Genomic DNA, 72,089 nt, shown 5'->3' with positions numbered 1-72,089 from the left:
CTCAGCATCAGTCCTTCCAGTGAATATTCGGGGTTGATTTCCTGTAGGACAGACTGGTTTGATCTTTCAGACCAAGGGACTCTCAAGAGTCTTCTCCAGAACCACAGTTGGATAGCCTCAATTCTTTGGCGCTCAGCCTTTTCTATGGTCCAACTCTCATCCAGTCACTGTACATGATAAACTAAAGACTAACCTACTTACATGGGACTCCCCTCATAGCTCAGTCAGTAAAGAATCTGCCTGCAGTGCAGGAGACCCAGGTTCAATCCTGCAGGAAGATCTCCTGCAGAAGGAAATGGTGACCCATTCCAGTATCCTTGCCTGGGAAATCTCATGAACAGAGGAGCCTGGTGGGCTGAAGTCCATGGCATCACAAAGAGTCAGGCACGACTGAGCGACCAACACTTACTTACTTAACCTACTTACATAAAATGAAGGAATTGACATAAAGTTGTTCAAGACAGAAGACCACTACAACTGCACACACCATCTTGGAGAAGCCTTTAAAACACAAAATAGAGTCTGACAGCTGACAGTAGACCCATGAAGAAACAATCATAACTCAGATCAACTCCCTGTAATAGAAACTCATTAGGTAAAAAATACATTATACTAAATCATTGTTTTTAGAATGACTTGTTATGTAGCAACAGCTGGCTGATAGAATAATCCAAGTGAACAGAACTGAGGGGAATTATAATAATGTGTTGCTTTTTTTCTAGGCAATTGTGGTGTTGCTATTTTCTACACAATAGCATTTATGATTTCTCTATTATTCAAGTTTATGTCATACAATTTTATTAAAAAGGGATTCCAATTAGATTTCCTTGTAGGTAAGCAAGAAAGTTTAAACCTATTTGTGAGAAATTTGTACCTTTATTACAGGAAAGTGAAAAAGTGAAAGTCGCTCAGTCATATCTGAATCTTTGTGACCCCTAGGACTGTATAGTCCATGGAATTCTCCAGGCCAGAGTACTGGAGTTAGTAGCCTTCCCCTTCTCCTGGAGATCTTCCCAAGCGAGGGATTGAACTCAGGTCTCCCGCATTGCAGGAGGATTTTTTACCAGCTGAGCGACCAGGGAAGCCCAAGAACACTGCAGTGGGTAGCTTATCTCTTCTCCAGAGGATCTTCCTGACCCAGGAATCAAACAAGAGTCTCCTGCACTGCAGGCAGATTCTTTACCAACTGAGCTAATCAGGGAAGCCCATTTATCACAGGACTAAATGGGAATTTAAGATCTAGTGAGTCATAATTTGGAGATATATATATATATGTATATGCATGTGCATATACATATATATATATAATATTAGCTATATATACCATGCATATCATATAAATATGATATTCATGTTATTCATTCACTATTCTGTTATTGGTTATAGCAGAAATGTAAGGGGTAAATATTTCATCTATAGCAATGGAAGGAGTCATTTATTTGTAAGCAACAATGGAAGTTTTCAAGCAGAAAGATATAATTACACCAAAAAATCCTTCACCCCAATGATGAACCCCTTTACACAGAGATACTAAATCATGTACATCAATAAATAAGTGGACACCATGAAAAAATCAATTGCAAATATATAATCTGACAAAACTTTTTGCTGCATCATACTTAAGGTCTTCTCTGACTCTAGGTCTTATTATGGCAAAGTCTTCATTGAAATTTCTGTTTCACATAGATGTCAATTAGAGACATGCATCTGATGCTCAGCTTTACCAGTAACTCCTATAGAGAATGTAGACACTAGGCTAAATAGAGAATAATAAGCTGTGAGGGAGTAAAATCAGATGACGGTTTATGAAATACACTATCTGTTAACATCCACAGTTTCTGAAAGAGCAATTATGGTAGTGATGTTCCAAGATATGAAGAACTAAACAGTGATAAACTGTAGCTTCATATTTTACTCTTCTATGAATTTATGTGATTGGCTTGCTTACCTAGTGTTTTTCTATAGAATTAACACAATTCATGGTTATTCTTTTAGCAAAAAGAATGAAAAATTATTCAATATAAATTATATCATTTCAGAAGAATTTATTCTTAAGAAATGTGTGAAGCCTCATAAGATAAATGGGAATTTACATATGTTTCACACATGGTTTTGAATCAGTTTGACAGAGTAGAAAAATAACAAGAGAAAAAACTTAGAGAAGAGCAAAGTTAATCAAGGATGTTTTTAAAATTGTATAGAGGATTTGAAATCAAATAAATGGAAATACTAGGCTATAAATTGAAGAAGCAATGTCTATTATCACAATCTGATCAAAGAATCACATATCCAGCTATGAGGCTTTGAGACTTCCTATCATGGGCAGTTCTTCAGCCCAAGGGAAAATGGCCCTTTTATAAACATTTCCACTACAAAGAATCTTTTCAGAGCCCCTTTTATGTCTTTATTTCTCAGACTGTAAATGAAGGGGTTCAGCAAGGGTGTGACCACAGTGTACATCACTGAGGTGATTGTACTTGAATGTGAGCTGTGGGTAGCAGCAGAGCTAAGGTAAATTCCTAAGGCTGTAAAATAAAATAAGGAGACAACCAAAAGGTGGGACACACAGGTAGAAAATGCTTTATATTACCCTTGAGCTGATGAGATCTTACATGTGCAGGAAACTATTTTCGAGTAGGAGGAAAGGATGCCAGCAAAAGGACAGACACCCACCAGGACAGCTGCAAAATGCATCACTATGTTATTAAGAAAGTTGTCAGAACTGGCAAGTTGTACACCTGACTGAGTTCACAGAAAAAGTGGGGGGTTTGCATTTCTGGACAGAAGGACAATCGCAGCACCATTAAGCTGTGTAGCAAGGAATGCAAGGCAATCAGCACCCAGGATATGAGAACCAGCAGTCCACAGAGGTGGGGGCTCATGATGACCATGTAGTGCAGAGGATGGCAGATGGCCACATACTGATCATAGGCCATCACACTCGGAGAATGTCATCTAATTCTGCAAAGAGAAGGTGAAAATACACCTGGGGGATGCAGCCTTCATAGGTGATGCCTTTGCTCTCTGTCTGGATGTTCCACAGTACCTTTGGGATGGTGGTGGAAGTGATGTCTACAAAGGACAGGTTGGAGAGGAAGAAGTGCATGGTGACAGCCAAGATGATGAGCAGGTTTCCAAATACAATGATCAGGTACATGGTGAGGAAAAGTCCAAATATGAGGGGCTGTGGTTCTACTTCCTTTGAAAGTACCAGAAGAGGGAATCATGAAATTTGTGTATTGTTACTTGGTTCCATGGGGTGGAGATGACTACCAGGAAAAAGGAAAATAGTGACAATTTTCACTCATACTAATTCACATAACAAAAATACTGCAATTTCTATTTAGCCCTCAAGTTGGTGTTAATATTTTATTTACAGATAAGTTCTCTTTTAGCATATGTTTGTATATTTATCTGCTTCAGTTGTGTCCGACTCTGTGCAACACCAATGACCATAGCAAGCCAGCCTCCATTGTCTTTGGGATTTCCCAAGAAAGAATTCTGGTGTGGGTCTCCATGCCCTCCTCCAGGGGTTCTTTCCAACCCAGGGATTGACCCCACATCTTTTGAATGGCTACTGCCATTGCAGGTGGATTCTAAACTGATGAGTCACCGTGGAAGCCCCTGGAAGGTATACTTCATTTCATTTCTGACAAGGAATTTTTGTCTCATTCTCATCACATTTGCTAAGAGTTCATATATTCTGGAGTTTTAATGTGATATTCCTTCATTCATTTCAGGAATACATATTTAGTGCTAACCAAATTCCAAGCACATGGAGGCAGAGTGTTCAGGAAAGTATAGGAAACTAGATGCCGATCAAACAGATTCCTAAAGAAAGAGAGACAAGGAGCTAGTGTGATGTCAGAATTGTGTGCCTAGAAGAGGGAGCTGCCACTGCTAAGGACCTGAGGAAGATGCTTGTCCCACATGTTCAAGTGCAAACAAGGAAGCCAGTGAGGCAGAGGGAAAAGCAGCAGGGGGAGTGATTAGAGATGGTGTCAGGGATGCTGAGGAACAAGGTGGCCTTCCTGCCACAGCTGAACCTTCAGTCCACAGAGAATCCCTCCTTCCATGAGGTTCCTTACACTTTATCAATTTAGCTATAAAACCATCCTGTGAATTATATCAGATTCGCTTATTGATTCAATCTGTTGCTGTGATCTGTGTATATAAGTCATTTAGCATATGGGTCCAGGTGCCTCTGCTGTGAGAACTGTCCTCCCTTTCAAAACAAAAGCACACACACACACACAACACACACATCACACACACACACACACAGACACACATACAACACACACACACAGAGCGCACACATACACAGCACACACACACACCCAGAGCACATACACACACACACAGAGCACACACACACAGCACACACACACACACACAGAGCACACACACACACAGCACACAGCACACACACACACACGGAGCACACACACACACACAGCACACACACACACAGAACACACACACACAGCACACACACACACAGAACACACAAATAGCACACATACACACACAGAACACACATACAGCACACACAGCACACACACAGCACACAGAACACACACACACACACACACACAGCACACACACAGCCACTTGTTCTTTGTTGTGTCACTACCATACATTGGTCACCCAGATTCACCCTCTTTAGGCTGTGAGTGGTTACAGCTTAGCTGGTCAGGTCAAATAATTATTTTCCAAAAGAATATATAAATTTTACTGTGAAATTCCAGTTTATAAACTTCTCATGGAATAATTAATGTGGGGTTCATTTTTGGTATAGTCAATTTCTGCTTGGTATTTAGTGAAGAATAAAATGTATGAGAGTGAAAGAAACAGAGAGAAATGAAATGGATATATGGACATTAAGGGAAAATAATATGCAATATACTCAATGACCCCTGAGACAATGCAATAAAAAGGGTTTCCTTGCTTCATCAACATTCCAACTCCAGTGACATCTCCTTGATGTCTGGAAAAATAATAAAGAAAAATATCTTTTGTCCAAGAATATAAAAAAATGATATGTCATGGAACATCTGACAGTTTGAATATCCCAAGAGGAAAAGAAAAAATTGGAATATAAGCTACCAATTCAATATCAGAAATAGACAAAATACAACAGAAGTTGGATGTGTTTTACATGAAGCATATAAAGCACTAGAATATTTCTTTTTCTTAAGGACTTCACTTATTTGTTTCCTCTTGCTCATAAATAAGATCCTTATACTTATTTTTTTTAATTTTACTGGAAGTATTTTATGCCTCCTATTCCTTCTAAAGGGATTTTCTTGGTGGCTCAGAAAGTAAAGAATCTGCTTGCCACTGCAGGACACATAGGTTCTATCTCTGGGTAGACAAGATCCCCTGGAGAAGGAAATGGCAACTCATTCCAGCATTCTTGCCTGGGAAATCCCATGGACAGAGGAGCCAGGTGGGTTACACTCCATGGGGACACAGAAGTTGGAGCAACTCAGCGACTAAACCACTAACATCATTCCTTCTGGGCTTCCACTATTACCATTTAATTGTCAAGATTGACACTTGCAATTTCAAGTGCAATATTCATTTTATTTTTAGACCATAAATAAGTACATTGCTGCTGCTACTGCTGCTAAGTTGCTTCAGTCATGTCTGACTCTGTGTGACCCCATAGATGGCAGCCCACCAGGCTCCCCCATCCCTGGGATTCTCCAGGCAAGAATACTGGAGTGGGTTGACATTTCCTTCTCCAAAATAAGTACATTAATATTAGGAAAACCAGAAAACAACCACAATGACCTCTGGTCTCTGGCCTATGCAAGATTGGTCCTCAGGTGACCTCAGGTACACATTCCGGGCTTCCATCATTACTGACACTCTCCTGCAGGGTCTGTGGAGGTCTCAGACTCACGTGCCTGCAGATTGAGAGAGAAGGCTTTCCTTGTAGAAGTCAAAATTCCTCCCTAAATGACTACTGATGCAGAGAGAATTTTTGTCCCCAAATAAGAAAACAGGAACTGATAAAAAGCAAGCATTGTTTCCCAGACAGATGTAGAACTTCCAAAGCAAGAACCAGGTCCTCCCCAATCAAAGTGGCAGAGACTGAGGGACTGCAGCAGGGGAGATATTAGAGCCTCTTGTGTCAGCTCATTCGGCATGTTTCCTCCGGTTACTCCAACCTCTAAATACATGATTTCCCCTGGGGACACTTTTCTGGACAGAATGGATTTTTTCCCCTGTTAATTCTCTGTTCCTAAGACACTGCATTATAAGTTAGGTGAATTTATTTTTTTATTACTCCTTCCTCTTAATTCTCTTGATTCTAAATCCCTAAGGTTCTCATCCCTGAGTACAAAATTTTCTTTTAAATTGTAACATTCAGGATTTGTCTTGACTAAGTCCCTCGGGGCTTTAACCCTTTGATTTGGGACAGGGACAAAACCACTGAAATCTCTAAACATTATTATTCTTCTCTTCAAAAAGGGGGGTGGCTTTGTTACTTTAAAATAAAACCTCGGTCAATATACTCCTTGGATGCATGATAGTTTCTCCCAGTCAATTAGAAATTTCCCAGTTATCTCAGAAGTTAAGAGCTATCCTTTATCCCCTCACTACTAAATGTTTGCACTGACAAGAGAGACACTTATATGTTGATATGTACCATGAACTATCTTAGCGTATTGTATGTGTGTGTGCTGTGCTCAGTCACATCTGAGTCTTTGTGACCCCAGGGGCTGTAGCCTGCCAAGTTTCCTCTGTCTGTATGATTTGCTGATCAAGAATACTGGAGTGGGTTGCCTTTCCATTCCCCTGGGATCTTCCCAATGCAGAGGTCAAACCCACATGTTCTGCATTGAAGGCAGATCCACTATGTAGATCAGACAGTAAAGAATCTGCCTGCATACAGGAGATGCCGTATATATAGATATAGATATACAGATATATAGACACAGATATAGATATTGTGTGTGTGTGTCTGTGTGTGTGTGGGTGTGTGCCACAACCTGAGATGAGTGGATGCTTGGGAACCTGGCTGTGAATCACAACAGAGGCTCAGACATGAAGCAATGTCTAAGCAGAGCCGTGACCTCTATTACTGGAGCTTACATGGGCTTCACATCAGAAGCAACCCCAATCAGTGACTCCAGCTGTGTTCCACAGCCCACACCCATATCCATACCAGAAGTCCATGCAAGTCCCTGCTCCCTGGATGTGAAGCCCATACCATAATGAGAACAGCAGCTCTACTGTAGTGACAAAAGAGCTTCAGACCCAAAGATGCTTCTGAGCAGGGGAGGGCCAACTCTTGGTGGTGCTTACAGAGACAGTGCCTTAGATGTAGTCTGCATCTCAAGCTCTGCCCAGGCCAACAAGTCCAAGCCCACCACACATTGAGTGCCTCACACTAGCACTTCTTGCTCCAGCACTGCTCCCCTCTTGGTCAACCAAGCTGGTGCAGGAGTTGGGGAGCACACACTTGGGGGGACAAGGTCAGCTCAGACCTGACCCTCAGGGCTTCTGCTGTAGCTTCTTGGTACCTGTCTCCCTCCCTTTAGGCCAGTATTGGCCACACATCAAAGAGGAAGCCATATCTCATACCTGATTCAAGCCCTAAAAACATGCCTAAAAAACAGCTAATGAAAGAGAAACAAACAGTTTACCAGATTTGGAATCAATGCATTAGTAAAGATGATATAAAACTCCATTTTCTCAACCTAAAATGATTCAAGGAATCGTCCAAAAGAAGTTTTATTTCCAGCATTCACCCTGTACATTTTGTTAATAAAGGGAAGGCCATAAAATATTTAATTCTCTGAATAAAAGGACTGATGAAGCCGTGATCATGTTAACAGGGAACTATAAAATAAAAACTAGTTAGAACTGAACACTACAATAAAGGAAATGACAAACAGCTAGAAGTAGTTAATAGTATACCAGGTAATACAGAAGAATGCATATGTTAACTGAAACATAGAATCATGGAAATGACTCTGTCAGAAAAGATAGAAGCAAATTAAAAATGAGAATATTTTGAAGGATGTTTGACTACATTAAGAACACCAACACTTGCATAACTGGAGTGTCCAGGAAGTAAAAGACAGAAGGAGAGATAGTCAAAAGGTATTTGAGAAAATTATGGCTGAAAACCTTCTCGAACATGAATAAAAAACCAGAATCAGGTACCAGAAGATAAAAGTGTCCCCCAAAAATGACAGCAACAAGAACCACACCAAAATCTATCCATGAAAACTGCAATATTAAAGATATGGATTTCTAAAGGAAGCAAAAGAAAAGCAGCATTGTATAGAAAGGTGCCCTATAAGTCTATCAAATGATTTCCCCTGCCCCTTTGTTTTGTAGAAACATTACCTGTCAGATGGGAGAAATCTGATATATATAAAGGGATGAGTGGGAAAAATCTGCAAACTAGGGCATACTACCCAGCAAGACTATCATTTAGAATCAAAGGAGAGATAAGGAACTTTTCAGACAAGCAAAGACTGTAACCATTTATCAATTCTAAGCCTACTCAACAAGGAATGATGTAGAATCTTCTCTAAGAAGGAAAGAAAAAGGCATGCCAAGTGGGAAGAAACTACACAAAAGGCAAACCCCCACGAGTAAAGGCAAACATGTAGAAAGGCTGAGGATCACATCACTTAAGCTAGAATGAAAATTTCACAGACAAAAAGAATTTCTAAAGTCAAGTACAGCTACAATAAGAATTAAAGGGATAAATAGTGAGGTGTTAATTAAACATGACAACAAACACAAATGTAGCTCAGGAAGTGAAAATGTAGTGAATGTTTGAAAGTGCAGGAACTTAAAAGACAGCCTGTTTTAAAAATAAAATACAGCTGTAGGTCATCATATAAAAACCCATTCTTTAACATACATCAAAAACACTACACTGGATACACAAAAACTAGAGAGAAAGAAACACAGCCATTATTGCTTTTCTGTCTAGTCACTCAGTCATGTCTGACTTGCTCCTTCACATGGACTACAGCATGCTAGACTTCCCTGTCCTTCAACATCTCCCAGAGCTTGCTCAAAGCATACCACTAAATAAAACATCAAACCTAAAGAAACACACAGAAGGAAAAAAATAAAAACTACAACAGCAAGAAACAGAGAACTCACTGGCAATAAGCAATACCTGTGGATAATCTCTATCAGTGTCACAAACTAAATGTTCTAATAAAAAAGACATAATGCTTAACGAATTTTTCATAAATCTGTGATAGTCCACCAAAGAAATGAAATTTCCAAACATTTTTCTTCAAAGGTACATAAATTGTGGAGTAGGAAAAAATAAAAATTGCTGTGTATAACACAGAGAATAAAGCTTAATAAAGAAAGTGCCAAAATTGTATAAAGATGCTGAATCCAAAGAAGGAAAGAAAAACAGAAATTCCAGATTATACGTACAAGGAGAAAATGTCATTCCACAGTCATGAAAAAATCACAATTTCTGGTTCTGAGGCTTTGAGTTATGCAATCCAGGGAAATATTATAATTTGTCTTTTATACTTGGTGTCAAACATAAACTCTTCACAGCCCCCTTTATATCTAGATTTCTCAGACTGTCGATGAAAGGGTTCAGTATGGGTGTGACCACAGAGTACATCACCGAGGCAATTGTACTTGAATGTGAGGTGTGGGTAGCAGCAGAGCTAAGGAACACTCCAAAGGCTATAAAATAAAACAGGGAGACAACCAAGAGGTGGGACACACAGGTGGAAAATGCTTTATACTTCCCCTGAGCTGATGAGATTTTACACACGCAGGAAACTATTTTAGAGTAAGAGTAAAGGATGCCGGCAAAAGGACCGACACACATCAGGACAGCTGCAAAATACATCACTATGTTATTAAGAAAGTTGTCAGAACTGACAAGTTGTACCACCTGACTGAGTTCACAGAAAAAGTGGGGGATTTACATTTCTGGACAGAAGGACAATCGCAGCACCATTAAACTGTGTAGCAAGGAATGCAAGGCAATCAACACCCAGGATATCAGAACCAGCAGTCCACAGAGGCGGGGGCTGCAGATGACCATGTAGTGCAGGGGGTGGCAGATGGCCACATACAGATCATAAGACATCTCACTCAGGAAAATGTCATCTATTCCTGCACACAGTATGCAAAAGTACATCTGAGTGATGCAGCCTTCATAGGTGATACCTTTGCTCTGTGTCTGGATGTTCCAGAGCATCTTTGGGATGCTGTTGGAAATGAAACAGATGTCTACAAAGGACAGGTTGGGGAGGAAGAAGTCATGGGGGTGTGTATGTGGAAGTTTGAGCCGACAGTCAAGATGATGAGTAGGTTCCCAAGCACAGTGACCTGGTACTTGGAGAGGGAAAGCCCAAATATGAGGGGCTGTAGTTGGCTTCCTTTGAAATTCCCAAAAGAAGAAATCCTGAAATCTGTATATTGTTACTTGGTTCCATGGGGTGTAGTTGACTACCAGGAAAAAGGAAATAATGACAATTTTCACTCCTACTGGTATAATTCACAAAGCTGAAATACTGAAATTTCTATTTAGCCCTCAAGAAGTCGGTGTACTATTTTATTTTCAGATAAATTCTCTTTGAGCGTATGTGTGTATGTTTAGCAGCTTCAGTCTTGTCCAACTCTGTGCGACCCCAAGAAACACAGCACGCCAGCCTCCACTGTCCATAGGATTTCCCAAGAAAGAGTTCTAGAGTGGGTTGCTTTGCTCTCCTCCAGGGGTTCTTCCCAAACCTGGGATTGAACCTATGTCTGTTAATGGCTGCTGCATTGAAGGCAGATTCTAAACTGCTGAGTCAAGAAGCCCCTTTGAGGGTATACGTCATTTCATTTCCAACTAGGGATTTTTGTCCCATTCTCATCACATTTGCTAAGAGGTCATATATTCTAGAGTTTTAATGTGCTATTCCTCATTCCTTTGAGAAATATTTAGTGGCAAGCATGATCAAAGCACATGAAGGGAAGAAATATAAAGAGCTGTAAAGCAAATCTCTCTCAATCCAAGGATAGTGAATGTGGATATTCAAATGAAATATCATAAAATATGTCAGAAAGTGACAATTGCTAAGAAGAAAACAAAACCAGATATAAAGGAGAGTGGTAGGAGGTGTTATTTTGTCCTGAGTGTTTAGGAAAGTCCAGCAAACTAGGTGATATTTGAACAGATTCCTAATGAAAGAGAGACAAGGAGCTAGTGTGGTGTCAGAATTGTGTGCCTGGAAAAGGGAACTACCACTGCTAAGGACCTGAGGAAGATGCTTGTTCCACATGTTTGATAGTAAACACGGAAGCCAGTGGGGCAGAGGGAAAAGCAGGACAGGGAGTGATTAGAGATGGCTTCAGGGATGCTGAGGAACAAGGTGGCCTCCTTTCTACAGCTGAACCTTCGGTCCAAGAAAATCCCTCCTTCCATGTGCTTCCTGGCACATTATCAAATTAGCTATAAATCAGTATTGTGAATTATATCAGATTCCGTTCTTAGTTCCATCTGTTGACTGAATTCTGACCTGTGTGTATATGTCATTTAGCATATGAGTCCAGATGCCTCTGCGCTAAGAACTGTTCTCACTTTCAAGGCACAAGCGCATGCATGCACACACACACACACAAGCACACAGACACACACATGCACACACACACACACACACCATGTTCTTTTGGGTTGTGTCACTGCCATGTTTGGTCACACAGATTCACACTCTTTACACTGTGAGTGGTTACAGCTCAGCTGCTCAGGTCAAATTATTATTCTCCCAAAGAATATATCATTTTTACCATGAAATTCCAGGTTATAAACTTCTCATGGAACAATAAATGTGGGGTTCATTTTTGGTATAGCCAAATTCTGCTTGGTATTTAGAGAATAAAGGAAGAGAGTGAAAGAAACAGAGAGAAATGAAATGACCCCATGGACATTAAGGGAAAATAATATCCAATATGCTAAAATGACCCCTGTTCAGTTCAGTTCAGTTGTTCAGTCATGTCCGACTCTTTATGACCCCATGAATCTCAGCAAGCCAGGCCTCCCTGTCCATCACCAACTCCCAGAGTCCACCCAAACCCATGTCCATTAAGTCGGTGATGCCATCCAACCATCTCATCCTCTGTCGTCCCCTTCTCCTCCTGCCCTCAATCTTTCCCAGCTTCAGGGTCTTTTCCAAAGAATCAGCTCTTCGCTTCAGGTGGCCAAATATTGGAGTTTCAGCTTCAACATCAGTCCTTCCAATTAACACCCAGGACTGATCTTTAGGATGGACTGGTTGGATCTCCTTGCAGTCCAAGGGACTCTCAAGAGTCTTCTCCAACACCATAGTTCAAAAGAATCAATTCTTCAGTGCTCAGCTTCCTTTATAGTCCAACTCTCACATCCATACATGGCTACTGGAAAAACCACAGCCTTGACTAGACGGACCTTTGTTGACAAAGTAATGTCTATGCTTTTTAATACGCTGTCTAGGTTGGTCATAACTTTCCTTCCAAGGAGTAAGTGTCTTTTAATTTCATGGCTGCAATCACCATCTACAGTGATTTTGGAGCCGAGAATAACAAAGTCAGCCACTGTTTCCGCTGTTTCCCCGTCTATTTGCCATGAAGTGATGGGACTGGATGCCATGACCTTAGCTTTCTGAATTTTGAGCTTTAAGCCAACTATTCCACTCTCCTTTTTCACTCTCATCAAGAGGCTTTTCAGATCTTTTTCACTTTCTGTCATAAGGGTAGTGTCATCCACATATATGAGGTTATTGATATTTCTCCCAGCAATTGTGATTCCAGCTTGTGCTTCCTCCAGCCCAGCGTTTCTCATGATATACTCGGCATATAAGTTAAATAAGCAGGGTGACAACATACAGCCTTGACGTACTCCTTTTCCTATTTGGAACCAGTCTGTTGTTCCATGTCCAGTTCTAACTGTTACTTCCTGACCTGCATATAGGTTTCTCTGGAAGCAGGTCAGGTGGTCTGGTATTCCCATCTCTTGAAGAATTTTCCACACTTTGTTGTTATCCACATAGTCAAAGGCTTTGACATAGTCAATAAAGCATAAATAGATGTTTTTCTGGAACTCTCTTGCTTTTTCGATGCTCCAGCAGATGTTGGCAATTTGATCTCTGGTTCCTCTGCCTTTTCTAAAACCAGCTTGAACACCTGAAGTTCACAGTTCACGTATGGCTGAAGCCTGGCTTGGATAATTTTAAGCATTACTTTATTAGCATGTGAGATGAGTGCAATTGTGTGGTAGTTTGAGCATTCTTTGGGAATGGAATGAAAACTGACCTTTTCCAGCCCTGTGGCCACTGCTGAGTTTTCCAAATTTGCTGGCATATTGAGTGCAGCACTTTCACAGCATCATCTATCAGGATTTGAAACAGCTCAACTGGAGTTCCATCACCTCCACTAGCTTTGTTCGTAGTCATGCTTTCTAAGGGCCACTTGACTTCACTTTCCAGGATGTCTGGCTCTAGCTGATTGATCACGCCATCATGATTATCTGGGTCTTGAAGATCTTTTTTGTACAGTTCTTCTGTTTATTCTTGCCATCTCTTCTAATATATTCTGCTTCTGTTAGGTCCCTACCATTTCTGTCCTTTATTGAGCCCATCTTTGCATAAAATGTTCCCTTGGTATCTCTAATTTTCTTGAAGAGATCTCTAGTCTTGTCCATGCTATTGTTTTCCTCTATTTCTTTGCATTGATCGCTAAGGAAGTCTTTCTTATCTCTCCTTGCTATTCTTTGGAATTCTACATTCAAATGGGTATATCTTTCCTTTTCTCCTTTGCTTTTTGTTTCTTTTCTTTTCACAGCTATTTGCAAGGCTTCCTCAGACAACCATTTTGCTTTTTTGCATTTCTTTTTCTTGGGGATGGTCTTGATTCCTGTCTCCTGTACAAGGTCAGGAATCTCCATCTATAGTTGATCAGGCACTCTGTCTATAAGATCTAGTCCCTTAAATCTATTTCTTACTTCCACTCTATAGTCATAAGGGATTTGATTTAGGTCATACCTGAATGGTCTAGTGGTTTTCCCTACTTTCTTCAATTTAAGTTTGAACTTGGCAATAAGGAGTTCATGATCTGAGCCACAGTCAGCACAAGCTCGGGTGGCTGTGACGTCGCAGAAGTATGGCTGAGAGGTGCTACCCCAGGTCCGAGGTCAGGGGCAGCAGCCAAGAGGAGCTACCCCATGTCAAATGTAAGGAACAGCGGGTGCGCTTTGCTGGAGAAGCCGTGAAGAGATGCTCCAGATCCAAGGTAAGAGAAAACCAAGTAAGAGGTAGGCACTGAGAGAGGGCATCAGAGGGCAGGCAGACTGAAACCACAATCACAGACAACTAGCCAATCTGATCACACGGACCACAGCCTTGTCTATCTCAGTGAAGCTAAGCCATGTTGTGGGGGACCACCCAAGATGGATGGGTCATGGTGGAGAGGTTTGACAGAATGTGGTCCACTGGAGAAGGGAATTGCAAACCCCTTCAGTACTCTTGCCTTGAGAACTCCATGAACAGTGTGAAAAGGCAGAAAGACAGGACACTGAAAGAAGAATTCCCCAGGTCGGTAGGTGCCCAATATGCTACTGGAGATCAGTGGAGAAATAACTCCAGAAAGAATGAAGGGATGGAGCCAAAGCAAAAACAACACCCAGGTGTGGATGGGACTGGTGATACAAGCAAGGTTCAATGCTGTAAAGAGCAATATTGCATAGGAATCTGGAATGTTAGGTCCATGAATCAAGGCAAATTGGAAATGACCCCTGAGACAATGCACTATAGAGATATCCTTGCTTCATCAGCATTCCAACTCCAGTGACATCTCCTTGATGTCTGGAAAAATAATAAAGAAAAATACCTTTTGTCCAAGTACATAAAAAATGATATGACATGGAACATCTTACAGTTTGCATATCCTTATAGGAAAATAAGCAATTTGAATAGAAATTACTAATTCAATATCAGAAATAGGCAAAATGCAACAGAAATTGGATATGTTGTATATGAAGCATATGAAGCAGTAGAAGGCTTCTTTTCCTTAAGGACTTACCCTATTTGTTTCCTCCTGTTTATTTAAAAAAAAAATCCCTATACTTACCTTATACTTTTACTGGCAGCATTTTATGCCTCCCATTACATCTAACAGGATTTCCCTGGTAGCCAGAAAGTAAAAAATCTGCCCGTTAATGCAGGAGAGGTGGGTTTGATTCTGGGTCGAGAAGACCCCTTGGAGAAGGAAATGACAACCCGATCCAGAATTCTTGCCTAGGAAACCCCCCGGACAGTGAAGCTGGGTGGGCTGCAGCCCATTCGATTGTTATGGAGATGGAAACACGTAAGTCTATCCGCTGAGTTTTTCTTTCTTCTTCTTTCAGAAGCTTTGTACGATATAATGGGGAGGCATGGCACGTTTAAAGTGTTGAGAGGGGAAAACACGCAAACTCGGGCATTCTACCCAGAAAGACTAACATTTAGAATTGAAGGAGAGATAAGGAGCTTTTCAGACAATCAAAGACTAATTGATTTCATCAATTCTAAATGCACTCTACACGGAACATTATAGGACCCTACAATTTATGGCATAAATTGTAGGAAGAAACTATAAGAAGAGGACTCCCTGCAAGAGTAAAGGCAGACTCAGAGAGAGGCTGAGGGTCAGATCACTGAGCTAGTGTGAGAAGTCAATAGACAAAGTAATCGGAATATCAAGTATAGCTGCAATAAGAATGAAAGGGATAACTAGGGAGGTATCAAATGTGACTTCAAAGACAAAAGGTAGGGCAGGGAGGCAAAATGAAGTGCTATTAATATGTGTATGAACTATTCATGTCAATGTATGACAAAATCCACTACAATAATTTAAAGTAATTAGCCTCCAACTAATAAAAACAAATGAAAAAAAAATGAAAAAACAAAAGACCACTTGTTTTTAAAAGTAGACATCATTGTAGGTCATCATATGAAGACCCTTTGTTTATCATACATCAAAAATCTATACAAGAGAAAATTTAGAGAGACAGGAATACAAGCATATCACTAAATAAAATCATCAAATCGTAATAAAGAAACACAGGTTTGTGGATTTATCTCTGGGCTTTCTATTCTGTTCCATTGATCTATATTTCTGTCTTTGTGCCAGTACCATACTGTCTTATCGGGATGGGGAATACATGTAAATCCATGGCTGATTCATGTCAATGTATGACAAAAACCACTACAATATTGTAAAGTAATTAGCCTCCAACTAGTAAAAATAAATGGAAAAAAAAAAAGAAAAGAAACACAAAGAAAAAAGAAAAACAAAGAACTACACTAACAAACAGAAAACAAGTTAACAAATTGGCAATAGGTAACACCTACCAAAAATCTCTATAACTGCCAGTAGATTAAAAATCTCCTAAAGAACCGACTTAAGACTAAATATTAAAACAACTAAGATCATAGCATCTGGCCCCATTACTGCATGGCAGATAGAAGGGGAAAATGTGGAAGCAGTGACAGATTCCTCTTCTTGGGCTCCAAAATCACTGTGGACGATGACTGCAGCCATGGAATCAGAAGATGGTCCCTTCTTGGCAGGAAACCGATGATAAACCTAGACAGTGTGCTGAAAAATAGAGACATTCCTCTGCCAACAAAGGTCCATATAGTCAAGGCTATGGTCTTCCCAGTGGTCACATATGGTTGTGAGAACTGGACCATAAAGAAGGCAGAATGTGGAATAGTTGAGGCCTTTGAATTATGCTGCTTGAGAAGACTCCTGATAGTCCCTTGGACAGCAAGGAGACCAAACCAGTCAGTCTTAAGGGAGATCAACCCTGAATATTCACTGAAAGGACTGATGCTGAAGCTGTAGTTCCAGAATTTTGGACACCTGATGCAAACAGATGACTCATTGGAAAAGTCCCTGCTGCTGGGAAAGATCCAGGACATAAGGAGGAGAAGAGGTCATCAGAGGATGAGATGGCTGGATGGCATCACCGATGCAGTGAACATGAACGTTGGCAAGCTCTGGGAGATGCGGAGGGACAGGCAGGCTGGCCGTGCTGCAATCCGTGGGGTCACAAAGCAGTGGGCACAACTTTGTAACTGACCAACAACAGACTAAATGCTCTGATGAAAAGACTTCACTCCTAATAAAGCCTCCATGATTCTATGATACTCCATCAAAGAAATGGAATTTCCAAACATTTTGGATCCAAAGATAGGAAAACAGTGGGTAGGAAAAAATAAAAACTGTCTCTAGAGAAGACTGAGAATAATGCTTAAAAAGAGAGTTCCTAAAGTTCTATAAAGATACTGAATTCAAAGATGGAAAGAAATATAGAAATCCCAGGAAATAAGGGCAAAGAGCAAAATTTCTTTCACAATGATCAAAGAACAATTTCTGGTTTTGATACTTTGAGTTATGCAATCCAGAGCACTAGCATAATCCGTCTTTTATACTTGGCATCAAATACAATCTCTTTAGACCCTCTTTTATATCTCGGTTTCTCAGACTATAAATGAAAGGGTTCAGCATGGGTGTGACCACAGTGTACATCACAGAGGCAATTGTACTTGAATGTGAGGTGTAGGTAGTCCCAGAGCTAAGGAACACTCCTAAGGCTGTAAAATAAAATAGGGAGACAACTGAGAGGTGGGACACACAGGTGGAAAATGCTTTATACTTCCCCTGAGCTGATGTGATTTTACATATGCAGGAAACTATTTTAGAATATGAGTAAAGGATACCAGCAAAAGGGCCACCACCAACCAGGACAGTTGCAAAATACATCACTATGTTATTAAGAAAGATGTCAGAACTGGCAAGTTGTACCACCTGACTGAGTTCACAGAAAAAGTGGGGGATTTGCACAAGTGGACAGAAGGATAATCGCAACACCATTAAGCTGTGTAGCAAGGAAATCAAGGCATTCAGCACCCAGGATATCAGAACCAGCAGTCCACAGAGCCGGGGGCTCATGATGATGGTGTAGTGCAGCGGGTGGCAGATGGCCACATACCGATCGTAGGCCATCACTGTCAGGAGAATGTCATCTAATCCTGCAAACAGTATGTAAAAATATATCTGGGTGATGCAGCCTCCATAAGTGATACCTTTGCTCTTGTTCTGGATGTTCCAGAGCATCTTTGGGATGGTGTTGGAAATGAAACAGATGTCTACAAAGGACAGGTTGGAGAGGAAGAAGTACATGGGGGTGTGGAGGTTGGAGTCTGAGCTGATGGCCAGGATGATGAGCAGGTTTCCAAACACAGTGATTAGGTACATGGAGAGGAAGAGCCCAAAGATGAGGGGCTGCAGTTCTTCTTCTTCTGAGAGTCCCAGAAGAAGAAATTGTGAAATTCGTGTATCATTCCGTGGTTCCATGGGGTGGAGGTGCCTACCAGGAAAAAGGAAAATAACATGACTGGTTTTCGCACAAACTGGCATAATTCACGTAGCTGAAATACTGCAATTTCTAGTTAGCCCTCAAGTAATTGATCTTAATATCTTATTTACAGAAAAGTTCTCTTCCAAAATATGCTCCATTTCAACTCTGACAAAGAATTTTTGTCCCATTTTCATCACATTGACGAAGAGCTCATGTATTCTAGAGTTCTAATGAGGTATTTCTTCATTTATTTGAGAAATACATATTTAGTGCTGACCCAGTATCAAGTGATGAAAAATAAATATCTCGCAATCCAAGGATGGTGAACGAGGATGTTCAAATAAAATATGATAGAATATGTCAGAATGTCACAGATGCTATGAAGAAAACAAAACCAGGTATAAAGGAGAGAGTGGCAGGAGGTGTTATTTTGTCGTGAGTGATCAAAGAAGAGCTTCAAACTAGGTGATGTTTGAAGATTCCTAAAGAGAGAGAGAAGAAGCCTTGTGACGTCAGAAGAAGTGTGTGCCTGGCAGAGGGACCTGCCACTGCTAAGGACCTGACAGAGACACTTGTTCCACATGTTCAATGCAAACAAGGAAGCCAGTGGGGCGAAGGAATAAGTAGGAGGGGAGTGATCAGAGCTGGTGTCAAGGATGCTGAGGAACAAGTGGCCCCCCGGCTACAGCTGAACCTTCAGCACATAGAGAACCCCTCCTTCCCTGCGGTTCCTTGCACTTTATGAATTTAGTTTAAAACCATTCCATGAATTATGTCAGCTTCCCTACTTAGTTCCATCTATTGACCAACTTCTGACCTCTGTGGAATAAGTCATCTTAACATAAGAGTACAGATGCCTCTTCTTTAAGGTTTGGTCTCTTCTTCATAAGGAACAGGCAAACACACACACACACACGCACACACGATGCTTCTGGCTTGTATTACTATCATAAACTGGTCACCCAGATATACCCTCGTTAGGCCATGAGTGGTTACACATCAAGCTGGTCAGATCAAATTATAATTCTCCAAAAGAATATATTATTCTTACCCAGAGCCTCCAGGATTTTTTTTTTATGTGTCTAGTTGAAGGATATTAACTTTAAAGAATTTTCTCATTTTCTGTCACACCTCACGATGAATCAGCCATAGGTATACATATATCTCCTTCTTTCAGAATCCCCCTCTTGTCTCCCACCAATCCCACCATGAAATTCCAGTTTGTAAACTTCCCATAGAATCATAATTTTGGGGTTCAATGTTGGTATGGCCAATATCTTCTCGGTATTTAGAGAAGAATGAAAAGCATGAGAGCGAAAGAAAAAAAAAAAAGAGAAATGAAGTGGACATAGGCAAATTAAGAGGGAAAATATCCAATAAATTCAAATGAGCCTTGAGACAATGCAACAAAGAAAAGTTTCTTTCCTTCATCAATATTACAACTCCAGTGGCATCTCCTTGATGCCCAGAAAAAATAATAAAGAAAAATATATTTTTCCAAGGACATAAACAGGGATATACTCATGATGTGATATATCTTAACAGTTTAAATATCCCAAGAGAATGAGCAAATGGAATATAAACTACCAATTCAAAATCAGAAATAAATGAAATACAACAAAAGTTGGATATATTTTATATCAAGATGCAGAATACTTCCTTTTCTTGAGGCATTTTCCTACAGGCTTACTTCAGTTCATAAATAAGATTATTAGGCTTATTGTCTACTTTTACTGGAAGCCTTTTACACCTCCCATTCCTTCTAATGGGGCTTCCTTAGTGGCTCATTGGCAAAGAATCCGCCTGCAATCCAGGAGGCCAAGGCTCAATCCCTGGGTCAGGAAGATCACCTGGAGGGGGAAATTGCAACCCATTCCAGTACTCTAGCCTGGAAAATTCCATGGACAGAGGAGCCAGGTGGGCTACAGTCCATGGAGTCAAAAATTGGTCAGACACAACTTAGAGACTAAACCACCACCACCTGTTCCTTCTAACTGAACTTCCTCTGTTACCATTTGTCAACATTGAGGAGTGGAGGGTTCACTTTATTTTTACACCTAAATAGATACACTAACATTAGGAAAGCCAGAAATAACCACAGTGACCTCTGGCCTCTGGATATGCTAGATGGTCCTCAGGTGACCTCAGGCACATGCTCCTGGCTTCCGTCCTCTCTGAACCTCCCCTGAAATGTGTGCAGAGCTCTCACCTGCCTGCAGACTGAGAGAGAAGGCTTTCCCTGTAGAAGTCCAAGTTCCTTTCTAAATGATTAATGATGCAGACTGAATTTTTGTCCCTAAACAAGACAACAGGAAGGGATAAAATCAAGCATTGGCTCCCAGACGGATTCAGGAATCTAAATCAAGAACTAGGTCCTCACCAACCAAAGTGGCACAGGCGGAGGGGCTGCAGTAGAGGAGATATTTGCAGCTTCTTGTGTCAGCTCACAGGGCTTCTCTGGCAGCTCAGTGATAAAGAATCCACCTGCAATGCAGGAGTCTCAGGAGAAGGGGGCTTGATCCCTGAGTCAGGAAAATCCCCTGGGGGACTGCATGGCAACCCACTCCAGTATTCTTGCCTGGAGAATCCCATGGACAGAGTTGCCTAAAGTGCTACAGTCCATGGGTCACACAGAGTTTGACAGGACTGAAGGGACTTAGCAAGCATGCACACATGTCAGGCTAATTAGGCATATTTTCCTTTTGTTACTTCAGCCTCCAAGTACATGACTTCCCTTGGGGACACTGGGCTGGACACAATGCAATTATTTTTCTGTTGATTCCCTGTTACTAGGTGATTACATTATAAGTTGGGTGATTCCATTTTTATCACTCCTTCCCCTTTAATTCTCCTGCTTTCAAAGCACTAAGTCTCCCAGAACCTCATCATATCCCTGAGGTCTAATTCTTCTTTAAACTATCACACTGAGGATTTGTCTTGACAAGTTCCCTTGGGTCTTCCAAGTTTTGATTTGTGGTAGAGAACAAAAAAACCAAAGAACTCCTATTTCCCTCTTGAGAACTGGGGATAACATTGCTCCTTCAGTATAAAAGTGTGGGTATTATACTCCCTGGATTTATGCTAGTTTTTCCAAGCCAATTACAAGTTTCTCAGTTATTTCAGAAGTCAACAGCTTCCGAGGCTCTCATTATAAAATGCTTACAACTATAAGACAAATATTTATATGTTGATATGATATGTGAAAATTGCTCAGTCCTGTCTGACTCTTTGCCTCACATGGACTATGCAGGCCATGGAATTCTCCAGGCCAGAATCCTGGAGTGGGTAGTGATTCCCTTCTCCAGGGGATCTTCCCAACCCAGGCATTAAAGAGAGTCTCCCACATTGCAGGCAGATTATTTACCTACTGAGCCACAAGGGAAGTCCAGGAATCCTGAAGTGGGTAGCCTATCCCTTCTCCAACGCATCTTCCCGACACAGGAAATGAACCAAGGTCTCCTAAATTACAGGCAGAGTCTTTACTAACTGAGTTATCAGAGAAGCCTGATATGATATTAACATGACCATAAACCAGGTTTCCCAGGTAACTCAGTGGTAAAGAATATGCCTGCCAATGCAGGAGATGTTAGAGATGCAGGTTTGATCCCTGGGTCGGGAAGATTACCCAGAGCAGGAAATGGCAACCCACTCCAGTATTCTTCCCTGGAGCATCCCATGGACAGAAGAGACTGGCAGGCTACAGTTCATGGGGTTGCAACCAGTTGGACACAACTGAGTGACTAACACATGACCATTAAACTATCTTAGCATGTTATAGTGATTGTCAGATTTAATTTTTTAAATAGTGCAATTTTTGAGGTAACACTTTTAAGAACTCCATTCTCCATTGTCAGATTGGAACTCAGAAGGATTTTATGTTCTGCTTAGAAGTACAAACCAAGCAAGGACTGGAGTCTGGATTGAGGTCTTTTAGTTCTGGAACTCTGGCCCAGTGATTCTCAACCAGACGCAATTTTGACACTGGAGATACTTGTCAATATCAGAAGGGATGCTACTAACCTCCTATAAACCACAGAACAGCACCCAATACAAATAATTCTCCTGCCCAAAGCAGTGTAAGAATGTGAGAAATCCTGTCCAGACAAGAATATCTATAATTAACTGTTCATACAAATCACCAAGTTCTGTGGTTCCAATGCAGATTTGGATTCCTCAGGTCTCTAGTGGTCTAGGAACTGTGTTTCTGTTAACTTGAGCCATAATATCAGATTCCAGTTCAAATTCTTTACACCCTGAAATAAAGGGAACTTCTTTAACACGACCACTGGTGGTCCTTTGATACTTGCCACTCCAAATAATCTTTTCAGAGCCCTGTGTATGTCTTCATACTTAGACTATAGATGAAGGGGCTCAGCATGGGTGTGATCACAGTGTACATCACCGAGGTGATTGCACTTGACTCTAAGCAGAAGGGCATGAGTAGCCACAGGGCTGAGGTCCACTCAAAGCCCGTCCAATGAAACAAGGATACAAGTGAGAGGTGAGATGCACAGGTGGAAAGCACTTTGTACTTCCCCCAAGCTGATGGTGTTCCAGATAGAGAGGAAACTATCTTAGAGAAAAGGATGCCAGGTAAGACATTTGTTGTTCAGTCACTCAGTTGTATCTGACTCTTTGTGAACTCATGGACTGCAGCATACCAGGCTTCCCTGTCCCTCACCATATCCTGGAGCTTGCTCAAACTCATGTTCATCGAGTCGGTGATGTCATCCAACCATCTCATCCTCTGTTGTCCCATTTGCCTCCTACATTCAATCTTTCCCAGCATCAAAGTCTTTTTTAACAAGTCAGCTCCTTGCATCAGGTGGCCAAAATATTGGAGCTTGAGCTTCAGCATCAATACTTCCAGTGAAAATTCAGGATTGGGTTCCTTTAGTATTGACTTTTTCGACTTCCTTTCAGTCCAAGGGACTCTCAAGAGTCTTCTCCAAAACCACAGTTCAGAAGTATCAAATCTTTAGTGCACAGACTTCTTTATGTTCCAGGTCTCACATCCATACATGACTACTGGAAAAACCATAGCTTTGACTAGATGGACTTTTTTCAGCAAAGTCCCTGCTTTTTAATATACTGTCAAGGTTTGTCAAAGCTTTTCTTCCAAAAAGCAAGTGTCTTTTAATTCCGTGACTGCAGTCACCATCTGCAGTGATCTTCTAGCTTAAGAAAATAAAGTCTCTTACTGTTTCCATTGTTTTCCCATCTCTTTCCCTTGAAGTGATGGAACCAGATGCCATGATCTTAGTTTTTTGAATGTTGAGTTCTAAGAATGCTTTTTCACTCTCCTCTTTCACTTTCATCAAGAGGCTCTTTAGCTCCTCTTCACTTTCTGCCATAAGGGTGGTGTCATCTGCACTTCTGAGGTTATTGCTATTTCGCCTGGCAAACTTGATTCTAGCTTGTGCTTCATCCAACCTAGCATTTCTCATGATATACTCTGCATAATAGTTAAATAAGAAGAGTGACCATATACAGCCTTGACATACTCCTTTCCCAATTAGGAACCAGTCCATTAAACCTGAAATATACCAGTTTCAAATTACATCACGTCATTAAGAAAGGTGTCACAATTGACTAGTTGGACCTATTATTTGCTTTTACAGGAAATGTACAGAATTCCAAGAAGGTACAGAAGGACATTTGCAACACTCTTAATCTTTGTAACAAAGAATGTAGGGCCCTCATGCACCAAACACCAGAACCAGCAATCCACAAAGTGTGTGTGGGGGGGCGGGGGGAATGGGGGATGTTCATGGGGACAGGGTAGTGCAGAGTTTGACAGACGGCCATGAAGTGGTCATAGGTCTTTGTGGTCAATACAATGCTGCCCAAATCTACAAAGAGTAGGTAACAGTATATTCACAGGTTATGGCTTTGCTTTCTTTGGGATGGTGGTGAATGTGAAACATATCTTAAAAGAACAGATTGGAAAAGAAGAATTACATGAGTGTGTGGAGGTGGGAGTCAGAGATGGTGGCTAGGATAATGGGCAGGTTTCTAAGCACAGTGATCTGGTCCATGGAGAGGAAATGTGCAAATATAAGGTGCTGCAGTTCTGATTTCTCTGATAACTGCAGAAGAAGAAATTTTGAAATTCGTGTATCATTTCCTGGTCTCATGTGGCCCTCATCAACTTGTTGATTTTTTCTCTTTGATAATAGCTGTTCTTCCTGTGGAAGGTGTGCCTCATTGAGATTTTGTGCCTCTTTTCATGTGTCTGTTGGCCATTTGTATGTCTTCCTTGGGAGAAAATGTCTATTGAGGGTCCTCTACCCATTTTTTATGGTTCTTTATTTATTTTTTGGATTGAGTTGCCTTAGTCTGATATTTGGTTTAAGTTTTCTGTTTCTGCCTATCAACTTAATCTTTTGGGTACTTTCGCCTTCTCATTTCAAGTAGAAGAGAACACCTCAAATTTGCTTATAAGACAGTTCTGGGTGCTGAACTCCCTCAGCTTTTCTTTATCTGGGAGAGCCTTTATTTGTTCTTCATATGAGAAGGATACCTTTGCTGGATGGAGGATTCTTGGCTAGCAGTTATTATATCACCATTGTTTGAGAATGACATTCCATTCTCTCTTGGACTGTGGAGTCTCTGCTAAGGAATTTGTTGATAACCCAATGCGGCTATCTTTGCAGGGTGCTCACTTTTTTTTTCTGGATACCTTTAATATTCTTTCTTTTTAATAACTTTATTGAAATGTAATTGATTTACAGTGTCATATTAGTTACAGGTGTACAGCAAGATTATACATATATTCTTTTTCAGATTCTTTTTCCAGTATAGATTATTACAAGATATTGCATTTATTTCCCTGTTTTTAATTCCCTAGGTCCTTCTTGATTGCCTATATATATATATTAGTATATAAAAGCAGCATTCTTTCACTGACTTTAAAAAATATTCTTTATTTATTTGCTGTATTTCTGGCTGCCCCGAGTCTCCCTTGCTCTGCGGAGGCTTTCTCTGGTTGCGGAGGTGGGGGCGCTACTCCTCACGGCGGTAGGAGGACGTCTCACCGCGCTGACCTCTCCTGCCGCAGAGCGCGGGCTCCACACTGCAGGCTCAGCAGTGGCGCTGCCCCGGCTTCGTGACTCTGGGGCCTGTGGAATCTTTCCCGACCAGGGATCAACCCAACGCCTGTTCCCGCCTTGGCGGGCAGATTCTTACCTACTGACCCACCAGGGAAGTCTTTTCTTTCATTGACTTTTGACAGTTTTAATACGTGTGTGTTGGAGAAGGTCTTTTGCATTGAAACATTCATGTGTCCTATGATAATACCTCTGTGGATGTGTGCATTCGATTCCTTCCGCAGACTTGGAAACTTCTCAGCTGTTATTTCTGTACATAATCTCTCTGTTCCTGTCTCCCTCTCTTCTGCTTTTGAGACACCCAGTATCCTTCTTACGTCTTCTAATAGAGTCAGAATTTGATTCTGTATTTTCACACTTCTGTGATTAAATCTGCTCTTTGGATCTCAGGGAAGACCTAACAGGCTAAACTTTTCAACACACTAGATGAAGGAGACACAAGAGGGTCTCTCTCTAGGAAGACCCCCACAAGGTCCTGCTCAGTTTCACAACAACTAAGTAATAGAATAATAAAATTGAATTGAACTGAACGTAATTGTAATAATCTCATTCTGCTTGTCTGAAGCATTTATTTTGATACATGACGATAACTGTCATAACTACATGGCTATTCACCTTTATTTTATATAAAATATGAAATAAAAAATGAAACAGTGACTTTATTGGTATCCCTTTGAGGTCATGTGTAGAGGGTGGAAGAATATGCTTGCACAACAGAATTCCAAGCTTTCCAGGGACTCATCCTTTAATTATGAGGATGATATATAGTGGTTGATATAAATGCCATTCATTTTCTACCCTTTAGTGGTTTTGAGAACATTCTGAGGAGTGGAAGAGATTTCATTTTGAGGAATGGCAGGAATCATATTTTGTGGAGGCAGTGGAAATTTCAAACAGACACAAGACAATAATTTATTAAAAACCAAAACATTCCTACAGTCCTTCAGCTCAATGAATACACCTTATAAATGAACACTGACAGTCCACATGTTAATGAGTACATGAGCTGCCTGAAACATGCATCTTTCTCACAGATTTAATATCTGTCTCACCACACTTAGGTTTAACCCTACTCTAGGGCCTGTGTGCTCAGTTCCTAAGTCACGTCCTGCTCTTTGTGACCCTATGGACCTAACCCGCAGGCTCCTATATCGATGGGATTTTCCAGGTAAGAATATTGCAGTGTTTTGCCATTTTCTTCTCCAGAGGATATTCCAGACCCAGGAATCAAACCTGCATCTCATCTCCTGCATTGGCAGGTGGGTTCTTATAACTAGCATCACCTGGAAAGTCCACTCTAAAGCCATACTAAATCTATTTATTTCTTTATAGGTGACTTCAGAGTAGATTCCACTTGGAGCTGTATTTTATTGCCAATGACTAATTGCTAATGACTGTGGTAGACCAAGTGGACACAAGGCTGTACAGAAGACCAAAAGCCTAGTGAGAAAAATACCCTTGACTAGTGACAACAAGCAGTGTGTTAAGTTTGAATTACCAAAGAGAGCATTAAGGGAGTGATATGTAAAGAATGATTTTCACAAAAGTGAGAAACCGTGGTCTCAGATTTTCTTGCCAGGAAGTATTTTCCCAACTTATGGGAATGGTATATCTCATGACTATTTCTTTTAGTCAAACAAAATGAAAAAATACTTAGGATGGCCTATTTTATTTTATAGGAAATAATTATTAAGAGATCCATGTAGACTCCTGAAATGAATGTGTGTATTTTCAAATATTTCACCTCCAAGATTGGAAATGTAATTGCAAGAGTAGGAAAATGAAAAAGGGAAAAATCAAGGATATCAGAAATATCACAAAATACATAAAATGTATAAATTCAAAATCAAAATAGAAATGCCAAATAGAAGAGAGAAAGCTCTACTTCCACAATTTGATCAAAGACTAACAACACTGACTTCAGGCTTTGAGTTCTGCTCTCATGGACCCTAGGACAATAGGGCATTTTACAGACACCTTTTCAAAGAGTGTTTTCAGACCCCTCTTTAAGTCTTTATTTCTCAGGCTGTAGATGAAGGGGTTCAGCATGGGTGTGACCACAGTGTACATCACCGAGGCTCTTGCACTTGAGTGTGAGCTGTGGGTAACAGCAGAGCTAAGGTACACTCCTAAACCCGTACAATAAAATAAGGAGACAACTGAGAGGTGAGATGCACAGGTGGAGAATGCTTTATACTTCCCCCGAGCTGATGACATTCCTTGTATGGAGGAAAGTATCTTAGAGTAAGAGTAAAAGATACCAGTGAGGGGACCACCAGCCAGCAGTTGAGCTACAGAATACATCACCATGTTATTGAGAAAGGTGTCAGAACAGGCAAGTTGGATCATCGGATTGAGTTCACAGAAAAAGTGGGGGATTTCTAAGACTGTGCAGAAAGCCAGATGCAACACCATTAAGCTTTCTAACAAGGAATGCAGGACGCTGATGACCCAGGACACCAGCATCAACAGTCCACAGAGCTGAGGGTTCATTATGACCGTGTAGTGCAGGGGGTGACAGATGGCCACGAAGCGGTCATAGGCCATCACGGTCAGCAGTAAAATGTCTAGTACTACAAACAGTGTGAAAAAATACACCTGGGTGATGCAGCCTTCAAATGTTATAACTTTGCTCTGAGTCTCGATATTCCACAGCATCTTTGGGATGGTGGTGGGGGTGAAGCAGATGTCTACAAAGGACAGGTTGGAGAGGAAGAAGTACATGGGGGTGCAGAGTTTGGAGTCTGAGCTGACAGCCAGGATGATGAGCAGGTTTCCGAACACAGCGATCAAGTACATGGTGAGGAAAAACCCAAATATGAGAGGCTGCCGTTCTGGTTCCTCTGAAAATTCCAGATGAAATTCGGAAACCCTCCTTAGGTTTTTTGGTTCCATTTGGTGAAGGTGACTACCAGGAAGGGGGCAAAATGACATGACTAATTTTCTCACAAATGTGCAGTACTCACATGGGTGAATTGCTGTCTTTTATATTTTGCCATCCTAAAATGTTTTGAGAAAGCAAGTGTTTTAGAAATTATGACTGCTATTTATGCTCACCAATCTATCAAAAGACTTCCCCAGTGGCTCAGATGGTAAAGTGTCTGCCTACAAAGCGGGAGACCTGGGTTCAATCCCTGGGTCAGAAAGATCTCCTAGAGAAGGAAATGGCAACCCTCTGCAGTACTCTTGCCTGGAAAATCCTATGGACAGAGGAGCCTGGTAGGCTACAGTCCATGGGGTCACAAAGAGTTGGACAAGACGGAGTAACTTCACTTTCACTATAAAGATATTAACTTCAAAATTTTGTTCATAGATTTTGTGCACTTTGGGGAACCGCTTGAGTCATCTATAACTGGCAAAACTGGGTAACTATCAGTGTTTCCACCAAGATGTCATGTATTCGAGTTTTAATGAAAAATTCTTTCATGCATCTTAAAAATATAAATTCAATAGTGACAAAGCCTCAATATTGTCATTGCAGGGGATGCAGGGTGCTGGAAACAGAAGCTCCTAAGATCCCATTTTGGTGACAGAATATAAGCCAACAAAAATTATATAGCCTTTCAGATGGTGGCAAGTGGAATGAAGAAAAAAAAAAGAGGTATGATGTAGAAAGTCAAAAGGGAGTATGATTTTTCATGTATATTTAGGAAGGCCTGTGAACAAGGTGATATTTGAACAGAGACCTTAAGAATGACAGAACTAGGGCCATGGGCATACCTGGGGCAGTGCATCTTGACAAGGCAGCAGCTAATTTGAAGGTCCTGAGGAAGGTGCTTGATTAAGATGCTCCAGTCCAGAAAAGGAAGCCAGTCTGGTGAGCGACATGAGCCGGAGGGAGAGTGAGGAGAGATGGGGTCAGAGGATGTTGAGGAACAAGGTGGTCTCCTTCCTGCTGCTGAAAATTCAAGTCACAAGGGGTTCTTCATCCATGTTTTTACCTTCTTCACTTTGTGAAATTCAATATTAATAAAGCCATATGAGAGACAAATGATGGAAAATCCAAAACCAATTTCTAAAGAAAAGGTTATGATAGTTATAACTTATATCACTAATTCAATTTTTTATTTTTATAACAAAAGACATTGAAGGAGATAATATGACAGCAAGTTGTTATAATATGAAATGGAAGCACTGTCTGAGTTAGAATTTCCTCTTACTTAGAAACATATGGATTCCAATATGCATGTGGAAGATAAGGGTGACATTTATTCAAATGCAAAGAAGAAAAGTTTTCAAATAAAGGCTGAACATGATGCAACTTTTAGAATAGGTTTAGAATGAAAGGGCCATGAGGAGTAAGAGATGTGGAAGTAGTTCAAAATATGCAAAAGTGTGATGTATTTGCACCATGTATGAAGAAGCACATCCCTTTCCATGTTTGTTCAAGGTAAGTATTTGCAAGTGAAGAATATTTGAGTGATGGCTCAATTCCTTCAGTTAAAAAAATATTGGAGAGAGCATAAGATGACTGACACAGATTTTACCACACAAAATTTAAAATTCTCAGAAATTCTGCACAAATAATTTTATACATTATAACATATCTAAGGGAAACAACAATCTTGATAATAAAAATCCAATTCTTATTTTGAAAGCATATAATAATTGAAAAAAAAAACAGGAGCAAAAATATGCTGAATTTCCTATATGAAAGCAAAGAACTTGACTGGTCAGTTTTTAAAGGTGTCAGTGATGGGTTAATGATTCTACCAGATCAAGCCAGTGAATGAAAGGAAATCAGTCCTGAATATTCATTGGAAAGACTGATGCTGAAGCTGGAGCTCCACTACTTTGACCACCTGATGCAAAGAGCTGACTCACTGGAAAAGACCCCTATGCTGGGAAAGATTGACGGCAAGAGAAGGGAACGACAGAGGATGAGATGGTTGGATGGCATCGCCGACTTGATGGACATGATTTTGAACAAGCTCTGGGAGTTGGTGATGGACGGGGAAGCCTGGCGTGCTTCAGTCCATGTGGTCACAAAGAGTCAGACACGACTGAGCAACTGAACTGAACTGAATGAGTCAACACATATATTTAATATTATACATAATGAAATAACTGCAGGGTAAACTCTTTGGCATACAATTTTGATGTAATTTTTTTTTAATTTTAATATTAGAGGGATGGGATGGGGAGGGGGGATCGGAATGGGAGACACATGTAAATCTATGGCTGATTCATATCAATATATGGCAAAAACCACTACAATATTGTAAAGTAATTAGCCTCCAACTAATAAAAATAAATGAAAAAATAAATAAATAAAAAGTCACAAAAAAAAAAAAAAGAGAGAGAGAGTGGAGACACTGAAATGTATGCCCCATCAAAGGCTGTTTCATGGGAAAAGTTTGCCAGCATTCTAGATCTTATTCATCATAGTTAAATATGCTTCTGTTAGAAAAACAAGCTACATCACTGTCCATCCCTCCACATCTAATACCCTATAACTCTTCTTCAGTTAATGACAGATGTACTTGGACTTAGGTTCTACTTTGACTGCAAACACTTTGCACATCCCACTCCCTCTTCCAACTGGGCTTCTATGGCCATCCTTTAATGGTCAACATCGACCCTTGCATTGTCAAGCTCAGTACTCACTTCTTTTTTCAGCATCATGAAATAATACATGATTAATTAATCATGTATTAATTGATTAATTAATCATTAATTAGTTTATCTGTCAAGACAACAAACCAACTCAGTGTTCATGGCTCTGGTTTAGTCTGCATTGGCTCTCATATGAACTGAGGTAAATATTCTTGGCTGCCATTCCCTTTGACCATATCTTGCAGTATTTACTGGGCTCCTGGACTCACCTGGGTGGAGTTTCTGAGAGGAAAGTCTCAACATAGATGCCCCAACTCCTCTTGGATGGTTGATGATGGAGATAGAAACTCTATCTACAGATAGGACAGTGGGATGGAGTCAAGCACTGGTCCCCCACCTAGAGTTTTGACTCTGCAAGCATCAACCATTCCCCCATCTAGTCCAAGGCTGCACAGGCAGAGGGACTGCAGCACAGGAAATATTGATGGCTCTTTATGTCTGCTCATTAGCATGATTCCCTTTTGTAACTACCACCTCTAATGACTGATTTCCCTGAGGGACACTGGTCTGGCCAGATAGGAAAAGTTTCCTGCTCATATTCTGTGTTTAGGATACAGAGTATATAGTTTTACAATTTCTGCACACCAAATTGTCTTCACTTGAACTTTTGAATGAAAGTATATGCATTCATTCCAGATGTGTGATCAGTTTTAATATTTTTATGCAAGGACCCATGAATCACACCAAATAATATATATCTGAAAAAGTTTGAATTGGCATTTTCAAAGAAAATTGGTATTTTCAAATACTTAAAATCAATTTTTTTAAAGTTTAAAATCAAGGCAAATTAAAATGTATTAATAAATTAAACAGTATTATTGTCTTTAGTTGTTTTCTGACTCTTTGCAACCCCATGGACTGTAGCCTGCTAGATTCCTCTGTTCATGGGATTTCCCAGGCAAGAATACTGGAGAGGGTTACTTCTATATTGTACATTAATTGTCCATTTATTCCCATAATCTTGATAGGAATATAAATTGGTGCAGCTACTATGTAAAAGAGTAGGGAGACTGCTCAAAAATTAAGTATAAAATTACCTTATGATCCAGGTATCCCAATTTGAGTATTTATCCTAAAAATACAAAACACAAATGTGAAAAGATACATGCAACCCTCAGTCCATCACAACATTATTTTCAACAGCCAAATATGGAAGCAACCTAAGTGGCCATCAATGAATGAATGGATAAAGAAGAAGGCATATATGTATGTAAAACGTAATGCTACACAGCTATACAAAAATGATGGAATCTTGGAGGGGGAAACTGAGATGGCAGAGTAAGAGGATGGGGAGCCCACCTTGCCCACAAACACATCAAAAGTAATCTACACGTGACATATGCACACAACTGAGTTTAAAATAGATAACTAACAAGGACCTACTGTACAGCAGAGGGAACTCTATCCAATACTCTGTAATAGCTTACGTGGGAAAAGAAGCTAAAAAGAGAGGATATACCTACATGTATTACAGATTCACTTCTCTGTACCCCTGAAACTCACCCAGCAATGGAAATAAGTTATACCACAGTAAAATGTTTAAAACATAGTTGCAGAAATAAAAACATGTGATAAAGTTCAACATCCATTCATGATATAACAATCCTCATCAAAGTGGGTATAGAGGGCACATATCTCAACAAAATAATGGCACTTATGACATAAACACAACCAACCTCACATTCTACAGTGAAAAGTTGAAAGCACTTCCTATACATTTAGGAACAAGACAAGGATGTCTACTCTCTCTACTTCCAGTATTCACTGCTAATACTTCAGAATACTTACAACATTGCCCACAGAAATAGAATTAATATTCCTAAAATTCAGGGCTTCCCTGGTGGCGCAGATGGTAAAGAATCAGCCTGCAATCGTGACTGCAGGCTGGTGTTGCAGGTCCATCAACCCCTGGGTCAGGAAGATCCTCTGGGGAAGGGAATGGCTACCCACTCCAGTGTTCATGTCTAGGGAGCCCCATGCATAGAGGAGCCCTGGCAGGCTACCATCCATGGGGTCGCAAAATGATGGACACAACTGAGGGACGGACACACATGCACACCTAAAATTCATATGGAACTACAAAAGAACCTGAATAGCCAAAGCAATTGCAAAACAAAATCAACCAACTAACCAAACAACCGCCCCCCCCCCACCCATGAAAACAAAGCTGGGCTTATCATTCTCCTAAACTTCATACTATACTAAAAAGCTACAGTCATCAAAATGGCATGGTACAGGCACAATCAATGGAGCAGAATAGAGAACAAAGAAATAAACCACACGCTTATGGCCAATAAACCCATGACAAAGAAGGTAAGAACAATAATGAAAAACAAAAAGAGTCTTTCAGCAAGTGTGCTAGTAAAACTGGACAGCTATGTACAGAGAATTAGATTAAAATATTTCTCACACCACATGCAAAAATAAACACAAATGGATTAAAGGCTTAAATGTAAGACTGGAAACCATAAAAATCATAAAAGATAACTAGGTAGAACAGTCTTTGAGCTAAATAATAGCAATATTTTTTGGATCAGTCTCCTAAAGCAAATGAAATAAAAGCAAAAATAAACAAATGTGACCTAATTAGACTTGAAAGCTTTTGCAAAGCACAGAAAGCCATTGAGAGCTTATTAATATAACAAGCAAAATAAATGTGAAGGCAATTGTAAAAAATCTGCTACTACTTATTTTGGGCATTTACATCAATATTTGAGACAGCATTCATGCTCAGTCTACTTTTCAAGTAACTTCAAAAAACAGTATTAAAATGTGATCCTGTTGAGGTTACTTTCCAGGAAACCAGGGGAAATTGCAATAAAATAAATACTTGTGGAGAAAAATAGGTAAGCCTGAATTACAGGCTGGGCAAGAATTCAACCTCTCTTGTCAGTTGCCCTTTGATCATAAGAATGGAAGAGATCTCTGATTATGAGGAGGATTTATAATGGATGATATTCAAATGTACATTCATTGATTCTTTTATTATTATGGCTAACTAGAAAAAAGTGAGATATTTAATTTAGAGCTATGGAAAGATGCATGAGTGTGAAGCACTGTAAATTTTCAAGGGGAAACAGGAATATAATACAGTACGTCTCCTAGATAGAAACGAGTTCCTTTGCAAGAGTGTATTCTTCAGTCCAATTTGTTCATAAGTCCAACAAAGTTGGCCTAGGTACCCAGCTAGCACAATCAGTTACATAGGACTATAATCAGTTTCCCTGGAGAAGTGGCAACCCATTCGAGTATTCTTGCCTGGGAAATCCCGTGGAGAGAAGAGCCTGGTAGGCTACAGTCCACTGGGTCACCAGAGTCGAGCATGACTGAGCGACTAAGCCACAGACATCACTGCAATAGGTTTATACTATTTTTCACACAAATAACACATAAAAAACAAGTGCAAAACATAAAGAAAACCTTCTCAATCTTACTGTACAGTGCCTTGAAAAGTACAGTAGTAGAGTACAGCAGCTGGCATATAGGGGTTGGCGTTGAGTGAACAGACAGAATTATTGACTGGAGGAGGGAGAGGAGATGGACGAGGGCAGAGATGAAGGACCATTAGCAGTAGGAGATGGAAGTTGAATTTCACTCATGCCTGATGTTGATGGCACAGGTTCTGGTTCCTTGCTGGATTCATTTGATCTACCCTCTTGGAAAAACTTCCCAGTAGCTCCAGGGCTACTCTGGTAGCTCAGTTGGTAAACAATCCACCTGCAATGCAAGAGGCCCTGGTTCAATTCCTGGGCCAGGAAGTTCCCCAGGAGACAGGATAGGCTACCCATTCCAGTATTCTCTGCCTTCCCTGGTGGCTCAGATGGTAAAAAAAAAAAAAAAAAAAATCCACCTGCAATGCAGGAGACCTGGATTCGATCCCTGGGTTGGGAAGATTCCCTGGAGGAGGGCATGGCGACCCATTCCAGTATTCTTGCCTGGAGAATTTCATGGACAGAGGAGCCTGGTGGCTACAGTCCATGCAGTCACAAAGAGCTGGACACAGCTGCATGTCTAAGCACTTGAAAAAACAATCTACTGATGTCTTGATGTAGCTTTTTCTCCTATCAGAGGTGACACGGCAGCACTGGATTGCATTCTGAACAGCTGCTGCAGCCTTCGTGTACCATTCTGCAATCCTAGGTCCCATGCCTCAAAAGCTCATTTGTTCTTGTTGTTCAGTTGCTCAGTCATGTCCAACTCTGTGAGACCCCACGGATGGCAGCACACCAGACTTTCCCATCCATCACCATCTCCCAGTTTGCTCAGACTCATGTCTATTGAGTCAGTGATGCCATCCAATCATCTCATCCTCTGTCGTCCCTTCTCCTGCCCTCAATCTTTCCCAGCATCAGGATCTTTTCCAATGAGTTGACTCTTCTCATGAAGTGCCCTCTCAAATAAAGAAATTCCCTGACTATTTCCTGTGTCCTGGATCTCCCCTGTTCTTCAGTTGCATCTTCTTCCTCTTGTCTCTCTTATTAGTTTTGCTGGCCCTCCAATTCCTCCTTTTCACCTCGCTCCACTGTCTCAGTTATTTTTGTTTCCATCATTATTACTTGGAGATTTTTAGCTGTACCAGCAATATCACCACTGCTTTTATGCTTGCTTCTGGATATCCTGGGCTTGAAATAAAGATAGAGTACTACTGTACCCTATATAATACTCTACACACACACACACAATATGTCACCTAAAAGGTCTTTTGGTCAAAAAGAGCATGTGTGAATATATATATATATATATATATATATATATATATATATATATATACACATTTATACATGTATCTATATATAGAGAGAGACAGTCACAAGTTGACACTTGAACAAGAGAGTTAAGGGTTCTAACTTTTCACAGTCAGAAATCCTCCTGTAACCTGACAGTTATTTTTCTATATCACTGATTCGTCCAACTGTAATAAAAATAATATAAATTCTCCTGGTTGTTAAGTGTATATTTAAATGATTAATGCTACTCATAACTATTACTTCAGGGAAATAGGAGAAAAATTGCTTTGAATGGTATGTGTCATTTAAGAAGTAATTATTGTTAAAAAATCTATGATGCCCATCAAATAATAGAATCTCCAAATGTTTTGACCCAAAGGTAGGAAAATTTTGAAGTAGGAAAAAATAAAAACTACCTATAGAAAAGAAAAGGAAAAAACCTTAATAAGGAGAGTTCCTAAAATTGCATAAAGATGCTGAGTTCAAAGATGAAAAGACAAATGGAAATCCCAGGAAACAAATAGGAAAAATTTTATTCCACAATGATCAAAAAACCACAGTTTCTGGTTCTGAGGCTCTGAGTTATGCAATCCAGGGGACTAGGGTATTTGGTCTTTTAAACTTGGCATAAAGTAGAATCTCTTCAGAGCCCCTTTTATATCTTGATTTCTCAGGCTGTAGACGAAGGGGTTCAGCAGGGGTGTGACCACAGAGTACATCACAGAAGCAATGGTACTTGAATGTGAGCTGTGGGTAGCAGCAGAGCTAAGGTAAACTCCTAAGGCTGTAAAATAAAATAGGGAGACAACCAAGAGGTGGGACACACAGGTGGAAAATGCTTTATACCTCCCCCGAGCTGATGAGATTTTACACACGCAGGAAACTATTTTAGAGTAGGAGTAAAGGATACTAGCAAAAGGACCGACACCCATCAGGAAAGCTGCAAAATGCATCACTATGTTATTAAGAAAGTTGTCAGAACTGGCAAGTTGTACCAGCTGACTGAGTTCACAAAAAAAGTGGGGGATTTGTATTTCTGGACAGAAGGACAATCGCAGCACCATTAAGCTGTGTAGCAAGGAATGCAAGGCAATCAGCACCCACGATATTAGAACCAGCAGTCCACAGAGGTGGGGGCTCATGATGACCGTGTAGTGCAGGGGGTGGCAGATGGCCACATACCGATCATAAGCCATCACACTCAGGAGAATGCCATCTAAATCTGCAAAGAGAATGTAAAAATATACCTGGGTGATGCAGCCTTCATATGTGATACCTTTGCACTGTGTCTGGATGTTCCACAGCATCTTTGGGATGGCAGTGGAGGTGAAACAGATGTCTACAAAGGACAGGTTGGAGAGGAAGAAGTACATGGGGGTGTGGAGGTGGGAGTCCGAGCTGACAGCCAAGATGATGAGCAGGTTTCCAAACACAGTGATCAGGTACATGGAGAGAAAAAGCCCAAATATGAGGGGTTGTAGTTCTGCTTCCTTTGCAAGTCCCAGAAGAAGAAATCATGAAATTTGTGTATTGTTACTTGGTTCCAAGGTGTGGAGGTGACTACCAGGAAAAAGGAAAATAATGACAATTTTTACACCTACTAATTAACATAACTGAAATACTGTAATTTCTGTTTAGCCCTCAAGAAGTTGATGTTGATATTTTATTTGCAGATAAGTTCTCTTTTAGAGTATGTGTGTATGTTGAGCCACTTCAGTTGTGTCTGACTCTGTGCGACCCAAGGACCATAGCACATCAGCCTCCACTGTCTATGGGATTTCCCAAGAAAGAATTCTGGTGTGTGTTGCCATGCCCTCCTCCAGTGGTTATTTCCAACACAGGGATTGATCCTGTATCTCTTGAATGGGTACTGCTTTGCAGGCAGATTCTAAACCACTGAGTCACTGTGGAAGCCCCTTGAAGCTATACTTCATTTCATTTCTGACTAGGAATTTTTGTCCCATTCTCATCACATTTGCTAAGAGGTTTTAATATTCTAGAGTTTTAATGTGATATTCCTTCATTCTTTTGAGAAATCCATATTTAATGCTAACCATGTTCCAAGATACTTTGGCCACCTCATGCAAAGAGTTGACTCATTGGAAAAATACCCTGATGCTGGGAGGGATTGGGGGCAGGAGGAGAAGGGGGGAACAGAGGATGAGATGGCTGGATGGCATCACCGACTCGATGGACAAGAGCTTGGGTAAACTCCGGAAGTTGGTGATGGACAGGGAGGCCTGGTGTGCTATGATTCACGGAGTCCCAAGGAGTCGGACATGACTGAGTGACTGAGCTGAACTGATATTCCAAGAACATGGAGACAAGTAGAAAATGCTGAAAAGTAAACCTCTAGCAATCCAAGGATGGGGAATGAGGTTATGTGCATAAAATATGATAGAATATGTCAGAATGTGATAGATGCTATGACAAAACAAAGCCAGATATAAAAGAAAGAGGTAGGAGCTGTTATTTTGTCCTGAGTGTTAAGGAAAGTCCAGCAAACTAGGTGATGGTTGAACAGATTCTTAATGAAAGAGAGACAAGGAGATAGTGTGATGGCAGAATAGTGTGCCTGGAAGAGGGACCTGCCACTGCTAAGGACCTGAAGAAGATGCTTGTTCCACAGGTTCAAGTGCAAACAAGGAAGCCAGTGGGCCAGAGGGAAAAGCAGGAGGGGGAGTGATTAGAGATGGTGTCAGGGATGCTGAGGAACAAGGTGGCCTTCCTGCTACAGCTGAACCTTCAGTCCACAGAGAATCCCTCCTTCCATGAGGTTCCTTACACATTATCAATTTAGTTATAAAACCATCCTATGAGTTATATCAGATTCGCTTACTGATTCTATCTGTTGCTGTGATCTGTGTATATAAGTCACTTAGCATATGGGTCCAGGTGCCTCTGCTGTAAGAACTGTCCTCCCTTTCAAGACAAAAACACACACACACACATACACACACACAGAGCACACACACACACACAGAGTGCACACACACACACATACACACACAGAGCACACACACACACACACACACACCACACACACACACAGAGCACACACAAAGCACACACAGAGCACACACACACACCACGCACACAACACACACACACACACAGAGCACACACACAGCACACACACACACACACACAGCACACACACACACATACACACACACACACACAGCACACACACGCACCACACATGTTCTGTGTTGTGTCACCATCATACACTGGTCACCCAAATTCACCCTTTTTAGGCTGTGAGAGGTTACAGCTCAGCTGGTCAGGTCAAATAATTATTCTTCAAAAGAATATATAATTTTTACCATGAAATTCCAGTTTATAAACTTCTCATGGAACAATTAATGTCGGGTTCATTTTTGGTATAGCCAATGTCTGCTTGGTATTTTGAGAATAATTAAAAGGTTGAGAGTGAAAGAAACAGGGAGAAATGAAATGGATATATGGACATTAAGGGAGAACTATATCCAATATACTCAATGACACCTGAGACAATGCAATAAAGAAAGGTTTCCTTGCTTCATCAACATTCCAACTCCAGTGACATCTCCTTGATGTCTGGAAAAATAATAAAAAAAATCTTTTGTCCAAAATCATAAAAAATGATATACTTATGACATGGAACATCTTACAGTTTGAATACCCCAAGAGGAAAAGAAAAAAATGGAATATAAGCTACCAATTCAATATCAGAAATAGACAAAATACAGCAGAAGTTGGATATGTCTTATATGAAACATATAAGGCAGTAGAAGATTTTTTTTCTTAAGGACTTCCCCTATTTGTTTCCTCTTGTTCATAAATGAGGTCTGTATACTAGTTTTCTTTTACTGGAAGCATTTTATGCCTCCTATTCCTTCTAAAGGGATTATCTTGGTGGCTCAGAAAGTAAAGACTCTGTTTGTCAATGCAGCACACATAGGTTCAATCCCTGAGTCGAGAAGTTCCCCTGCAGAAGGAAATGGCAACTCACTCCAGCATTCTTGCCTGGGAAATCCTAGGGACAGAGGAGCCAGGTGGGTTACAGTCCACGGGGTCACAAGAGTTGGAGCAACTTAGCGACTAAACCACTAACATTGTTCCTTCTGAGTTTCCCCTATTACAGTTTAATTGTCAAGATTGACACTTGCAATTTCAAGTGCAATGTTCACTTTATTTTTAGACCGTAAATAAGTACATTAATATTAGGAAAACCAGAAAACAACCACAATGACCTCTGGCCTCTGGGCTCTGCAAGATTGGTCCTCAGGAGACCTCAGGTACACATTCCGGGCTTCCATCATCACTGACACTCTCCTGCAGGGTCTGTGGAGCTGTCAGACTCACCTGCCTGCAGATTGAGAGAGAAGGCTTTCCCTGTAGAAGTCAAAATTCCTCCTAAATGATTACTGACACAGAAAGAAATTTTGTCCCCAAATAAGAAAACAGGAACTGATACAAATCAAGCATTGGTTCCCAGAGAGATGTAGAACTTCAAAAGCAAGAACCAGGTCCTCCCCAACCAAAGTGACAGAGGCTGAGCGACTGCAGCAGAGGAGATATTTAGAGCTTCCTGTGTGAGCTCATTAGGCATGTTTCCTCTGGTTACTCCAATCTGTAACTACATGATTTCCCTTGGGGACACTTTTCGGGACAGAATGGATTTTTTTCACCTGTTGATTCTCTGTTCCTAAGACACTGCATTATAAGTTAGGTGAATTCAGTTTTTATTACTCCTTCTTCTAAATTTTCTTGCTTCCAAAGCCCTGAGGTTCCCAGCATGTCATCATGTCCCTGAGAACAAAATTTCCATTAAATTGTACCATTCAGGATTTGTCTTGACTAGGTCCCTTGGGTCTTTAATGCTTTGATTTGGGGCAAGGACAGAACCACCAAAATCTCTAAACATTACTATTTTCCTCTTCAAATTGGGGGATGACTTTGCTACTTTAGAATAAAACCACAGTTAATATACTCCTTGGATGCATGATAGTCTCTCCAAGTCAATTAGAAATTTCCCAGTTATATCAGAAGTTAGGAGCTATCCTTTAATCCCTCATTACTAATGTTTGTACTTATAAGAGAGATATTTGTATGTTGATATGCACCATAAACTATCTTAGCATATTATATGTGTGTGTGTGCTGTGCTCAGTCACATCTGAGTCTTTGTGACCTCATGGACTGTAGCCTGCCAGGCTCCTCCATCCATGGAATTTTCCAGGCAAGAATACTGGAGTGGGATGCCATTTCCTTCTGGCTTCTAAACAAAGAGGAAGCCATATCTCATACCTGACTCAAGCCCAAGCCCTCCATACCTCTTAGCAAGTTGACTGCAATCAGTACACCCCAAAGAAAGGCCTGAATTGTGACAACATCAGATCTAGCTCTTCCAGTAAAGCCACTGGGCACACATCAACTCTATATGGCTGTTCCCACAGAAAGACACCACTCTAAGAAAGTGAGAGTTAACTGTGGCACAAAATTTCAGAAGACACACAAAGGTAAGTGAAATGAAAATACAGAGGAATTTGTCCCAACTTAAATAAAAAGATATCATGCCTAAAAAGAGTTAGTGAAAGAGAAACAAACAGTTCACCAGATTTGGAATCAATACATTAGTAAAGATATAAAACTCCATTTTCTCAACCTAAAATTATTCAAGAAATCTTCCAAGAAGTTTTATTTCCAGTATTCACCATGTGCATTTTGTTAACAAGTGGAAGACCATAAAATATTTAATTTTGTGTGAAAAGGACTGCTGAATCAGTTATAATTTAAATAGGGAACTATAAAATAAAAACTAGCTTGAACTGAACATTACATTAAATGAAATGAACAACTAGAAATAATTTATAGTATACCAGGTGATACAGAAGAATGCATAAGCTAACTGAAATATAGAATCATGGAAATGATTCAGTCAGAAAAGAAAAAAAAAAAACAAATTAAAAATGGGAATAATTTGAGAGATGTTTGACTACATTAAGAACACCAACACTAGCACAATTGCAGTGTCCAAGAAGGCAACGACAGATAGGAAAGGTAGTCAAAACATATCTGATAAACTTATGTCTGAAAAGTTCCCAGACCTGAGGGAAAAAGAAAATTCAGGTACCAGAAACAAAAAGAGTCCCCCCAAAATGATAACAACAAAACCTTCACAAAGATACAGCAATTAAAACCACAGAGTTAAAGATATGGTTTTCTTTACCAGTTGAGCCACAGGGGAAGCCCGAGCCACCAAAAATAAAAGTGTCATGTAAGATGGAAGCATATAAATCTATCAGCTGATTTCTTTCTTTTTTGCAGAAACTTTGTACGATATAATGGGGAAGCATGATGTATTTAAAGTGTTGAGAGGGAAAAACGTGCAAACTAGGGCATTCTACCCAGAAAGACTAACATTTAGAATTGAAGGAGAGATACGGGATTTTTCAGGCAATCAAAGACTAATGCAATTTATCAATTCTAAACATACTCTACACGGAATATTATAGGACCTTCACAAAGAAGGAAAGAAAAAAGGCATAGCAAGTGGGAAGAAACTATGAGAAGAGAAAACCCTGTGAGTAAAGGTAGACACGGAGAGAGGCTGAGGATCAAATCACTTAAGCTGGTATGAAAACTTAATAGACAAAATAATTCTAAAATCAAGTATAGCTGCAATAAGAATTAAAGGGATAAATAGGGGGGTATCAAATGTGACTTCAAAGACACAAAATGTAGGGCAGGGAGTGAAAATGCAGTGCTATTAATATGTGTATGAACTTAAAAGACAACTTGTTTCTATAAGTAGACATCATTGTAGGTCATCATATAAAGACCCTTTGTTTATCATACATCAAAAATCTACACAAGATACAATCTAGAGAGAAAGGACCACAAGCATATCACTAAATCAGTCATCAAATCATAAGAAGAGAAACATAAAGAGAAAAGAAAAAGAATGACACTAACAGAAAACAAGTTAACAAATTGGCAATAAGTAATACCTATGAAAAACCTCTTTAACTGCCAGTAAATTAAATGATCTCCTAAAGAGCCATCTTAAGACTAAATATTAAAACAACTAAGATCATAGCATCTGGCCCCATTACTGCATGGCGGAAAGGTGGAAGCAGTGACAGATTCCGCTTCTTGGGCTCCAAAATCACTGTAGATGATGACCGCAGCCATGGAATCAGAAGATGATTGCTTCTTGGAAGTAAACTGATGACAAACCTAGACAGTGTGTTGAAAAGTAGAGACATTACTCTGCCAACAAAGGTCCACATAGTCAAGGCTATGGTCTTCCCAGTGGTCACATATGGTTGTGAGAACTGGGCCATAAAGAAGGCAGAAGGTGGAATGATTGATGCCTTTGAACTATGCTGCTTGAGAAGACTCCTGATAGTCCCTTGGACAGCAAGGAGATCAAACCAGTCAGTCTAAAGGGAGAGCAACCCTGAATATTCACTGAAAGGACTGATGCTGAAGCTGAAGTTCCAGTATTTTGGTCATTTGATGCAAACAGATGACTCACTGGAAAAGTCCCTGCTGCTGGGAAAGATCCAGGACAGAAGGAGAAGGAGAAGAGGTCATCAGAGGATGAGATGGCTAGGTGGCATCACCAGTGCAATGAACATGAACTTTGGCAAGCTCTGGGAGATGGGGAGGGACAGGCAGGCCTGCCGTGCTGCAATCCGTGGGGTCACAAAGAGGTGGGCACAACTGTGTGACTGACCAACAACAGACTAAATGCTCTGATGAAAATATATTCCTCCTGATGAAGTCTCCATGATTCTATGATACTCCATCAAAGAAATGGAATTTCCAAACATTTTTGATCCAAAGATAGGAAAACGGTGGGTAGGAAAAATAAAAACTGTCTATATATAAGACTGAGAATAATGCTTAAAAAGAGAGTACCTAAAATTCTATAATGATACTGAATTCAAAGATGGAAAGAAAAATGGAAATCCCAGGAAATAAGGGCAAGGAGCAAAATTTCTTTCACAATGATCAAAGAACAATTTCTGGTTTTGATACTTTGAGTTATGCAATCCAGAGCACTAGTATAATTGGTCTTTTATACTTGGCATCAAATACAATCTCTTTAGACTCTGTTTTATATCTTGGTTTCTCATACTGTAGATGAAAGGGTTCAGCAGGGGTGTGACCACAGTGTACATCACTGATGAAATTGTTCTTGAATGTGAGCTGTGGGTATCCCCAGAGCTAAGGTACACTCCTAAGGCTGTAAAATAAAATAGGAAGACAACCACGAGGTGGGACACACAGGTGGAAAATGCTTTATACTTCCCCTGAGATGATGTGATTTTACATATGCAGGAAACTATTTTAGAATATGAGTAAAGGATGCCAGCAAAAGGGCCACCACCCACCAGGACAGCTGCAAAATACATCACTATGTTATTAAGAAAGTTGTCAGAACTGGCAAGTTGTACCACCTGGCTGAGTTCACAGAAAAAGTGGGGGATTTGCATTTCTGGACAGAAGGACAATCGCAACACCATTAGGCTGAGTAGCAAGGAATAGAAGGCAAAGAGCACCCAGGATACAAGAACCAGCAGTCCACAGAGCCGGGGGCTCATGATGACTGTGTAGTGCAGGGGGTGGCAGATGGCCACATACCGATCATAGGCCATCACAGTCAGGAGAATGTCATCTAATCCTGCAAAGAGAATGTGAAAATACATCTGGGTGATGCAGCCTTCATAGGTGATACCTTTGCGCTGTGTCTGGATGTTCCACAGCATCTTTGGGATGGTGGTGGAGGTGAAACAGATGTCTACAAAGGACAGGTTGGAGAGGAAGAAGTACATGGGAGTGTGGAGGTGGTGGTCTGAGCTGATGGCCAGGATGATGAGCAGGTTTCCAAACACAGTGATTAGGTACATGGAGAGGAAGAGCCCAAATATGAGGGGCTGCAGTTCTTCTTCTTCTGAAAGTCCCAGAAGAAGAAATAGTGAAATTCGTGTATCATTCCCTGGTTCCATGGGGTGGAGGTGCCTACCAGGAAAAAGGAAAATAACATGACTCGTTTGCACACAAGCTGGCATAATTCACATAGCTGAAATACTGCAATTTCTATTTAGCACTCAAGTAACTGATCTTAATAGCTTATTTATAGAAAAGTTCTCTTCCAAAGTATACTCCATTTCATCCCTCACAAAGAATTTTTGTCCCATTTTCATCACATTGGCAAAAAGCTCATCTATTCTAGAATTCTAATGAGGTATTTCTTCATTTATTTGAGAATTACATATTTAATGCTGACCCAGTAGCAATGCTGAAAAATAAATCTCTTGCAATCCAAGGATGGTGAATGAAGATGTTCAAATAAAATATGATAGAATATGTCTGAATGTCACAGATGCTATGAAGAAAACAAAACCAGGTATAAAGGACAGAGTGGTAGGAAGTGTTGCTTTCTCCTGAGTGTTCAAGGAAGAGCTTCAAACTAGGTGATGTTTGAAGATTCCTGAAGAAAGAGAGAAGAAGCCTTTGTGATGTCAGAAGAAGTGTGTGCCTGGCAGAGGAAGCTGGCACTGGTAAGGACCTGACAAAGACGATTGTTTCACATGTTCAAGTGCAAACAAGGAAGCCAGTGGGGTGAAGGAATAAGTAGGAGGGGAGTGATCAGAGACGGTGTCAAGGATGCTGAGGAACAAGTGGCCTCCCTGCTACAGCTGAACCTTCAGCACACAGAGAACCCCTCCTTCCCTGCGGTTCCTTGCACTTTATGAATTTAGTTTAAAACCATCCTGTGAATTATGTCAGTTTCCCTACTTAGTTCCATCTATTGACCAACTTCTGACCTCTGTAGTATAAGTCATCTTAACATAAGAGGACAGATGCCTCTTCTTTAAGAACTGGTCTCTCTTCACAAGAAACAGGCAAACATACACACATACACACACACAATGTCCTCTGGCTTGTGTTACTATCATAAACTGGTCACCCATATCCACCCTCATTAGGCCATGAATGGTCACACATCAAGCTGGTCAGATCAAATTATTATTCTCCAAAAGAATGTATTATTTTTACCCAGAGGTTCCAGGATTTTTTTTTAATTTGTGTTTCTTTTATTTAAAGGATAATAACTTTACAGAATTTTGTTGTTTTCTGTCACACCTCAACATGTATCAGCCATGGGTATACATATATCCCCTCCCTTCTGAACCCCCCTCCCGTTCCCTCCCCATCCCACCACCAAATTCCAGTTTATAAACTTCCCTAGAACAATAAATATCAGGTTTAACATTGGTATGGCCAATTTATTCTCAGTATTTAGAGAAGAATGAAAAGCATGAGAGAGAAAGAAAAAAAAAAAGACAAATGGAATGGACATAGGCAAATTCAGAGGAAAATATCCAATAAACTCAAATGAGCCCTGAGACAATGCAATGAAAAAAAAAAGTTTCCTTCATTCATCAATATTCCAACTCCAGTGACATTTCCTTGATGCCCAGAAAAAAATAATAAAGAAAAATATATTTTTCCAAGGACATAAACAGGGATATGTTCATGACGTGATATATCTTACAGTTTAAATATCCCAAGAGAATAAGCAAATAGAATATAAACTACCAATTCAAAAGCAGAAATAAATGAAATACAGCAAAAGTTGGATATATTTTATATGAAGATGCAGAATACTTCTTTTTCTTGAGGCATTTTCCTACTTGCTTACTTCAATTCATAAATAAGATGATTAGACTTATTGTCTACTTTTACTGGAAGCCTTTTATGCCTCCCATTCCTTTAAACGGGGCTTCCTTAGTGGCTCATTGGCAAAGAATCTGCCTGCAATCCAGGAGGCCAAGGTTCAATCCCTGGGTCAGGAAGAACCCCTGGAGAAGGAAATTGAAACCCACTCCAGTATTCTAGCCTGGGAAATTCCACAGACAGAGGAGCCAGGTGGGCAACAGTCCATGAAGTCAAAAAAGGGTCAGACACAACTTAGCGACTAAACCATTCCTTCTAACTGAACTTCCTCTGTTACCATTTATCAACATTGAAGAGTGAAGGGTTCACTTTATTTTTAGACCTAAATAGATACACTAATATTAGGAAAGCCAGAAATAACCACAGTGACCTCTGGCCTCTGGATACGCTAGATTGGCCCTCAGGTGACCTCAGGCACATGCTCCTGGCTTCCGTCCTCTCTGAACCTCCCCTGAAATCTGTGCAGAGCTCTCACCTGCCTGCAGACTGAGAGAGAAGGCTCTCCCTGTAGAAGTCCAAGTTCCTTTCTAAATGATTAATGATGCAGACTGAATTTTTGTGCCTAAACAAGACAACAGGAAGGGATAAAATCAAGCATTGCCTCCCAGACAGATTCAGGGATCTAAATTAAGAACTAGGTCCTCACCAACCAAAGTGGCACAGGTGGAGGGGCTGCAGCAGAGGAGATATTTGCAGCTTCTTGTGTCAGCTCACAGGGCTTCTCCGGTGTCTCAGTGATAAAGAATCCACCTGCAATGCAGGAGTCGTAGGAGATGGGGGCTTGATCCCTGGGTCAGGAAAATCCCCTGGAGGACTGCATGGCAACCCACTCCAGTATTCTTGCCTGGCGAATCCCATGGACAGAATGGCCTAGAGGGCTACAGTCCATGGGTCTCAAAGAGTTGGACAGGACTGAAGGGACTTAGCAAGCATGCACATATGTCAGCTAATTAGGCATATTTGCCTTTTGTTACTCCAGCCTCCAAGTACATGACTTCCCTTGGGGACACTGGGCTGGACACAATGCAATTATTTTTCTGTTGATTCTCTGCTACTAACTGATTGCATTATAAGTTGGGTGACTCAGTTTTTATCACTCCTTCCCCTTTAATTCTCCTGCTTTGAAAGCACTAAAGATCCCAGAATCTCATCACATCCCTGAGATCTAATTCTCCTTTAAACTATAACACTGAGGATTTGTCTTGACAAGTTCCCTTGAGTCTTCAAAGTTTTGATTTGTGGTAGAGAAAAAAAAAGAAAAAACTTCTGAAATCTTTAAAACTATGTTTTCCCTCTTGAGAACTGAGGACAACATTTCTCCTTCAGTATAAAATTGTGGGTATTATACTCCATGGATTTTTGCTAATTTCTCCAAGCAAATTGCAAGTTTCTCAGTTATATCAGAAGTCAACAGCTGCCCTTTAGTCTCTCATTATAAAATGTTTATAAATATAAGAAAAATATTTATATGTTGATATGATAAGTGAAAATTGCTCAGTCATGTCTGACTGTTTGCCCCACATGGCCTATACAATCCATGGAATTCTCCAGGCCAGAATCCTGGAGTTGGTATCCATTCCCTTCTCCAGAGCATCTTCCCAACCCAGGGATCAAACACAGGTGTCCCTCATTGCAGGCAAATTCTTTACCGGCTGAGCCACAGGGAAGCCCAGAAATCCTGGAGTGGGTAGCCTATCCCTTCTCCAACAGATCTTCCTGACACAGAAATTGAACCAGGGTCTCCTGCATTGCAGGTGGATTCTATACTAACTGAGTTATCAGAGAAACCTGATATGATATTAACATGACCATAAACCAGGCTTCCCAAGTAGCTCAATGTTAAAGAATATGGCTGCCAATGCAGGAGACATTAGAGATACAGGTTTGATCCCTGGGTCAGGAAGATTCCCTGGAGGAGGAAATGGCAACCCACTGCAGTATTCTTCCCTGGAGTATCCCATGGATGGAAGAGCCTGGCAGGCTACAGTTCATAGGGTTGCAACCAGTTGGACACAACTGAGTGACTAACACATGACCATTAAACAATCTTAACATGTTATAGTGATTGTCAAATTTAATTGTTCATATAGTGTGTTTTTTGAGGGAACACTTTTACGGACTCCATTCTCTGTTGTCAGATTGGAACTCAGAAGGATTTAATGTTTCGCTTAAAAGTACAAACCAAGCAAAGGCTGGAGTGGATTGAGATTTCTTAGTCCTGGAACTCTGTCCCAGTGATTCTCAATCAGACATGATTTTGACACTGGAGATACTTGGCAATATCTGAAGGGATGCTGCTAATCTCCTATAAACCACAGAAAAGCAGTGCAAACATTTCTCTTGCCCAAGGCAGCGTAAGAATGTGAGAAATCCTATTCCAGACTAGAGTATCTATAAATTCACTGTTCAAACAAATCACCAAGGTCTGTAGTTCAAATGCAGATTTGGATTCCTCAGGTCTCTAGTGGTCCAGGGACTGTGTTTCTGGTCATTTGAGCCAGAAAATCCGATTCCAGTTCAAATTCTTTACACCCTGAAAAAAAAAAAAAAACGGAATGCCTGTAACACTACCACTGGTGGTCCTTTTATACTTGCCACTCCAAATAATCTTTTCAGAGCCTTGTGTATGTCTTCGTGCCTTAGACTATAGATGAAGGGGCTCAGCATGGCTGTGATCACAGTGTACATCATGAGGTGATTGCACTTGACTCTGAGCAGAAGGGCATGAGTAGCCACAGGGCTGAGGTCCACTCAAAGCCTGTCCAATGAAAGATGGATACAAGTGAGAGATGAGTTGCACAGCTGGAAAGCACTTTGTACTTCCCTCAAGCTGATGGTATTCCAGATAGAGAGGAAACTATCTTAAAGGATCCCAGGTAAGACACTTGTTGTTCAGTCACTCAGTTGTATCTGACTCTTTGTGACCCCATGGATGGCAGCACGCCAGGCCTCCCTATCCATCACCAACTCCCAGAGCTTGCTCAAACTCATATCCATCGAGTTGGTAATGCAATCCAGCATTCTCATCTTCGGTTGTCCCCTTCTCCCCCTGCCTTTGATCTTTCCCAGCATCAAGGTCTTTTTTAACAAGTTAGCTCTTAGCATCAGATGGCCAAAATATTGGAGCTTGAACTTCAACATCAGTACTTCCAGTGAATATTCAGGATTGGTTTCCTTTAGGATTGACTCGTTTGATCTCCTTGCTGTCCAAGGGACTCTCAAGAGTCTTCTCCAACACCACAGTTCAGAAGCATCAAATCTTCAGTGCACAGACTTCTTTATGTTCCAACTCTCTCATCCATACATGACTACTGGAGAAACCATAGCTTTGACTAGATGGACTTCTTTTAGCAAAATCCCTGCTTTTTAATACACTGTCAAGGTTTGTCAAAGCTTTTCTTCCAAAGAGCAAATGTCTTTTAATTCCGTGACTGCAGTCACCATCTGCAGTGATTTTGGAGCCTAAGAAAATAAAGTCTCTTACCGTTTCCATTGTTGCCCCGTCTCTTTCCCTTGAAGTGATGGGACCAGATGCCCTGATCTTAGTGTTTTGAATGTTGAGTTTTAAGCATGCTTTTTCACTCTCCTCTTTCACTGCCATCAAGAGGCTCTTTAGTTCCTCTTCACTTTCTGCCATAAGGGTGGTGTCATCTGCATATCTGAGGTTATTGATGTTTCTCCTGGCAATCTTGATTCCAGCTTGTACTTCATCCAGCCCAGCATTTCTCATAATGTACTCTGCATTTAAGTTAAATAAGCAGAGTGACAATATACAGCCTTGACGTACTCCTTTCCCAGTTTGGAACCATTGGCAACCTGGAATATTACAGTTTCAAATTACATCATCATGTCTTTAAGAAAGGTGTCACAATTGACTAGTTGGACCTCCTATTTGCTTTTACAGGAAAAGTACAGAATTCCAAGAAGGCACAGAAGGACAGTTGCAACACTATTAATATTTGTAAGAAAGAATGCAGGGCACTCATGAACCAAACACCAGAACCAGCAATCCACAAAGTGTGTGTGTGTGTGGAGGGGGGTGGTGTTCATGGGGACAGAATAGTGCAGAGTTTGACAGACAGCCATGAAGTGGTCATAGATCTTTGTGATCAGTACAATGCTTTCCAAATCTACAAAAAGTAGGTAAAAGTATATTTACAGGTTATGGATTTGTGTTCTTTGGGATGATGGTGAATGTGAAACATATCCTAAATGAGCAGATTGGAAAAGAAGAATCATAGGGGTGTGTGGAGGTGGGAGTCAGAGATGGTGGCCAGGATAACAAGCAGGTTTCTAAGCACAGTGATCTGGCACATGTAGAGAAAAAGTGCAAATATCAGTTTGCTGCAGTTCTGGTTTCTCTGATAATTGCAGAAGAAGAGATTTTGAAATTCGTGTATCATTTCCTGGTCTCACGTGACCCTCATTAACTTGTTGATTTTTCCTCTTTGATAATAGCCATTCTTACTGTGGAAGGTGGACCTCATTGTAATTTTGGTTTCTGTTTCTTTGAAGATTAGTGATGTTAAGCCTCTTCTCATGAGTCTGTTGGCCATTCATATGTCTTCCTTGGAAGAAAATGTCTATTGAGGGTCCTCTACCCATTTTTAATATGGTTCTTTCTTTCATTATTTTTAATTGAGTTGACTTAGTCTGATATATATTTTAAGTTTTCTGTTTCTATTAACTTAATCGTTTGGGTACTTTTGCCTTCTCATTTCAAGTAGAAGAGAAGACTTCAACTTTGCTTATAAGACAGTTCTGGGTACTGAACTCCCTCAGCTGTTCTTTATCTGAGAGAGCCTTTATTCCTTCTTCATATCTGAAGGATACCTTTTCTGGGTGGAGGATTATTGACTAACAGGTTTTATATCACAATTGTTTGAGAATGATACTTCATTCTCTCTTGGACTGTGGAGTCTCTGCTAAGAAATTTGTTGATAACCCAATGTGGGTATCGTTGCAGGATGCTCACTTTTTTTCTGGATACCATTAATGATCTTTCTTTTTAATAACTTTTATTGACATGTAATTGATTTACAATGTCATATTAGTTACAGGAGTACAGTAATATATATATATTCCTTTTTAGATTCTTTTTCCGTTATAGATTATTATAAGATATTGAGTTTATTTCCTTATATTTAATTCCCTAGGTCCTTGTTGATTGCCTATTTTATATATATATATGCTAGTATATAAAAACAGCATTCTTTCTCTGACTTTTGAAAAAAGAATTTATTTATTTATTTGCTGTATTTTTGGCTGCCCTGAGTCTTCCTTGCTCTGTGGAGGCTTTCTCTGGTTGCAGAACTGGGGACACTACTCTTCACTGTGGTACGAGGACTTCTCACGGTGCTGACCTCTCCTGCTGCAGAGTGCGGGCAACACACGACAGGCTCAGCAGCTGTGGTGCCCCGGCTTCGTGACTCTGGGGCGTGTGGAAACTTTCCAGACCAGGGATCGAACCCAATGCCTGTTCCTGCCTTGGCAGGCAGATTATTGCTTACTGCACCACCAGGGAAGTCTTTCCTTTCATTGACTTTTGACAGTTTTAATACATGTGTGTTGGAGAAGGTCTTTTGCATTGAGACTTTTATGTGTCCTATTATAATACCTTTGTGGGTGTGTGCATTTGGTTCCTTCTGCAGACTTGGAAAATTCTCAGCTATTATTTCTGTACATAATCTCTCTGTTCCTTTCTCCCTCTCTTCTGCTTTTGAGACACCCAGTATACTTCTTACCTGTTCTAGTAGAGTCAGAAGTTTCTCAGAGAATATTTTCATTTAAAAAAAAAAAATCTTAGTTCTGTCCTCACATCTACCTGAATCAGTCTACCTTTGAACTCACTCTCTCTCTTTCCCATATGGTCTCCATTTCCAGTGCTTGGCAATTCATCCTTCATCTAATTTACTGAGTTCTTCAACACCAGAATTTCTGTTTACTTACGTTTAAGATCTTTCATCATTTTGGAAACCGTTCCTTATGTTCATTATTTTTATTCCTCATCTAACTGAAGTGTCTTTGTGAGTTTTCTTGTAGCTTGTTGAGCATCTTCATGACACTATTTTGAATTCTCCACTTGCTTGATCACAATCTTTCATGCCTTTAAATTATTTCATGGAAAACTGCCATTTTCTTTTTGTGATTCCATGTTACTGTGGTTTTTCATGGTGTGCAGTGGGTTGCTCTTCTGTCCGTGCATTTGAAGGAGCACTGTTTTCTTATGTAGGTAAAGCCTTATATACTTTGATTCTAACAATTCAACAGATTGCTAACAGAGGCCCTTTTATGATTTTCAATTAAGTGATTTTGTGGCACAAGTTTTTGGTTTCTTTCACATGAGCTGCTTCTGGCTATATTTGAGGAACTGCATGTTTTGCATTTCATGGCCTCTTCCAGAGGCGTTGTCACTGTCCTTGCCATCAATGTTTGTGCCTCCAGCATCACTGCTGACCTGGTGTTGTCAGTGTCCCTGATGTGCTGGCATCTTTGCTGGGGGCCCCAGAGTGGTTGGTGCTATTGCCACACCCAGGGTGACCTTGTTTGAGGGCCCCCCCCCCACTGATGACAGGTTCCCTGTGACTACAGGTGCTGTTGCATCCAGGAGGCCAGGGTTACAGGCACCACCCCCAGGGGTACTACCAGGTGCTCTGGGGCTATGGGCTCAGTTGCCTCAGCCATGGGGGTGGGATCAGCATCACTGCCTCTCCTGTTCCCCTGGTTCTACCTCCTCTATGTGAAAAATCTGCTCAGCTTCAGATGTACAACTGTGTGTATCTCTGGTGTGCTGACATGTTGGGTAGAAAAAACTTTAGTTATGGATGATGTTATCTACAAGTTGTAGATTGAAGGGGAGAGACAAAGGGAGTGTCTTCTGCCATCATAATACTGGCGTCACCAATGATAAACATTTCCCCCCAAGCTGTAAGATTAAAATTGGGGCTTCCCAGGGGGCTCAGTGGTTAAGAATCCACCTGCCAATGCAGGAGATGCAGGTTCCATCCCAGGGTCAAGAAAATACCCAGAAGGGGAAATGGCAACCCACTCCAGTATTCTTGCCTGGAGAATCCCATAGACAGAGAAGCCTGGGGAGCTACAGTCCATGGGGTCACAAAGATCAGACACCACTGAGGACACATGAATAAGCATAAGATTAAAATACACAAATAAATGGAGTAGACTATCATATATTAGTGAGGAAAGAATTGCTACATGGCTCCATACAACCTCATGGATGAGCTTTAGAGTTCCAACCTATAGAACTACAGAGAAACATAGGCTCATGAGAAACTGAGCAGAGATCAGAACAATTCCTTAATATTAAATCTCATTTGATAATAAAGAGATGATATTAGAACAGTTCCTGTTAGGATGAGTGGTTATGTGGCAACAAGTAACTGAATAAAATACAAAATGGTATAGAACTGAGATCAACTTTAATGATGTCTTTCTATGCATTTATTCTGATCTTTAAAGATAGCATTCACTACTCTGCTTTTTTAAATTGTATTACAGATAATTATATTAAAAAACTATTCCATTGCAGTTTCCTCCCAGGTAAGCAGGATATTGGCAAGCATGTTTGCACAAACTGTGTCCTGAGCCACATGACTAGGTAGGTGGTCAAGCTCTCTAGTGAGTCATCTTTGATCATGAGGTATATACACATACTATACATATAGAAAGATTTGACCCTTGAATAATGCAGACTTTGGAGCAATGGCACCTTGTGCAATTGAAAATCTGGCTGTAACACTGAAATCAACCCTCATTATGCATAGCTTCACACCATATGATTCAGTCAACCCTTTTATAAAGTTATATAATTTGCCTTGAATTTTACTTGTACACTTTTTTTTAAATTTAAATCATTTATTTATTTTACTTTACAACATTGTATTTGTTTTGCCATACACTGACTTGAATCTGCCATGGGTGTACATGTGTTCCCCATCCTCAACCCCACTCCCAACTCCTGCTCCATCCCAACCCTCTGGGTCACCCCAGGGCACCAGCCCCAAACATCTTGTATCATGTATCGAACCTGGACTGGTGATTCATTTCACATATGATAATTTACATGTTTCAATGCCATTCTCCCATATCATCCTGCCCTCGCCCTCTCCCACAGAGTCCAAACGACTGTTCAATACATCTGTGTCTCTCTTGCTGTCTCGCATACAGGGTTGTAGTTACCATCTTTCTAAATTCCATATATATGTGTTAGTATACTGTATTGGTGTTTATCTTTCTGGCTTACTTCACTCTGAAAAATAGGCTCCAGTTTCATCCACCTCATTAGAACTGATTCATATATATTCTTTTTAATGGCTGAGTAATATTCCATTGTGTATATGTACCACAGCTTTCTTATCCATTCGTCTGCTGATGGGCATCTAGGTTGCTTCCATGTCCTGGCTATTATAAACAGTGCTGCAATGAACATTGGGATACACGTGTCTCTTTCAATTCTGGTTTCCTCAGTGTGTATCCCCAGTAGTCGGATTGCTGGGTCATATGACAGTTCTATTTCCAGTTTTTTTAAGAATCTCCACACTGTTCTCCATAGTGGCTGTACTAGTTTTCACTCCCGCTGACAGTGTAAGAGGGTTCCCTTTTCTCCACACCCTTTCCAGCATTTATTGCTTGTAGAATTTTGGATAGCAGCCATTCTTACTGGCATGAGAGGGTACCACGTTGTGGTTTTGATTTGCATTTCTCTGATAATGAGTGATGTTGAGCATCTTTTCATGTATTTGTTAGCCATCTGTATGTCTTCTTTGGAGAAATGTCTGTTTAGTTCTTTGGCCCACACATTGATTGGGTCTTTTATTTTTCTGAAACTGAGATGCAGGAGTTGCTTATATATTTTTGAGATTAATTCTTTGTCTGTTGCTTCATTTGCTATTTTTTTTCTCACACTCTGAAGGCTGTCTTTTCCCTTTGCTTATAGTTTCCTGTGTTGTGCAGAAGCTTTTAATTTTAATTAGATCCCATTTGTTTAATTTTGCTTTTATTTTCAATATACTGGGAGGCGAGTCATAGAGGATCCTGCTGTGATTTATGTCGGAGAGTGTTTTGCCTATGTTTTCCTCTACTAGTTTTATAGTTTCTGGTCTTACATTTAGATCTTTAATCCATTTTGAATTTATTTTTGTATATGGTGTTAGAAAGTGTTCTAGTTTCATTCTTTTACAAGTGCTTGACCAGTTTTCCCAGCACCACTTGTTAAAGAGATTGTCTTTTTTCCATTGTATATCCTTGCCTCATTTGTCGAAGATAAGGTGTCCATAAGTAAGTGGATTTATCTCTGGGCTTTCGATTTTGTTCCATTGATCTATATTTCTGTCTTTGTGCCAGTACCATACTGTCCTGATGACTGTGGCTTTGTAGTAGAGTCTGAAGCCAGGCAGGTTGATTCCTCCAGTTCCATTCTTCTTTCTCAAGATTGCATTGACTATTTGAGGTTTTTTGTATTTCCATACAAATTGTGAAATTATTTGTTCTAGTACTCTGAAAAATACCATTGGTAGCTTAATAGGGCTTGCATTGAATCTATAGATTGCTTTGGGTAGTATACTCATTTTCACTACATTGATTCTTCTGATGCATGAGCATGGTATATTTCTCCATCTATTTGTGTCCTCTTTGATTTCTTTCATCACTGTTTTATAGTTTTCTATATATAGGTCTTTTTTTTTATTTAGGTAGATTTATTCCTAAGTATTTTATTCTTTTCATTTCAATGGTCAATGTAATTGTTACCTCTATTTCTCTTTCTGTTCTCTCATTGTTAGTGTATAGGAATGCAAGGAATTTCTGTGTATTAATTTTATATCCTGCAACTTTACTATATTCATTGATTAGCCCTAGTAATTTTCTGGTAGATTCTTTAGGGTTTTCTCTGTAGAGGGTCATGTCATATGCAAACCGTGAGAGTTTTACTTCTTTTCCAATCTGGATTCATTTTATTTCTTTTTCTGCTCTGATTGCAGTGGCCATAACTTCCAAAACTCTGTTGAATAGTAGTGGCAAGAGTGGGCAGCCTTGTCCCTTGTCTTGTTCCTGACTTTAGGGGAAATGCTTTCAATTTTTTACCATTGAGAATACTGTTTGCTGAGGTTTTGTCATATGTAGCTTTTATTATGTTGAGGTATGGTCCTTCTAGTCCTGCTTTCTGGAGGGTTTTTTTTTTAATCATAAATGGATTAAAAGCCTTTGAATTTTGTCAAAGGCTTTCTCTACATCTATTGAGATAATCATATGGTTTTTATCTTTCAATTTGCTAATATGGTGTATTACATTGATTGATTTGCGTATATTGTAGAATCTTTGCATCTCTGGGATAAAGCCTACTTGGTCATGATGTATGATGTTTTTCATATATTGTTGGATTCTGTTTGCTAGTATTTTGTTAAGGATTTTTGCATCTATGTTCATCAGTGATATTGACCTATAATTTTCTTTTTTTGTGACATCTTTGTCAGGTTTTGGTATTAAGGTGATGCTGACATCATAGAATGTGTTTGGAAGTTTACCTTTTTCTGCAATTTTCTGGAAGAGTTTCGGTAGGATAGGTTTTAGCTCTTCTCTAAATTTTTGGTAGAATTCAGCTGTGAAGCCGTCTGGTCCTGGGCTTTTGTTTGTTGGAAATTTTCCTACTGCAGTTTCAATTCCCATGCTTGTGATGGGTCTGTTGAGATTTTCTATTTCTTCCTGGTTCAATTTTGGAAAGTTGTACTTTTCTAAGAATGTGTCCATTTCTTCCAAGTTGTCCATTTTATTTGCATTTAGATGCTGATAATAGTCACTTATGATTCTTTGTATTTATGTGTTGCCTCTTGTGATCTCTCTATTTTCATTTCTAATTTTGTTGATTTGATTTTTCTCCCTTTGTTTCTTGATGAGTCTGGCTAATGGTTTTTCAATTTTATTTACCTTCTCAAAGAACCAGCTTTTGGTTTTGTTAATTTTTGCTATGGTATCTTTTGCTTCTTTTGCATTTATTTCTGCCCCAATTTTTAATATTTCTTTCCTTCTACTAACCCTCAGATTTTTCATTTCTTCTTTTTCAAGTTGTTTTAGGTGTAGAATTAGGTTATTTATTTGGCTTTTTTCTTGTTTCTTGAGGTATGCCTGTATTGCTATGAACCTTCCCCTTATCACTGCTTTTACAGTGTCCCATAGGTTTTGGGTTGTTCTGTTTTCATTTTCATTCATTTCTATGCATATTTTGATTTCTTTTTTGATTTATTCTGTGATTTGTGTGTTGTTCAGGCTCTATATGTTGTAATTTTTAATAGTTTTTCTCCTGTAATTGACATCTAATCTTACTGCATTGTGGTCAGAACAGATGCTTGGAATGATTTCAATTTTTTTTTTTTTTTTTTAATTTCCCAATGCTAGATTTATGGCCCAGGATGTGATCTATCCTGGAGATGGTTCTAGTGTGTGCTTGAGAAAGAGGTGAAATTCATTGTTTTGGGGTGAAATGTCCTATAGATATCAATTAGGTCTAACTGGTCGATTATATCATTTGAAGTTTGTGTTTCCTTGTTAATTTTCTGTTTAGCTGATCTATCCATAGGTGTGAGTGGAGTATTAAAACCTCCGACTATTATTGTGTTATTGTTAATTTCCCCTTTCATACTTATTAGCACTTGACTTACATAATGTGTGTACAATTTTTTATATGAGTAATATATCTCATGACAGATTTTTTTCCAGAAAGCAAGGCAAAAATTACTCGGGATGACATTTGTCATTTAAGAAAGTATTATTCCTCAAGTCACTCCACAAAAAATAGAAATGTCCAAATATTTCATATGCAGAGTTTGGAAAATTTTGAAGTAGAAAAAAGCAGAACTTAAAAAAAAAAATACCTAAATGACAGAATGAAAAGAAAGTCTAATAAAGTGAGTAACTGAGATTGTATAGAAATGCTGAATTTTTATAAAAATGGACATCCAAGGAAATAAGTAGAAGGAGCAAATTTTACTCCACAATGAGAAGAGTGTCACAATTACTGATCCCCAGGCTTTGAACAATGCAATCAAGGGCACTTCATCTGCCCCAGGACAGTTGGCCTTTTTATACCTACTATTCCACAGACTCTCTTCAGAGCCCCCTTTATGTCTTTGTTCCTCAGACTGTAGATGAATGGGTTCAGCATGGGTGTGACTACAGTGTACATCACAGAGGCTGTTGCACTTGAGTGTGAGCTGTGTGTAGCAGCAGAGCTAAGGTACACCCCTAGGCTCGTACAATAAAATAATAAGACAACTGAGAGATGAGATGCACAAGTGGAAAATGCTTTAAACTTTCCCTGAGTTGATGAGATTCTTCTTATGGAAGAGACTATCTTAGAGTAAGAGTAAAGGATACCAGCAAGCGGCCCCCCAGCTAGAAGCACTGATTCCGAACACATCACCATGTCATTCAGAAAGGTGTCAGAACAGGCAAGTTGGACCATCTGATTGAGTTCACAAAAAAAGTGGGGAATTTCCACCTCTCCACAGAAGGTCAGTCGCAAAACCATTAAGCTTTGTAACAAGGAATACATAGCACTCATTATCCAGGATACCAATACCAGCAGTCCACAGAGCCAAGGGTTCATGATGACTGTGTAGTGCAGGGGGTGGCAGATGGCCACAAAGCGGTCATAGGCCATCACTGTCAGGAGGAAGTCATCTAATCCTGCAAAGAATATGTAAAAATACGCCTGGATGATACAGCCTTCATAGGTTATGACTTTGCTCTGGGTCTGGATATTCTGCAGCATCTTTGGGATGGTGGTGGAGGTGAAGCAGATGTCTACAAAGGACAGGTTGGAGAGGAAGAAGTACATGGGGGTGTGAAGGTGGGAGTCAGAGATGGTGACCAGGATAATGAGCAGGTTTCCAAACACAGCGATCAGGTACATGGAGAGGAAAAGCCCAAAGATGAGGGGCTGCAATTCTGGATCCTCTGAGAATCCCAGAAGAAAAAATTCAGAAAATTGTGTATTGTTACCTGGTTCCATGTGGTGGAGGTGACTACCAAGAAAAAAGAAAATAACATGAGTAATTTTCACACAAATTGGCATAACTCACATAGTGCAATTTCTATTTTCCTCTCAATCAATTTACTTTAATATCTTGTGTTTAGAAAAGTTCTATTTCATCTCTACTTGGGCATTTTTGATCCATTCTCAGCATATTCCCCCAAAAATCATGAATTCTACAGCTGTAATGAGAAATAATTTCATACATTTGAAGAATATATATTGACTGTCAACAATGTTCAAAGCACATATTGTTTAGTTGCTAAGCCGGCTCTCTCACTTTTGAGACCACCTGAACTGTATGTAGCCTGCCGGGCTCCTCTGTCCACGGGATTTCTCAGGCAAGAATACTGGAATGGGGTGCCATTTCCTTCTCCAGGTGATCTTCTCAACCCAGGGACTGAACCTGCCTCTCCTGCATTACCAGGTAGATTCTCTACCACTGAGCCACCTGTCAAGTCCCTCCAAACAAACATAGGTAACACATACATGGTGCTGAAAAACGGAACGTTTCACAATCTTGTGATGGTGAAAAATGATGTGCAAATATAATATAATATGTCAAGTAATAACAGTTGCTCTGAAGAAAACAAAACTATATATAAAAGAGACCATAGGAGGTATTTTCAGGTACTGAGTGTTCAGGTAAGGCTAGCAAGCAAGGTGATAATTGGACAGATAGCTCAAGAAAGGGAGAGAAGGATCTAGTATGATATGAAGAGAAATATGTGCCTGGAGAGGGAATGGCCACTTCAAAAGACCTAAGGAAAATACTTGTTTCTTGTACTTTATGAATTTGGTTGCAAAAGCATCCTGTGAATTAAAACTTCTCCCATCCTTAGTACCTTCTGCTGACTGAGGTCTGGGCTCTGTGCGAAGGCACCTTAATATATGAGTCCAAGAGCCTCTGCTTTAAGAACTGCTCTCAATGCACAAGCGCACATGCACACACACACACACACACACACACACACACACACACACACACACACACACACTCACACCATGTCCTCCTGGGCTATGTTCCTACCACACCTTTCTTACCCATAACCACCCTTCTCACAGTATATACCGTTATAACTCAAGCTGATCATGTCAGATCACCTTTCTCCTACAGAATATATAAATGTTACCCAGAAATTCTAGTTCTTAGACTGCCCATGGGCCAATACGCTTGGGGTTCATTTTTATGATCACTTTCAACTTTGTATTTAGAGAAATATAAAACGTGTGTGTGTGTGTGTGTGTGCATGTGAAAGAGAGGTGGAGGGAGAGAAAGAGGGTAATGAAACAGACATTAGAAGGTAAAAGATTTAATAAACTCTAATGGTCCCTGAGACTATGTGATGAATTAAAGCTTTCTTTGTTTGGCAGCATTCCAATTCCAGTTATCTCTACTTGATGTCCAGGAAAAATAATTTTTGAAAAGAAAAATACATGTTTTCCTCAAAAGAAACAGTTATACTTTTATAATGAAAGAAACCTGAAATATGTGACTACCCCAAAAGAAAAATGGGCAAAGTAAATAAACCAACTAAAATGAATACACAAATGAAAACAGCAAAAGCTAAACAAGTTTTATATAAAGCAACAGAAGATGTTTTCCCCAAATCTTTTCCACTTCTTTGACCAATTTTTTTACTGTTCTATAGGGAATGAGGCAGGCTGTTTCCCAGTGTCCTTATGGGGCATCATGTGTTTGTTATTCTTGGAGTTTAAGCACTATCGTATTTTTAAAGTAAATCTGATGAGCATACCCCAATGCTATTCTGGTCTTTGCTCAACATGAAAAGACTTTTCAAACTATAGACTGTAAATGCTACAGACACCATGTCAATCCATCCTTTTGTCCTGAATAAATTTTTTCATAGGATTCATGCCTGAAGATGTTTTATTATATTGTAATAGATGTTCATTGTACTATTATCTCACCATGGCAATGCAAAATCCTAATCATCAGAGACTTCAACTGCTATGGTCACTATTGTACTTTCAGAAAGATATGTGAATACATGTGCACTTATATAGAATCAGGGGCTTTCCAGGTGGCGCTAGTGGTAAAGAACCTGCCTGACAATGCAGGAGGCATAAAGGAGGCAGGTTCAATTCCTGGGTCAGGAAGATCCCCTGGAGGAGGGAATGCAAGCCACTCCAGTATTCTTGTCTGGAGAATCCCATGGACAGAGGAGACTTGTGGGCTACAGTCCATACCGTCACAAAGATATATGACAGAAGACATTTAGCACGCACTCAGGCAAACAGAAACGTATTTAAATATATGTGAAGTTACAAAATAAACGGAATTGCAGGAAAAATAACTGAATAAATTAATTCCAAAGCAATTGTATTTTTAAAAAATGAATAGAGTTTCACAAATACTAACTCAAACAATATTAAAATAGTAATGATTTACTGATATCCAATAGAATAATAATTAAATTGGGAAATGTGTAAACATGAATATAAGATATAATGTTCCTGAAAATTATGGCACATATTATATTCTAGTTATTACATACTGAATGAATCAGGATTTACTTCTCAATTATAGATTTCATTAAATACATATAAGATTGTACTTCAATTTGGGAAGATTAGATTATCAAATAAATCAGAGGGATTACCTATCCAATATAAAAACCAGTACTTTTTGGTGACTACCTAGAAAGCTACACACTAAAATCCACAAGTGTGCTGAACTGTCTTAAAGCAAGAAATCCAGCATAAGACAGATGTATTTAACTAAGTAAAATGGAAAGCATTTTTGTGGCAAAACAGTCCCCAAAAGGTCAACTGAGAAACAACAATTCATAAAAATCATTTCAAAAGCTAATAGTGGTAGAATAAGAGGTTTATATTATGTGGGCATATAATAATAAAATGAACACATCAAAATGACAATTCAAGGTATTAATTTTTTATCAATCTCAGTAACAGTTAAGAAAAGAGCACTTTTCCACACCCATCCATGTGGGGAAATCCTTACAGAGTTGTCACACAGTTTACAGTGGTACTTTGAAAGAGGGAGCAAAGGTGCACTATCTATATTTGCAGACAGAAATTTAAAATGTTGCACTGTTGGGAAAACCATCTGAACAACGGCACAGATAGTAAAAGTACAGAAGCTCTTTACCTGGAGGCGTCTCAGTCTCAGCACTGGTGACATTCTCAGACAAGCTGTTCTCTGTGGTAGGGTCTGCCCTGGGTCCTCAGGATGCCTAGAGCATCCCTGACCTCCACCCAATGTTCCCAGAGTAACAGAAAGATATTTCTACAAGCTTTGTTCAGTGTTCCCAGGGAAACAAAGTTGCTCTTGCTTAGAAACACAGTTTAAATTTAACAATCTCAAACTTTTTTTTTAGGAATAATATAATAGCAACCTGAAGAGAAAGATTAGGAAAGACAGTCTGCAGTGTGAGTACCACAGCCCCTTATGAAATACTAAAGAGCTATTGACATATTGAACCCGTATTGTATGGAATACTAGTTGATTGGAAGAAAATCCCTGGGGCATTATTAACCAGTAGGGGAAAGGGGAAACAGGTAGGAAAGAAAAAAAAAAAAAAAAAAACTGCACTGAATCAAGAGTATCTGTGATGTGCATAGGATTCTATTCAAACATTTGTCAAAAAGTGTATGAATAAGTGTTTGTACCTAATACAGAAAGAAAAGTTTAAAAGAAACCAAGCATATGTGGGACAATGTTACTGAGAATAAAGCTAGGTTAAGTGGTACTGGTTTCAAAATAACTGAATGTAACAAGATTGAATGAATATCTATAACTAAGTTTCATAAAGAACTGAACAGTAATGATTTAATGATACCAACATTGGCCACTAATTTAATGTTAAATTGACAAAGAACTGGAAATAAAATAAGAGGAGGTATTTTAAATGCAAGGAGGAAGCAGTAATCAAGTTAATTTTTTTCTTAAATAAAGATAGATGGATTCAAATATGTTCATGAAAGACAAAGGTGACACTTAATCAAATGGTTAAAAAATTATTTTTACATGATGTCCAAAGGTAATAGAACTTTTAGAAATACATTTAACCACAAAAGATTAAAAGGAGCAATAGGGAAGAAGAGAGTGAAAGTTAGAAATGTGTTTAATAGGTGGTTGTGTGTGTGTGCGTGTGTGTGTGTGTGTGTGTGTGTGTGTTAAGTTGCTAGAGTCATGTCCAACTCTTTGCAACCCTATGGACCACAGCCCAGGAGGCTCCTCTGTACACTGGATTCTCCAGGCATGAATACTGGAGAGGGTTGCCATGCCCTCCTCCAAGAGATCTTCTAGACCCAGGGATCCAGCTATTTTTCTTATGTTTCCTGCATTGGAAGTGGGGTTCTTTACCACTAGTGCCACCTAGGAAGCCCATAATAAGTGATTAATTAACACTATAAAATATGCAGGAAAACAATCACTCTCATGTTTTTAAAACAAGTATCGTCAAGTGAAGAATATTACAGTGACAGCTCAATTATTTCAATAAAAAAATGTAAAAAGCAATGGAGAGAACACCATATGACTGACTGACTGCATAAATTTTATAAATTACCAAACATTCTCACAAATACACTTATATATACATAAAATAACTAAATGGCAAGCATTTTGTGGAAAGAAAATAAAGCCTCCAATTCATTTTGAATAATGTGAGCAAAGACAGGAATAAAAACACTCCAACTGCAACATACAAAGTGTTCTCACAGACAGTTTTTGATCAACATAGTAAATGTGTAACAGAGATAAATATATATGTGTATGTGTGTGTTTGTGTGTGCTCAGTCGGTTCCAACTCTTTCAATATAAGAATGCATATAAAACTTTTCAGCAAAGGTCTTTCCCAATTGCCCAGGGGGTAAAGAATCTGCCCCCAATGCAGGAGACAAGGGAAATGTGGATTTCATACCTGGATGGGAATGATCCCATGGAGGAGGAAATGGGAACCTACTCTAGTATTCTTGCCTGGAGAATCCCATGGCCAGAGGAGATGGCAGGCTACAGTCCATAGGGTAACAAAGAGTCAGACAAGACTGAGTGACTGAACATTACAACAAAGGGAAGGTACTTTTTTAAAATATTTTTTTAATTTATTTATTTTTAACTGGAGGATGATTACTTTACAATATTGTATTGGTATCTGCCCTACGTCAACATGAATAAGCGATCACATACATGTGTTTGCAGGGATATATTTTCATGAAGCCCTTGGTTCAGATCTTACTCATTAATATGGAAACAGTCAAATATGACCCATCTTAAAAAAAAAAAAAATCCTTACTTCAATGTACATTTGTCCATATCTAATAACTTAATTCTCTACTCTTGTTACTTCGTATTGTCATTAGGCTTATGTTCAAATTTTACTGGAACTACTTGATGCCTCCCATTCTCTCTTCTACCTGGACTTCCATTTTTATCATTTAATTGGCAACACTGAGCCTTACCTTACTTAGGTCAGTTTTTGCTTCTCTTTTGTGTGCCTGCTCAGTCGCTCGGTTGTGTCCGACTCTTTGCGAGCCTGTAAACTGTAGCCCACCAGGCTCCTCTGTCCATGGAATTCTCCAGGCAAGAATCCTGAAGTGGGTTGCCATGCCCTCCTCCAGGGGACCTTCCTAGCCCAGGGATTGAATCCGAGTGTCTTATGTCTCCTGCATTGCCAAGCAGGTTCTTTACCACTAGCACCATCTGCAAAGGCCTTGCTCCTCTTTTAGTCCTAAGTAAATGCATTTATTTATGAATTAGGGTTTCCTGAGTGGTGCTAGTGATAAAGAATCCACTGCCAACGCAGGAGATGCAAGATACTCAGGTTCAATTCCTGCGTTGGGAAGATCCCCTGAAGGGGGAAATGGCAACCCACTCCAGTATTCTTGCCTGAAAAATTCCATGGACAGAGGAGCCTAGCAAGCTACAGTCCATGGGGTTGCAGAGTTGAACATGACTGAGTGGATGAGCATGCACACCCAATAATCAGGAGTGCAAACTGCCAGACTAATCTCTGGTGTCTGAGCTGGGCTGGACTCAGTCACAGGTGACCTCAGACAAGTGTTCAAGGTTTGCACTGTATTTCTCTCCCACAGTGTCTACTGGGCTCTCAGACTCACCTAGATGGGAACTGAAAGAAAGGTCTTTGTGTGGAAGTTCAAATGCCTCCTGGAGGGTTAATAATAGAGACAGAAGCTCTGTCCCCACAAGACAGCTGGAGGGAGTAAAGGACTGGTGTCCAAGACAAACTCTGATTTTCAAAGGAAACATGTTCTGTGGCATCCAAGATTTCTCAGGCTGAGGGGACAGCAGCAGAGATTTTGTAGCTCACCTGGCTTCTCATTAGGCATCTTCCTCCTGTAACACCCATACTCTGTACCTGATTTCCCTGGGGGTCGAGGGTCTGGACAGAAAGGAAAATTTTCCAGTTCATTCTTTGTTCTTAAGAGACTAGTTTATAAGGTAGGTGAATTCTGTTTTTATTACTCCTCATTAGTTGTCCTGTGTCCAGAGGTCTAAACCATGCCATCAACTTATCCCAGTCTAAGCTAAAGTTTCCTCAAAGTCTAAGGTTAAGAATTCTCACTTAATTAAGTCCCTCAAATCTTTCAAGCTATGACTAGTGGTGAACACATAACTCCTGATAGTTCTAAAAAATATTTTAGGAGTATGACAACTTTGTCCTTTCTTATAAAAAGGCACTTACCTTAGTCACTACACTCCTTGGCTCCCTGACATTATTGCCAATGCAGTTAAGATTTTATGCTTATATCAGACGTTAAGAACTTTCCTTTAGTACTTCATTATGTTTTTAATTATGAGACAAATATAGATATTTTTATATACTATAATCTAACAGCACACTGTATGGGCTGCCTGCTTTAATTTTTATAGAAGTTCATGCTGTGATATAGTCTTCTTGTATATTATGAATTCATTCTGCATTATAGAAATGAGACACAGAGGGGTTTAATGTTCTGCTCCAAGGTATGACCAAAAAAGGGATGGAGTCTGGATTGGGGGTCTTGATTGTCAGAATGCTTTTATTTCATAAATTCTATGGCAGTGATTTGCAATCAGAGATGACTTTGCAGCAGCTCATATTTTTCAGGGTCTAAAGGGATGCTACACATGTAATGAACAAGACAGTATCCAATACTTGTAATTATACTGCCTCAAATACCATCAGTGAAAAGGTATAAAATTTATTCTAGTCCAGCATTTTTCAAAATTGACTGTTCTTAAACATTACCAGGAACTATAGTTGAAATGAAAACTTTGATTCAGAAGGTCTGATTCAAGGTACCAGGGACTCTGCATTTCTAACAATATCCTACATGTTCTTAACGTTGCATATCCTTGTCTAGGTAGCAAGAAAATGTTTCTGTTACTGAATTCTGCAAATTTAGATATTTTTATACACCTAGTGGCTCAGACAGTAAAGAATCTGCCTTCTGTGAGACCTGGGTTTGATCCCTTCGGTTGGGAAGATCCCCTGGAAGAGGACATGGCAACCCACTCCAGTATACACTTGCCTGGAGAATCCCCATGGACAGAGGACCCTAGGGACTGTCTGCTTTAATTTTTATACTTTTTCCTTCTGTGATGTAGTCTCTTTGTGTTCTTCATTCTCCATTATAGACATGAGACACAGGGAGGTTTAATGTTCTGCTCAAAAGTATAAACCAAGAAAGTCTTGATTGGAAGTCTCGACTATCAGAACACTTTTAGTTCACAAGTTCTGTGGCAGTGATTCTCAATCAGAGATGACTTTGAAGCTGGTCATGTGTTAGGGTGTCAAAGGGATCCTATACATGGAATGCATAGGACAGCATCCAATACAAATAATTATACTGCCTCAAATACCATCAGTGAAAAAGAATAAAACTTATTCTAGTCTAACACTTTCCTAAGTTGACTATTCTTAAAAATGACCAAGGACTACAATGCAAATGCAAATTATGATTCAGCAGGTCTGATTCAAGGTACCAGGCATTCTGTATTTTTGACAATGTCCTACATGTTCTTGACATTGCAGGTCTTTGTCTGGGTAGCAAGAAAATGATTCTGTTATTTTGATTGATTATTATGATTGATTATCTGTTAGACTCAGATAAAAACAGCTTTAGGTCTTCATCAAGAATCTTTCATATATGTAATATTGAACACCTCACTCACTTTGTAAACAGTGGTAAATTCTGTTTGATTTTTTTAGTGGGAGAAGTCAAGGGTGGGATGGTTTGAGAGACTAGCTTTGAAATATGTACATTACCATATGTGAAACAGATGACCAGTGCAAGATCAATTCATGAAGCAGGGCACCCAAAGCTAGGGCTCTGGGACAACCCAGAGGGATAGAGTGGGAGGCAGGTGGGAGGGGTTTCAGGATGGGGGGGGGGGACACGTGTATACTTATGGCCGATTCATGTTGATATATGGCGAAAAACCATCGAAAATGTCGTATGGTAGTTATCCTCCTGTTAAAGTAATCTTTTTAGAAAGAACTTTTGAGTGACATCAAATGCTATATATCTAAGAAAAGACACTTTAGTACTTTAGTACAGAATAAGATACTCAAAAGATAACCATACCCCATTCTCAAGACCTTTTGAATATCTAATCTAGGTAGCAAGGGAGATACTGGAATGGGTAGCCTATCCCTTCTCCAGAGGATCTTCCCAACCCAGGAATTGAACCAGGGTTTCCTGCATTGCAGGCAGATTCTTTACCAGCTGAGCTACCAGGAAAGCCTGAGATATATTAGCAAATGGAATAAAGTGGATAATCATTGATCTTGATGTCAGATTAGCATGGATATTCAGCTTGGAATAATATAATCACAGTGATCCTTTAAATGTGGAAGAGAAAGGAAGAAGAATTAGAGTCAGATATATATTTTTAAATGCTCTGCACCTGGGTTTGAAGATGGAGGAAAGACCATGAACCAAGGAACGCTGGTGGCCTCTAGAAGTAAAAAAGCAGAAAGGGAACGCATTGTCCTCTGGAGTGTTCAGGAGGATCAGGGATCCACAGGCATCATAATTTTAGCTCAGTGAGACTTCAGACTTCTGAAGAAATTTGAGACACATATATGTTTTAAGCCACTAGCGTGGTAATTTCCTATGGAACTTTAAGACAGGTATTTGTTTTAAGCCACTAGTGTGGTAATTTGTTACAAGAGCATGCATGCATGCTAAGTCACTTCAGTGGTGTCTGACTCTTTGTGACCTCATGGACTGTAGCCCTCCAGGGTCCTCTGTCCATGATGATTCTTGAGGCAAGAAAACTGGAGTTGCCATGCCCTTCTCCAGGGAGTCTTCCTAAACCAGTGATGGAACCTGTGTCTCTTGTGCGGGCAATAGGAATCTAATACAGATACGTGTCCAATCAGATATTGCTCTTGGAGCTGGGTTTAAACCTTTCAATTCAATCTGTGAGTTTCCCTTATCTAAAGGTATTTTGTGGTTAAATCCTACCTTAAACAGGAGACAACTGAGTCCTTTTTGAGGTTTTCTGACTCATTAGCTGCTAGAGAGAATTTCTCATTGCCTAAAGGTAAATATGGTTCTAAATGTGAGGTATTTGAGGATTTAAGATGAGAAACATAAATCGTTATTAATATTACAGGCACACACTCTTCTTAAAAGCTTTCTGTCAATATTTCTAAATTCTATTTTCTGTTATTTCAAGCATCTGTTCTTTTCACTTCCATCCCTCTAACTTCCCCTCAAGTTTATTTTCAACTTGGGATGGGATTACAAGTGACTTTAGGCATGTGCATACAAGTATGAGTGTATTTATTTCAGAGAAAGGTGTATACAGATGCAGGCACATATATACATACATATACATCTAACCTTGACCTTAGGTTGGAAAAACCTACAACTTTTCTAACAGAAACGACTTTTCTTTTCTTTTTTTTTCAGAAACGACTTTTCTAAAAGAAAGGACTCAGCAAAATGTTTCTATACATTTCATTCATTCTTCACAACATCCATGTGAAATTTGGATTTGACATCTCAACTTTTCTTCTGTAGTAAGTAAACTGAGACTCAGGTCAATTACATGATTGACAATAACATTTCAAAGAAATTAAAACTTGTTGTGCATTTTTTGAGATATTAAAAATGAACCAGGTAGTATTTACAGCCAATTTTTGAAATTCAGCAAATAGGCTACCTTAAAAACTGGCAGTTTATTGTATATAATTACTCTTCAAGGGATGAGAGTTTAAAACCTCTGGTTTTGCATAGTTCAGGGTAATAAGGAAAATCCATGTAGTTGAGCCACACATATAACTAGGAGATATATCTTTAAACAAGAAAGAAAGCAAAGTGTTATATATGGATATAGGAATAGTGAAATTAAAATAAAGAAATTAACATTTGATACTATTTGATACTGAAATACCATTTCAGTTTTTTTTTCCTTGTGAACTAGACCATCCTACCTATATAAAAAGAAGAAATTGGCATAAGCTGGCTGAAAACAGAAGAGCACTGTAACTGCACACACCATAATGGAGGAGACTTTAAAACACAAAATAGAGCTAGACAGCTGACAGTAGACACATGGAGAAGAAAGAGACTGTCAGTGCTCAGATCAAATCCCCATAGTGTATTCCTGGTTGAGAGTAAAGACATTATGTTAAACCATTTGCCTTTAGGACAACTTGTTATGCAGCAACAAACTGATAAAATAATCCAAGTGAACAGATCTGAGTGAAATTATCATAATGTATAGCTTCTCATTTTAGGCATTTGTTCTGATATTTGAATAGCATTTATAATTACTCAGTTATTCAAGTCTATTTCATATAACTGTACTAAAAAGTGATTCCATTGAGATTTTCCTGTAGGTGACCATACCAGGTTAAAAGGATATGCCTGTTTGTTCAAAAATCTGTGGCTCTGAATCACAGGACCAGAAGGAATTTAAGCTCCCTAGTGAGCTGGACTTTGGAAATATATATTTATGTTTATATATATGATATATGATATTTATATTGCTTATTCAACATCTTTTAGTGGTTATGATAAAATTTAGAATTGGGAAGATATTTCATTTATAACAATGGCAGGAATCATATTTGTAGGTAACAATGTAAGTTTTCAAGTAGAAGAAGAAAGATGATTCAGTATAAAATATAATTGCACCAAATAATCCATGCCAATGATAAACCCCTTTATATATGGACACTGATCTTACATATACTGGTAAGTAAATGTACACCAGAAAAAATAATTTGCATAGTTAAGTCTGGTATAAATATGTGCTTCATTTTAGTTAGGGCCGTCTTAGACTCTAGACATTATACATCAAACTTTCTACTGAAATTGGTGTTTCACAGAGACTAGCATTGGAGACACGCATTGATGATCAGGTTTTCTAGTAACTCTGATAACGGTGGCTCAGCAGGTAAAGAAGCTATATGCAATGCAGGAGACGCAGGAAATGTGGGTCGGATCCCTGGGTCGAGAAGATCCCTTGGACTAGAAAATGGTAACCCACTCCAGTATTGTTGCCTGAAAAGTCCCACAGACAGAGGAGTCTGTGGGCTACAGTCCATGGGATGGCAAAGAGTCAGCCACTACTGAGCAACTGAGCATGCACTGGTAACCAATATGCACACCGAGCTAAATAAAGAACAAGATGCTATAGGGAATAAAATGGAATGCCTTGCTGTGAAGCACACTATATGTTAAAGTCTACATTTGGGGGAAGATAAATTTTTGGGGGGGGGTTATTTATTTATTCATTTATTTATTAGTTGGAGGCTAATTACTTCACAACATTTCAGTGGGTTTTGTCATACATTGACATGAATCAGCCATGGAGTTACACGTATTCCCCATCCCGATCCCCCCTCCCACCTCCCTCTCCACCCGATTCCTCTGGGTCTTCCCAGTGCACCAGGCCCAAGCACTTGTCTCATGCATCCCATCTGGGCTGGTGATCTGTTTCACCATAGATAATATACATGCTGTTCTTTCGAAACATCCCACTCTCACCTTCTCCCACAGAGTTCAAAAGTCTGTTCTGTACTTCTGTGTCTCTTTTTTTGGGGAAGATAAATTATGGTAGTGATGTACAAAAGGAATGATGAACAAAAGGTGTTAAACAGATTTTATAGTCTTATGAAATTATGTCATTGGATTTAGTCGCCAATGTAGTTTTTCTTTTTCAAAAAGGTAACAGAACTCATGATTATTCACTCAGTAAAATGAAATAAACTTTATCTGTATATAACATGGCAAAGTAATGTCTCTGCTTTTTACTTTGCCAACAAAGGTCTGTCTAGTCAAAGCTATGTTTTTCCCAGTAGTCATGTATGGATGTGAGAGTTGGACTATAAAGAAAGCCAAGTGCCAAAGAATTGATGCTTTTGAACTGTGGTGTTGGAGAAGACTGTTAAGAGTCCCTTGGGCTGCAAGGAGATCCAAACATCGCTCCTAAAGGAAATCAGTCCAGAATATTCATTGGAAGGA

General features: G+C 39.7%; 5 protein-coding genes and 2 pseudogenes across 5 annotated transcripts; all 7 read right to left on the bottom strand.

Moving 5' to 3' along the window:
• Positions 1 to 2,316: 2,316 nt before the first annotated feature.
• On the bottom strand, positions 2,317 to 3,157 carry LOC122699906 (annotated as a pseudogene).
• Positions 3,158 to 9,514: 6,357 nt separating this feature from the next.
• On the bottom strand, positions 9,515 to 10,457 carry LOC122699899 (annotated as a pseudogene).
• A 6,973-nt stretch (positions 10,458 to 17,430) lies between these two features.
• LOC122699891 (olfactory receptor 7A17-like) lies at positions 17,431 to 18,378 on the bottom strand. The gene has a single exon (XM_043912324.1). It carries the CDS (start codon positions 18,376 to 18,378, stop codon positions 17,431 to 17,433), a length of 948 nt encoding a protein of 315 aa, XP_043768259.1.
• Positions 18,379 to 25,311: 6,933 nt separating this feature from the next.
• LOC122699889 (olfactory receptor 7A17-like) lies at positions 25,312 to 28,401 on the bottom strand. Its single transcript, XM_043912320.1, has 2 exons — positions 27,463 to 28,401; positions 25,312 to 25,503 (listed from the first exon to the last, which is right to left on the bottom strand). The coding sequence occupies exons 1-2, from the start codon at positions 28,384 to 28,386 to the stop codon at positions 25,312 to 25,314; spliced, it is 1,116 nt and encodes a 371-aa protein (XP_043768255.1). The 5' UTR covers positions 28,387 to 28,401.
• Positions 28,402 to 36,433: 8,032 nt separating this feature from the next.
• Positions 36,434 to 37,375, bottom strand: LOC122700873 (olfactory receptor-like protein OLF4). The gene has a single exon (XM_043913905.1). It carries the CDS (start codon positions 37,280 to 37,282, stop codon positions 36,434 to 36,436), a length of 849 nt encoding a protein of 282 aa, XP_043769840.1. The 5' UTR covers positions 37,283 to 37,375.
• Positions 37,376 to 43,887: 6,512 nt separating this feature from the next.
• LOC122700872 (olfactory receptor 7A17-like) lies at positions 43,888 to 44,835 on the bottom strand. The gene has a single exon (XM_043913904.1). The coding sequence runs from the start codon at positions 44,833 to 44,835 to the stop codon at positions 43,888 to 43,890; it is 948 nt and encodes a 315-aa protein (XP_043769839.1).
• A 13,790-nt stretch (positions 44,836 to 58,625) lies between these two features.
• On the bottom strand, positions 58,626 to 59,495 carry LOC122699886 (olfactory receptor 7A17-like). The gene is made up of 2 exons (XM_043912314.1): positions 59,141 to 59,495; positions 58,626 to 58,855 (listed from the first exon to the last, which is right to left on the bottom strand). The coding sequence occupies exons 1-2, from the start codon at positions 59,493 to 59,495 to the stop codon at positions 58,626 to 58,628; spliced, it is 585 nt and encodes a 194-aa protein (XP_043768249.1).
• Between the last annotated feature and the right edge of the window lie 12,594 nt (positions 59,496 to 72,089).

The sequence above is a fragment of the Cervus elaphus genome, chromosome 9, assembly GCF_910594005.1.
Source record: "Cervus elaphus chromosome 9, mCerEla1.1, whole genome shotgun sequence".
NCBI classification, from domain to species: domain Eukaryota; kingdom Metazoa; phylum Chordata; class Mammalia; order Artiodactyla; family Cervidae; genus Cervus; species Cervus elaphus.
The sequence above is the reverse complement of the archived record's forward strand: the minus strand, read 5'-3'. Positions and strand labels throughout refer to the sequence as shown.

Coding starts and splice junctions, on each gene's coding strand:
- LOC122699891 (XM_043912324.1), bottom strand. CDS start 18,378: ATGGAACCACGGAATGATACACGAATTTCACAATTTCTTCTTCTGGGA.
- LOC122699889 (XM_043912320.1), bottom strand. CDS start 28,386: ATGGAACCAAAAAACCTAAGGAGGGTTTCCGAATTTCATCTGGAATTT. Junction 25,504..27,462: donor CACTCTTTGAAAAGGTGTCT/GTAAAATGCCCT, acceptor AAGATTCCACAG/GCCCCAGAGTCACGAAGCCG.
- LOC122700873 (XM_043913905.1), bottom strand. CDS start 37,282: ATGTACCTGATCACTGTGTTTGGAAACCTGCTCATCATCTTGGCTGTC.
- LOC122700872 (XM_043913904.1), bottom strand. CDS start 44,835: ATGGAACCAGGGAATGATACACGAATTTCACTATTTCTTCTTCTGGGA.
- LOC122699886 (XM_043912314.1), bottom strand. CDS start 59,495: ATGTACCTGATCGCTGTGTTTGGAAACCTGCTCATTATCCTGGTCACC. Junction 58,856..59,140: donor ATTGGTATCCTGGATAATGA/GTGCTATGTATT, acceptor CTCATCTCTCAG/TTGTCTTATTATTTTATTGT.